The sequence below is a fragment of the Neovison vison genome, chromosome 8 (assembly GCF_020171115.1).
Source record: "Neovison vison isolate M4711 chromosome 8, ASM_NN_V1, whole genome shotgun sequence".
In the NCBI taxonomy this organism is placed as follows: Eukaryota; Metazoa; Chordata; class Mammalia; order Carnivora; family Mustelidae; genus Neogale; species Neogale vison.
This window is the reverse complement of record NC_058098.1, coordinates 79,501,824-79,573,912: the sequence shown is the minus strand read 5'-3', so window position 1 is coordinate 79,573,912 and position 72,089 is coordinate 79,501,824. Positions and strand designations below refer to the sequence as shown.

At 36.3% G+C, this 72,089-nt stretch overlaps 1 pseudogene; it reads right to left on the bottom strand.

Annotated features, from left to right (window-relative positions):
• Positions 1–26,025: 26,025 nt before the first annotated feature.
• On the bottom strand, positions 26,026–27,232 carry LOC122915431 (annotated as a pseudogene).
• Positions 27,233–72,089: the final 44,857 nt, after the last annotated feature.

Genomic DNA, 72,089 nt, shown 5'->3' with positions numbered 1-72,089 from the left:
TTTTTGCATATCTACTATCAGTTTGTACTTGTGGTTACCAATAGTTTGGATGTAACATTTGCATATATAAGTTTATATTGAGTTGAAAATAGCTTAAATTTGAAGCCATTCTAAAAGCACAACATTTTTAATCCTCTCTCCCTCATGTTTTACATATATGGTATCATACTTTACATCCTTCTATTTTATGAATACCTTGACTGATTTTTTTTTTAATTTATTTTTCTTAGAGGGAAAGAGCACAAGCAGGGGGAAGGGCAGAGGGAGAGAGAGAAAGGAAGCAGACTCCTTGTTGTGTTGGAGAGCCTGACAAGGGACTAAATCCCAGGACCTCAAGATCATGACCTGAGCTAATGACCTGAGCTAAAACCAAGAGTCAGATGCTTAACCAGCTGAGCCACCCAGGTGCCCCTCCCACCACTGACTGATTTTTATTGATATTCTTAATTTTACTGCTATTGTGTTTCCTACTTTTCTTGCTCATATTAATGTTCTTTCTCTCATTCAAAGAGTCCCCTTTAACATTTCTTGTAGGACTGTTAATGGTGATGAATTCCTTTAACTTTTGTTTGTGAAATTCTTCATCTCCCCTATTCTGAATGATAGAATGTCTATGCTGGACAGAATGTCTTTGGCTGAACTTCTTTTTCTTTCAGCACTTTGAATACATCGTTGCAATCCCTTCTGGGCCTACAAAGTTTCTGCTGAAAAATCACCTCCTAGCCTTATGAGATTTCTCTTGTATATAACAATTTTCTTTTCTCTTTAAATTTCTTCTCTTTAAAATTCTCTTTATCACAACCTCTTGCCATTTTTTAAAAGATTTTATTTATTTATTTGACAGAGAGAGAGAGATCACAAATAGGCAAAGAGGAAAGCAGACAGACTGGAGGAAGCAGGATCCCTGCTGAGCAGAGATCCCGATGTGGGCCTTGATCCCAAGACCCTGGGATCATGACCTGAGCCAAAGGCAGATGCTTAACCCACTGAGCCACCTAGGTGCCCACCTTTTGCCATTTAAATTACTAAGTACCTTGGTGTGGACTTCCCTGGGTTGATATTTTTGGGGGCTCTCTGTGCCTCTTAGATCTGGATTCCTGTTTCCTTCTATAGATTCAGGAAGTTTTCAGCTATTATTTGTTTAAATATATTTTCTGCCCCCCTTTCTCTCTTTTCATTCTGGAATCTTTATAATGCAAATATTTTATATTTGATGATGTTGCTGAGTGCCTAAGTCTATTTTCATTTTGCACTATTTTTTTTCTCCGTCTTCTTCAGCTTGATTGCTTTTCATTACTCTCTCCTCCACATTGTCGATCTTTTCTTTGGCTTCCTCAATTATACTATTTATCCTACCTCATGTATTTTTAATTTCAGTTATTCAGTTCTTCATCTCAGATTGGTTCTTTTTTATGTTTTCTATCTCTTGTTAAGGGTCTCACTGAGATTGTCCACTCATTTCTTAAGTCCAGTGCGTATCTTTATGACCACTGCTTTATATTCTCTAGCAGGCATATTACTTACCTCTGTTTCGTTTAGGACTCTTGCTATGATTTTGTCCTCGTTATTTATTTAGGACATATTCCTCTGCCTCCTCATTTTGTCTAACTCTGTGTCTGTTTCCATTTGTTAGGAAAGTCAGCTATATCTCCTACTCTTAGAAGTAGTGACTTTATGAAAAAAGGTCCTGTAGTGGTCTATAGTGCAGTGTCCCTGTTACTAGAACCTGGCATTTCAAGTGTGTCTCCTATGTCTGTTGCATATGCCCTACTTGTGGCTTAACTGCTTTTGTCATCAGTTCTTCATTTTGCCATCCAGTTCCTCTTCATCTATAGTGGTTCTCTTTGCATGTTGTGAGTAGAGTTTGATACCTTTCTTATTAGTGCGCCAATCTCAGGCCACCTTCAGTTTGGGTTGAGTTAGAGCAGGTGTTTTCCAGGGATGCAGTATTACTCATCTGTAGGGCACTCTTACTGTGCTGTCCCCTGAGAAGCTTTTTTGGTGGCCTGCTGCTGGGGCTGCAGTTAAATCAGTATATGTGGTTATCTTCCCCTCTCTCCAGAGAAGAAATCACTTTGGAGTGGTGCTGGCCCCTCTCAGGGCTGCTTGCACACCATCAGGCCTATGAAATAGTTTTGGATGGATCCCAGCCAAGCGTGAATTGGAGGGGGCAATTCTGCTGGAGAATGCAGAATGGGGTGTGCAGTGTTACCAAGATTGGCACAGTTCTGCTATGGGAGGCAACATGGAGCTGCCTTAGAAAACTGATGCTATAGAGCTAGAGGGGGTGAATCCACAGGAGAGCATGGAGATGGGGTGTGTGGTGCCAGGAAGATCTGTGCAAATTCACTGTAGGAGAGGACTGCAGCCACCCAAATATCCTTCTGAGGCTGGCTGGGCTGGACGAGGCAGAACTGCAGAAGAGTGTCAGGGTAGGGTATGGAATGTATGTAATTCAGTGAAAAGTGTTGGTGCTTTGCCAGCTCCCACAGATGTCTGGGCATCTAGGCTTGGGGGAAGGACAGAGAAATGGAGCCTGCCAGCTCTTTTACTCTTGGAAAGTCTCCCAACAATACCTGCCCTTCCAAAGTTTCCCAACAATACCTGCCCTTCCAGCCTATGGCATGAGAGTATTAAAAAATCTCCTTCCTGTATACACCATGTGTTTTTCAAATAATTATTTCTGTGCTATTTTTCTGCAAGGCTGTTTGCTATGCTGTCTCTTTAAGGTCAGGGATTCAGTTTCTTTTTTACCTCCTGGCTCTCCCAGAGCAGAGCCCACTGATTTTTTAAGTTCTAGGTTAAGTCCCATTAACTGTAAGAACTCACAAAATTAGCCCCCTCTGGTTTTCAAAACCAAATATTATGGAGATTCATCTTCTCCATATGGTTTACCTGTGCCTAGGTTGCATGTGAGGGACTTTTTCTTTCCCCTCACCACTCCTACTGCATATATCCCTCCTGCCAACTGCCCCACAGGTCCATGGGCTCCTTTAGCTCCAGACCACATCACCATCCTTCCTTTTTCAATTGTGGCATCTTCTCTATATTTAACTGTGGAAAGTCTGTTCTGCCAGTCTTGGGTTACTTTCTGGGTTTGTTACACTGGCGCAGGTGTTATTCAGTTGTATCTGTGGAATGAGTGAGCTTAGAATCCTCCTACTCTGCCATGTCCCCAGAAGCCTATAACCAGTTCTTACTATGGTATTCCAAAGCCTCTCCCCTGTTGCTTCATGAAAGAAATCATAGGTCAATTTGCTGAGTCAAAGAATGACTTGATTTTATTTCTGATCACCAGAAGTGTGCCTTTACTTTTCTCTTCCTTAGACTCACTGCTTACTTTAACACTGTAGATTCAGAATATTGGGTGAAAAATAATACTTTATCATTTTTAAGGTTCATGCATTTGGGGAATCTATCTCAGCTCTGGATGCAAACAAGCAGCATGTCAGATCCTATGTTAGACCTGACATGAGGAAAAAGCTCATGCCCGGTTGAGTACCAATTCAACATCATCCACTATTCAGTTTCTCTTTTTTATTTCTGAACTCTAAAGAAGTTTATCCTTGTATTGGGCTCAGCTCTGTCTTCTTAATTTTCCCTAAAATTCTGATCAAGGTTGCTTTGTGTTTTTATAAAAGAACATCAAACATGAACTTATTATGCCACCCCAAATAGCCTCCATTAACAACACCCTATATTTGTTCTTCATAACTGAATTTAATGGCACATGATATTTAAAATTAATCCAATGCAGGAGTAATCAAAGCCTTTTGCCCCATTCTCGCTCTGCAGTGCTTTTAAGAACACCTGCACCATGTATGTCATATAAAGCTTAGTAACTGTACATTGCATTTTTAAAAAATCATTTTTAAATCATATTTTGTATTTCACATAGACACACATAAATTCTGGAAGTTCTGCTTCTATGTGGGACATGTGTAAATAAGAATCAGTTTTGAGAAATAATGCTGTACTTTCTTTTAAAGCCACCATTAAAAAGTTGTCAATGTTTTCCTATGATAATTGTGCCTTTTAGTCCACTGGTCCATGAGACTTCCTTTCAAGCTCAGTCTAATTCATCTTTTGAGATAAAATTCAAATACCAATGCTCAAGTCACCCAGTTTTAAATGTTTAAATTAATTTTCTCCTGCTTTCTGTAGCAAGTCATGTTAATTTCTAGACATTTTGTTTTAAACAAATTCTAGTGATTTTTTTTTTAAGATTTTATTTATTTATTTGACAGAGAGACATACAGAGAGAGAGGGATCACAAGCAGGGAGAGTGGGAGAGGGAGAAGCAGACTTCCCACTGAGCAAGGATCCAGATGGGAGGCTGGATCCCAGGACCCTGGACTCATGACCTGAGCTGAAGGCAGATGCTTAAGGACTGAGCCACACAAGCACCCCTCTAATGATCTTTCTCATGCTAATTAAGTAGGGGGAAAATCCTACAATGTAGCCACTTGAACTTTTCTGAAGGAAAAGCTGGATGATTGAGTAGGACTACAACAGTTAACCTATAAATGTGACCCAAAGGTGAAAACCAGTGGTGCACATTAAGAAGCCTAAAATGTGTCCTGACATGCTGGGAAACAGATTATGGGGAAGTCATGAGTGTATAGCTCACAGTTTATGACTGGAACCTGGGTCAGTGATGATGCCATTATTTCAAGATTCAGTATTTTGAAGGGCAAAGAAAGACTCTTCTTCCTCAGAAGAATGATTGTAAGCAAAGGATGTGGAATGGTATCAGTCCCATATCAGTGCTGCTGAGAGGAATTCTACCCTCCCCTTTGGTGGCTGGACTATGCAGTATCCAGATGAAGACTGAACTGTTTCCATGACATGGAAGCCATGGGTGTACTTAATAAAAATAATTTTGGCAGACAACTTGGGTCACAGCCAGGTTGGGGTATAGGTAGATAATATTTTTAGGAATCCCTGAAGTAAAGCATACCATTAATCCTTTCTTTTAAGAAGACAACCTACACGGTTTAAGGCAGACTGATGGCAAGCAGTATTATTTATATTTTAAAGGAAAAAGCAAAGTTGACACAAGAAATCAAGTGACTGGTCTCAGAGATTATATGCTTAAAGTGGAAAAGACCACTGGTTAAATATTCACTAACAAAAGTATGACTTTGGACAATAAAGAACAAGAACATCATATGAGTTATGAGCAACATAAGAATTTTAAGTTATATTTTCAGTGAGAATTCAGTGAGAAATGTTTTAATTATTTAAGATTTCTATCCCATTGTATATAAACTGTCTCTGCTAGTGGAATCAATGGTAACTCCTTTCCTTTATCCTGTAGGTGTCTGATGAGATAAAACATGATAATGGAATGGGGCAGTATACATTTGGAAAAAAACTAATGTGCATTTATATTTTTAAAAAATGCTCTATGAGAAAGGTAAGTTTTGTAGTCCACGTAATAATCATTTTTTAAATGAAATTATATAGAATTTTATTCTTGCTCCAAATCAAAATCCAATTGGTATAAGCAATGTATTATCTCTCACCAAATATCTCTATTATACAGTACTTTATCTATTTAACACACTGTTATAGAAAATAAGATGGTAAATATATTATCCTGATAATAAATACACCAGCACTCACAAACTCACAAGCACATACACACCTGACATCAACTTACTCTCTACACAACTCACTTAATGTTGAAAACAAATTGCCCGATGTAAAGTAGACATTCAACACTTCTAAATGATTGAATGAATTAAAACATGTTTTTGAATGAGTACAGGAAAAGGAAGTGTGAAAATGAAGTCATTATATGAAAGTTTCATTCAGCTTAGGAACAAAGAGCTTCCATAGCTTCCAGCATCACAGATGTCTGCCTGCCAAATTTGCTTCTTAATCCCAAATCTGGAAAAAATGATGTTAATATTTTTTATTTATCTTCGCCTAGAGAAACTCAAAACCTTTCATGTGTTGAATACATGTTCTGTACAATGTGCTAGAAAGAAGTACTTTTGAGCACAGAAAGTGTTGCTGAGTACAAGATGGCCTGGAGTACTGGAGGTGATAAAAGGAGCACTGTCCACATGGGGAACAGGGGTCAAAGTTCATGACCCTTAAGTCTTTCATTCTAATAACTGGCACAAAGGCTTTTTGAAGAGTTTATTGCCTCATGTTCTTGGCTGGACTTCATTCTGTGGGGGTAGAGGGTTTTTATTTTTGTTTTTGTTTTTTTAATTACAAGAACTGTTTAGTTGAAAATAAAGTTTATATTCCTCCCTCTTACAGGAATACTCAGAGGGCTAGTGCAAGTAATTTCCAGTAATGTTATCTGATGGACTCTGTACCGTTATCTGATGGATTTCTTTATATAATGCTTACTTCCTTCCCTTCGCTATTATACTTTCCCTTTTCTCTATCTCGTATCACTTTGTAATTTTTTTCTTACAAAGATTATTTATATAGAACTTGAGTCAGTCTGGATCTCTAGTGATATTTCCAGGACAAGTGATCAATAAGTCTGCAATATTTAAGCAGTGTACAAGTAATAATTAAACACTATTGTCATAGTCTTCTAATTTTAGTATACTTTTAGAAATTAAAAAATATCTATCAACAAAAATATATCAGATTTTAACATATTATTGTGTCAGAATATTCTAACATATTATTGTGTCAGAATATTCTATGTATTCATAAGTAATACAATCAAAACCCATAATAAAATGTTCATTATATTCTTTTAAGGATAAAGAAAAATTAATACATTCTAAAATATAGTAAGTACATAGAATAAAAGCTTCATAAAAAACATGGTTCACTAGTTTAAGTCCCATTTTTTTAATTAAAAAATACAAACCAGAGCATGTAACACTTGTGTTTTCACTACTACAATGATATATACTTGCTCTTAGAATAAAATACAAACTTAACATACCTACAGAACACTATAGGTTCTGGCTTATTTTTCCAAATTCATCTTTCATAACTCTCTTAAGTCTCCCTTGTTCTTTTATTATATACCCATACTGACCTTCTGTATTGCTAAACATATAATCTTTTCTGTCCAGAAATTTGCATTAAGATGTTTGCACATGCTGCTTTCTCTGCCTAGAATGTTTGGGCCCTAGGTAGCTGGAAACTTTTTCTTCCAGTTCCCAAATAAATGCAATGCTTTGGATAGGTATTCAACAGGATGCTGGACCCATACCCAGCTATCCATTCTTTCATACTGCATTGTTTTATTTACCCACAGGTTTTACTTTTGTCTGAAATCATCATTCTTTTTCCATTTAACTGATTTAACCATTTATTGATGGCTCTTGTCACTAGAAATGAAAGTTTCATAAGAGCAGGGGTATATTTTTGTCTTATTCACTCTATTCTCAGAGTCTAGAATAAAAAATGACTTAAAGTTGGTACATGTTCAATAATTGACACATCTTTCCACAGGAAAGTCATGTTACGAATGTGATAAAAAGAAAAAAAAATGCAGTCTCTTGGCTTTTTATCAGACCACACTCAGATTTTTTTCCCTTGAAGAAGTTAACTAAGCTATCCGAAGGTTAAATGTTTTTTTTTTTTTTTTTTTTTTTTTCCCCAATTTATTTATTTTCAGAAAAACAGTATTCATTATTTTTTCACCACACCCAGTGCTCCATGCAAGCTGTTAAATGTTTTAAGTATTCATTACCACTATTTCACAGCCCAGAAAGTTAGTAAAACATGAAGATAAGTTAGGAAAATAAAGTCTTTTGCCTTCAAACGGTTAAAGAAGGTAGATGTTCTGCTCTCTCTAAATCCATCTACTACTACATCTTAGCACAATAGTCACTTGTAGAAGATGTGGAAACTAGAAAAGAATGAATGTGAAAGACTGAAAAAGAAACATTCAGGTAATAGAAAGAGTGAAGCAGAACCCTAGAATGACAGTTATTTTCAGGACTTTTCAACGTCTGACCCTGAGTCGTTTAAAGAATAAAATCTAAAATTAAAAACGGCACAGAAGAAATGGAATGGATTCAGTAAAATGGCTAGCCAAGAAAATCTGGTCTTTAGCAACACTTCTTTTAAATTATTTCTAACTATCAGTGCTAGACACTATGTATAGGTCCTCAACACCAACCCCTGTGTTCTATGTTTTCCCCTACATAACAGGAAATAGACCCCATTTTCCAGGCTCCTTTGCCTAAAAGTTTGTAGCTAAGAAATTTGCAAGGGGAGAAGAAGCCATTATTCTCTTCCAAAAGGTAGATGTGGGAATAGATAGAATGATAGAGTTTCAATGGCAGCCCTGTGAGCTCTTGCAAATGTTATAATTTGCTGATACAGGAAGCTGAAATCTCCAGCATTGTTTGTTTGTATTTCTCGTGTTTCTGAAAGCCAGCAATAGTTCTCCCTGATCTAATTTTATTAGTGGAAATGCAGGAAAGAAAATAAGGCAAGGGCTGGAAAGGCTGAGAAAGCCACTAGACCGTGATGCAAGTATGACCCAGAGTTACGGAGAGAGAAGGAAAAGTAAGTGGATATGTCCTGGACTGTCTGTTAGTCCAGGGAAGACTAAATAGCTATGAAGGAGTCCTCAAATCAATGTAAGCTATTTGGAGGAGCCTCAAGTTACCTAGGAATGAGCCTTCCTTAACATTCCTATGACGGATTTCAGAGAAAGCAGTTCAGACAAAAACATTTGCAAAATATTTGAAATTCAAATGAGACAAAGTTAGTATAACAGGAGAATTATTGACTCTTACAACTAAATAATAATAAGGGCTTCTGGGACAACTGGTTTTTGAAACCCAAATGCTACTGAGTCACTCTATCTGTTCTATAGCATTTACTCTCTTACACCAATTTTTGTTTAGAGACTGGAGTCACAGCTATTACCAACTCTTAGTTTACATTTTGCAGTCTTTGACACTAGAAAGCAATGTTCCCTTTCTCTTAGGACCAGCTAAAAATAAGCTTTATTAAAAAATACTCTTGACTTCTGTTTGTGGCTTTGTGCTAACTGTCTGAACAAATCAGGAAGAGCGGTTTAATTATTGCTTCAGTTTGGGTGAGGGGATAAATAACAGGGAATGATGAGGAGGTGGGATCCCTGAACATGATAAGGCCTCCTGAGGTATTTCATTGAGATGGAAACAGATCTCCAAAAGAAGGTGGGAGAGGAGGGGCAAGGGTGCTACTTCTAGAAGAAAGAGTTGTGCCAATGTTTTTCACTATAATCAAATGCAAAGGTTTTTTCCCACATTTTTTATCTAGTTGTTTCTGTGCTATATAGAGACAGCTATGAATAAATGACTTATGAATGCCTAAATAGCACATCCATTACATATTAGGTCCAGCAGTAACGGGGAACTGGAGAATATGTAACATAACTGGGTATGCTAGAAATTAATAAAGAGAGATGGGTCTAGTAATAATGGGAGAATATAGAACATACAGACAGGGTACATTAGAAATTTCATTCAAGTAATAATAATAACAGAAGTCCCTAAAACATTGACTTAAATAAGGTAGTTTTTCATATAAAAAATTGCCAGGCATAGACAAAATAGGACCAGCATGGCAGCCCCATCTTTCTCAGGAAACTAAGTTCCTATAATCTTTCCTGTTCCACCATTCTAGCTTTTCTGAAATCCCATGCAATGATTTCTGCTTAAGTCATTTGCTAGAATCTGGTCACATCATTACACCTAGCTGCAAAGAAACGTGGGAATTTTTTTTTTTTTTAAACTGGACACAGTGCTGTACTAAAATAGATAATCAAACTGTTACTAAGAAATAGTTGATGAGGGGCGCCTGGGTGGCTCAGTGGGTTAAGCCGCTGCCTTCGGCTCAGGTCATGATCTCAGGGTCCTGGGATCGAGCCCCGCATCAGGCTCTCTGCTCAGCAGGGAGTCTGCTTCCCCCCCCCCGTCTGCATCTCTGACTACTTGTGATCTCTGTCAAATAAATAAATAAAATCTTTAAAAAAAAAAAGAAATAGTTGATGGAAACTGGGCAATCTCCAACTCAATGAGTAAGTTGTTTCAAAGCACTTAAAATTTACAACAGATCTGGAATGTATTAAAATATCATTGTTATAAAGCTAGTCTGCCTTTTAAAGGAAAATCAAGTATATCTATATCTATCTCTCTCTATAGCCATATTTGATATAGATACAAATATAGAGTAGGCCCTTGGAGTTAGAAGCAGATTTTTTCTAACATTGATACTCATTTGCTAAGTAATAAGTGTGTGTGAAAAGTTGGAATAATCTTTTGTTTTTCTATTTTACAAAGAAAATTAGCAACTACTTTTCTATCTCATTTAGCTGTTAGAACTATGGATAGCATCTTGAATAACACTTAAGATAAGTTCCTAAGTAATTATAATGATATAATTTCAAAATTAAAAGGAAAAAGCTAAACACTGAATTAGACTTTTAATGTGTTATCATTTCCATATAGTAAAATAAATTAATGATAATATCTTCTAAATAGGGGTAATTGAAAACTACCAAATGCTTTATAATTATTCAAGATCACATGTATTTGTAATGCTTCGTTCAAATTCACTCTCACATCTCTTCAATGTGTTTAGAGATTTTCCTGGAGATAGTGATAATATTATATCTACCGTTCAATTTATTTAATGAAAATAAATAACAGTTTATAAACCCAGTGTAAGATAAATAAGTTGAGTTACCAGGCAGAAGCTTATTCCTTTATCATGTCCCAATGGGCAAATTAATTAGATTGTATTCTTAATTTTTAAAGTATTCCTAGAATAAGTTACTAATGTTTTTATACACTTTGCTACAGGATATCTTGAAATGCATTATGCTCCTCAGCCAAGTTGACAGATGCATTAGGGGAAAGGAAAAATTAATTCAATATAAATTTCAGTTTAGTTAATTCCCCTTGCTAATATATTGCAAGTTGTACTATTTTCACCCCATGGAAACCCATCAGGCAACTTAATCAAGCTATATTAATTGAATATAACAATATCTCTGTGTTATTAGAGTTAATTCTATGATTTTATATTCTCTTACCTCATTAGGGCTTTTGTTCTTTCTCCATTCTAACATAGAAGCAAATTTCCTTCCAGTCTGCTTTTTCTCCTAGAAATTATACTTACAGTTATAATCACTTCATTTTCACTGACTATACATTCACACACTGCATGAATATAACATATTCATTTAAAAATGTCCCTATTGTTGGACATTTACATTATTTCTGACATTTCACTATTAAAAATAATGTGAGTTGAATGTTGGTTACACATGGATTATTTCCTTGTGATAGATTTGCCAACATGCCATTAATAAATCAAAGAACAGGGGGCATCTTTAAGGCTTTTAACCCCTGTTGCCAAAATATTCAATCAGTACTAAATGAAAATATCTAACTCACTGGCCCAAAGAATGTTGACTCAAAAATATTTATCACCTTCAATGTACAGTATACTATACTATAAATTGAGCATATATTTTACTGCAGACTCATGACTACCAAGGAGGAGAGAGGAGAGATTCAATAGGAGTTGAGAGACATGAGCTTTTGTTAGTATTTTTGTTCTTGCTTTTTAGGTTGTGAGAGACTGACACTTTAAATATATTACTTGGAATAAAATTTAATGGAGGGGTAGAAGATAAATAGTTATGTGCTCATAAATGTCTAATATCCATCTCTCTGAAAGTTTTTTAAAGCACATGTTTATATAGCATTTGGTGATTTACATGGGGTATATATTCTGACCATGGCCAATGGTCATGACCATGACCTACCAAACTGATATCAACTAATTTCCAAAATTCCTTAAAATTCACTCATGAGTTCTTGCAAGGCACTACAAACTAGTTTCAGCAAACTAAGTAGATAACACCATAAAGACAGGACTGCTGAGAAGACATAAAGAAGAAAGGATGGAGATATAGAGGATTTAGCCTTGGATAAGAAAAGGGAAGCCTCTTTAATTTTATTAGTGGGAAGTACATGATGGGCACAAATATAATTTGGTTTATGGATTTAGTACCTAAAAGTCAAGAACTAGTCATCTGGTAATACCTTTTTCCTTTGTGAAGTAAAAAAGAAATCTGATTAAGAAAAGGTGGAAGAAGAGAGATGTTAAGAAAAATGTGAGGGGCACCTGGGTGGCTCAGTGGGTTAAGCCTCTGCCTTCAGCTTGGGTCATGGTGCCGGGGTCCTGGGACAGAGCCCTGCATCGGGCTCTCTGCTCAGTGGGGAGCCTGCTTCCCCCCCACCCCCGCCCTTCTCTCTCCCTGCCTCTCTGCCTACTTGTGATCTCTGTCTAATAAATAAATAAAATCTTAAAAAGAAAAATGTGAAAGGTAGATATGAGGATGCAAACTGATGGGACACATAGAAAGTTAGCACAGTAGTATTGGGAGCCCAGCTGAGGTTAATGAGTAGGAATTAATAGCAATTCTAAACAAATAGGTGTTATCCTGTCAGAGCTAGAAGCCTGCATTTGGAATGGAGAAAGCAATGAACTAGTTTCATCCATAGTTGGGCATTTGCCAAATAAATAGAATATGGAAAGGAAATACAGAAAGTATTTAAGACATTGGGGAAACGTGGTTAAAATGATGCAATATGGAAATGAAATGAATCTGGATAATGAGGGAAGTAAATATAACAGGAGACTAGTAGAGAGGAATAAAATAGAGGGATAATTAAGTAGGAAGTCCTGGGGAGATTTTTCTAACAGACATGTTGGTGTAAATAATAAAAATAATACACACCTGCAAAATGACAGAGTAGGAAGCTCTAAACACAGGGAAAAAGGAAAAAAGAAAGCCATCTGAACCAACTTTGCCAAAAAACTTTACAGCAATCAAACAGATGATAATCCCAAGAAAACATCTAATTTAAAAATAGGAAATCTTTGGGATATTTTGTCTGTGCTTTCCCTAAACCCTTCTCAGCTTTGCTGCAGTCCTGAAGATGTTAACCTATGTTCCCAGTCTCAGACTCTGGTCCTTGGATCTGGAGGGAGCAGAGCAAATCTTATTTGGAGATTAGTGTTGTTGTTGTTGTTGTTTTTTTTTTTTTTTTTTTTTTTTTTTTTTTTTTAAGCTGTCTGGGTACCTGAAGGACTGATGCAAATCACTTGTCTCTTGTTTTGTTTATCTCAGAACCTGCTTAGGGACATTGTGGGTATCACTGAAAATATTGCAAGATGTCAAAAACTCTACATTTGTTTGGGCAAAAGATTATACTTGAGAGAGACAAGAGGCCTCTAAGGCCTGGGGGGAAGAGCCTAAAACAGAGTTTCTTTGGCAATTAGCAAGGACATTCAGAGTACTTGAATGTACTGGTAAATAAAGAGAGCAACAATGCATACTCAGGATAGGGCACATGCTTAGAAAAGAACTGAAAAGACTCTTAAGATTTCGCCACTGGCAGATGTATACTTTCAGTGCAAGGCTGAGGCAGAATTATAAACAGCCTGGCTAAGTGTTAAGAGTGTGTTAGCCCACAGCCAATGCACAAAACATAAAAGAAGTGGCTTAGTTGTTGCTGTTCTTGTTAAGACTTCTGGTATTCAAGGAAATCTCAGTCAAAACACTGGCAAACCCAAGTAAAACATGCAGCAATCAAGAAAAGCAAGCCCTGAGGAAGGGGAGAATCTGACTTTCCAAAATTATCACACTATATTATTTGAATGTCTGATTTTCAACAAAAATTACACAGCACACAAAAAAGCAAAGTATGGTAAATTAAAGGAAAGGAATAAACCAACTGACAGAAGCCATCCCTATAGCAGCAGACTTTGGACTTAGTTTACAAAGACTCTAAATCAGTGGTTTTAAATATGTAATATGCCAAAGAGCTGAAGGAAACCACAGATAAAGAACTAAAATAAACCAGGAAACAAATACACAAACAAAATGAGACTGTTAATAAATAGAATTATAAAAAGAAACCAAGAAAAATTCTCCAGTTGAATAGTACAATAATTGAAATGAGATATTCACTGGAGGGGTTCAATAGCATATTTGAGCAGGCAATTATATAACTGTATGCCAGCAAATTAGATAAACTAGATGGATTAAACAGAATCCTCAAAATATTCAGGACATCTGCTGACTCAAGGAGAAATAGAAACACTCAACAGACTTAGAACAAATAAAGAGTTTGGGTGAGTAATCAAAAAACTCCCAACAAAGAAATACCCAGGACTGCCTAGCTTAACTGGTGAATTTTACCCAATGTTTAAAAAGTAATTAACAACAACAACAACAAAAGTAATTAATTAATACCAGTGCTTCTCAAATGCCCACAAAAAAGGAGAGGGAACACCATCCTATTAGGGCAGCATTACATTGATACCAATGCCAGCGAAAGACTTTACAGCACCAGAAAACCCCAAACCAATATCCTTTATGAATATAGATGCAAAATTCCTCAACAGAATACTAGCAAGGCAGATACAACACAAAAGTAATTAATACCAGTGCTTCTCAAATGCCCACAAAAAAGGAGAGGGAACACCATCCTATTAGGGCAGCATTACATTGATACCAATGCCAGCGAAAGACTTTACAGCACCAGAAAACCCCAAACCAATATCCTTTATGAATATAGATGCAAAATTCCTCAACAGAATACTAGCAAGGCAGATACAACAGTGTATTTAAAGACAAACACCAAAATAGCACTGTATACAAGAACCGAATACAGTTCTTGTCTCCAAATAGTGAAAATGTGAACATTTGCTATGAGCCCGAACCACTCTGTTCACACTGACTGATCCCCAACTTTTTCAATACGGATGAGTGAAGACTAACCACAACCTTTCTGGATATAATATACATGTGAAAAAACAAATAGCAAAAAACAAAAACAAAACAAAAAACAACCTGCAATGCTTCCGTTGTGTAGACTCATATAAAGTTGACATACTCTGTATTAGCATTTTCCCTTCATTTATACAATGGTATTTGTATTTAGTGACCCAGTCCTAAATCTGACTCCCTCATACTCTTCAGGTAAACTTAACTTTTTTTTTTTTTTTTTTTTGTCAAAAAGTATAGGAATTAGTTGTAAGGAAGCATATCTGATACATGCAAACATTATCTTAATTCTGGAATCTCATTTGATTTTCTCAGATAGCAATATAACATAATCTGCATTTTATAGATGGACAAGAGGCTGAAGAACTGTAGGCATCCTAGAGATGGGTAAATGAATCCTGCTCCTAATTTAGTGATTAAACTATACTGTGATATGTCGGGTTGATGGGTGCCTGCACCTATCTCTGTGCTATATACACATGTGTTACTTTTTACTACTTATACTTTAAGGCTCTGGGTCATACCTTGTCCAAATGAAGACTGCAATTCTCACCATCTATACAGACTCATTCAGTATTTTTTTTTCATTCAGTATTTTTACCCAGTATCTAAAAGAATATGACCACACCACACGGGTGATCAGGACTTACCTGTGCCTACATGCTTTAAATGTGGCCAACAGAATACACTCCACATAAGTAAATAAGCTCTACTGGAAATAGATGCCTTATTATAGTGATGATGAGTATCCTTTAACTACTAGTTAAAACTAGTGTCCTTTAATTCAGTACTCCTGAATGATACTTCAAATTGTTTATACTGAGAAGGAAGAACCTAGCCTCCTCTTTGAGAAAAAAACAAAACAAGACAAAACAAAATGCTCCCTTCTCGTGTGGCAGTTCAAATAAGAAGTTTTTCTATGTGAGCTCTCAGGGCTCATTTCATAGCTGGGATATGTCCGTGAAGCAGCAGAGCACAATTAGCTACAAGCTGGTCTGAAGTCAGCACAACCTGGATTCACATTCCAGTTCTACAACTTAGCAGTCTCTCCAGTGTAAACAAATTACCTAAAATCATCTGTAAAATTTTTATTTTTTAAAAAAGACTCTATTTATTTATTGGAGAGAGCACATGTGCATGTGAGAGAGAGAGAGAACAGAGGGAAAGAGAGAGGGAGAAGCAGACTGTCTACCAAACAGGGAGCCCAACACAGGGCCAGTCCCAGGACCCTGAGATCAGGACCTGAACCAAAGGCAGACACTTAACAGACTGAGCCACCCAGGTGCCCCAAAATCATCTGTAAAATTATTATTATCTTTCTCATAACATTATACTGAAGATTACTTAAGATAATAACAGCAAATTACCTAGACATGTGTCCTAAGTATAATTGCTAAATAAACTGAAATTAGTTATTCAATTTTCTGTCTCTCTCTCTCTAAATTATGACAGTGTGAGTTCAAAGATTCCATCTCAGAGTTTGGCACATAATTGCCTTGCTCACCTGGTGCTTTTATGGAAATTAATTGAATGACAGGGTCCAGAGTTATATACCTTTCTACACAGATAGGTTCTAGGTCATCAGGGATGACTTAATAGTTTAAGCTTGGTCTTTACTTTGGAAAACAATATCTGGTCTTATGTTTAGACCTTTTTAAAAGCCATTCACCTCTAATTTGTGGCACTATATTGTTCTGTAATTTCATATCAATGGGATGATATTAAACTCAATGTGGCATTGAAATAGTGAGAGAACACATATATACTATGTTTGAAGAAAGATCATACACCATGGAGGCATGATCTTTTAAAAAGAAGTCACAAATAGAAATTTTCTTAATCTGCTTCATTTTTATATTATGTATACATATATATTGCATAAAGCACCAGTACTCTATATATCTTACCCTTGTGTTTACAGAGAAAAGAGTTAATGCAATTATTAATTTGGGGAATGACACACATTTTCTATGTATGCCTTCCATATATGAAAAGAAGGATTTATACTATTTGTTAGATTTAGGGCAATATACACACATACTGATTTGTGTAACAGATAACTTACCCAGCATGTAGGTAGATTATTGCTTGATAAGAATAAAGAAGGCTACTATCCAGATAATTTAGGTCAATATAATACCTTGGCCTCAGGTATCCAAATAAAAGTATTTTTAATCACATGAATAATTTTATAAGCTCTCCACTATTCTCAGAATAAGTATTTTTTATAAATCATTGGGGAGAATCATGCTTTAATGAGCATTTTGTTGAAGATTTATTGGGAATATCATTGTAAAACCTAAATAAAGCATTTGGGACACCCGGGTGATTCAGTTGGTTAAGCCTCTGCCTTTGGCTCCGGTCATGATCCCAGGGTCCTGGGTTCGAGCCCAGCATCAGTCTCTTCACTCAGCAGAAAGCCTGCTGCTCCTTCTCCCTCTGCCTGTTGCTCCCCCTGCTTGTGCGCTCTCTCTCTCTCTCTGTTGTATAAAACAAGTAATTTCTTTTTTAAAAAGCCACTTAAGGGGGGGACAAGATGGCAGGGTACTAGGAAGAGGCGTCTTTTCAGCTGGTACCCCAAAGTGAGCTGATTACCTACCAAAGAACTCTGATCACCCATGAAATCAGCCTGAGATCAGAATTATACACGTCTGGATCTCTACAGGGGCAGAAGACGCCAGTGAGCAGGTAAAGCGGAATGGGAACAGCGGACTGATATCGGAAGATAAACAAAAGGGGGAGGGAGCCACCAGAGGCTACCGGTGCAAAAGTAATACCCCAATACGAGCGAGAGTGCCCTGCGTCTGGGGACCAGCATTAACTCGGAGACTGGTTGAAAGCACTCCAAAAGAGCAAAGGATCGCGGGGGCAAACTGTGGGAATCGGGGCGGCTAGGGACAGGGGCTTGAGTCCCCGGTCCCAGACGGCCTCCCCGGCGCGGAGGCAGAGAGAGTGCGGCGGAGAAACCGGCTCCTGGTCCCTAAGCCGCCAGCGTGCCCCAGAGCGCGGGGTTCCGGCTCCTGTGAGGGGATGGGAGCCGGTCTGCAGAACGCGCGCTAGCCCTACCACAAAGCTTGAGATGCGCGTGCACGTAGCTCCAGCTCTCCTGGGTTTCTAAGGCCCTGGGGCGCTTCTTGACCCGGGCCATTGTTTCAAAGTCTAAGCCTCGCGCCCGCGAAACTCTTCCCCGGACAGAGGCGCGCAAAAGCCCAGCCTGCGGCTTACGGACCAGCGCCCCGTTCTCAGTGCCCCAGACGCGCGCCCGACCCACAGCCGCCTCTGAAAAGAGGTGCGCGCAAGCCGGGCACTCCCAGCCCCGGCCAGCGGCAAAATCTCAGTGTGCGATCGCTGCTTGGAACCTCTCTGGCGGTCAGGAGCTCCCAGACAGCCGCCACTGCCTTGGCTTTGGGGACGAGCAAAAGATCCTGCGCCCCCAGGGTCTTTAACTTGGAACCTGCACTGCCAGCATCCAAGGGGGAATTTATTCAGCTTCTGCACCCAGACTGAGGCTTCTGAGACGGAGATCAGGAAGTGTTCCAGGGTGCACCTTGACTGCACCAGAGTTGATACATCCAGCTACATCTGTTCAGTCTTCTCCCACCAAAATGACTAGGAAGAGGAATGCCCAACAGAAGAAAAATACAGAGGATGGACCTTCCGCAACAGAGCTAACGGCTATCAACATAGACAATATGTCGGAAAGAGAATTCAGGCTAACAATTATCCAGGCAATAGCTAGGTTGGAGAAAGCCATGGATGACCAAACAGAATTAATTAGAGCCGAACTGAAAGCGACCAGACAGGATGTTCACAATGTTAGGGCGGAGCTTAAAGCTACCAGGGAGGAGGTCCACAATGCTCTCAATGAGTTCCAATCCAATCTAAACTCTCTCAAAGCTAGGGTAACTGAGACAGAAGATAGAATTAGTGATCTGGAAGACAATCAGATAGGGAGAAAGGATCAGGAGGAAGCCTGGAACAAACAGCTTAGATCCCACGAAAGCAGAATTAGGGAAATAAGTGATGCCATGAAGCGTTCCAACGTCAGAATTATTGGAATTCCTGAAGGGGAGGAGAAAGAAAGAAGTCTAGAAGATGTCGTGGAACAAGTCCTTCATGAAAACTTTCCGAATCTCGCGAATGAAACCAGCGTTCATGTACTAGAGGCTGAACGGTCTCCACCCAAGATTATACACTCCAAAAAAACATCACGACACCTGATAGTCAAATTGAGAAATTATAATTGTAGGTATAATCTCTTGAAAGCTGCCAGGGCAAAGAGGCTCCTTACTTACAGAGGGAAGCCCATCAGAATAACGTCAGACCTGTCCACAGAGACCTGGCAAGCCAGAAGAGGCTGGCAAGATATATTCAGGGCACTAAATGAGAAGAACATGCAGCCAAGAATACTTTATCCAGCAAGACTGACATTCAAAATGGATGGAGAGATAAAGAGTTTCCAAGACCGGCAAGACTTAAAAGACTATGCAACCACCAAGCCGATACTGCAGGAAATATTAAGGGGGGTTCTATAAAAGAGGAAAAATCCCAAGAATAGCATTGAACAGAAATATAGAGACAGTCTACAGAAAGAAAGACTTCAAAGGTAACTCGATGTCAATAAAAACGTATCTATCAATAATCACTCTCAATGTGAATGGCCTCAATGCACCCATAAAAAGGCACAGGGTTGCAGATTGGATAAAACGACAGGACCCATCCATATGCTGTCTACAAGAGACCCATTTTGAACCTAAAGATACACGCAGACTGAAAGTGAAGGGGTGGAGAAGCATCTTTCATGCCAATGGGACTCAAAAGAAGGCTGGGGTAGCGATTCTCATATCAGATAAATTAGACTTCAAACTAAAGACTGTAGTCAGAGATACAGAAGGACACTACATAATCCTTAAAGGGACTATCCACCAAGATGATCTAACAATTGTAAATATCTATGCTCCCAATATGGGAGCAGCCAATTACTTAAGAAAACTGTTAATCAAGATAAAGAGTCATATTGATATGAATACACTAATCGTAGGTGATCTTAACACGCCTCTTTCAGAATTAGACAGATCATCGAAGCAGAAAATCAATAAAGAAACAAGAGCATTGAACGACACATTGGACCAGATGGACCTCATAGATATATACAGAACATTCCACCCTAAAACAGCAGAATACTCATTCTTCTCAAGTGCACACGGAACCTTCTCCAGAATAGACCACATACTGGGTCACAAATCAGGACTCAGCCGATACCAAAAGACTGAGATTATTCCCTGCATATTCTCAGATCACAATGCTTTGAAACTGGAGCTCAATCACAAGGAAAAGTTCCGAAGGAACTCAAACACCTGGAAGCTAAAGACCACCTTGCTTAAGAATGCTTGGATCAACCAGGAGATCAAAGAAGAACTGAAACAATTCATGGAAACCAATGAGAATGAAGACACTTCGGTCCAAAACCTATGGGATACAGCAAAGGCGGTCCTAAGGGGAAAATATATAGCCATCCAAGCCTTGCTCAAAAAAATTGAAAAATCCAGAACACACCAGCTGTCTCTACACCTTAAAGAACTGGAGGATCAACAACAAATCAAACCAACTCCACACATAAGAAGGGAAATCATCAAGATTAGAGCTGAGATCAATGAGGGAGAAACCAGAGATACAGTAGAACGTATCAATGAAACTAGAAGCTGGTTTTTTGAAAGAATCAATAAGATCGATAAGCCACTGGCTACACTAATCCAAAAGAAAAGAGAGAAATCCCAAATTCATAAAATTATGAATGAAAGGGGAGAGATCACAACTAACACCAAGGAAGTAGAAACAATCATCAGAAGTTACTACGAACAGTTATATGCCAATAAGCTTAGCAACCTTGATGAAATGGATGCATTCCTGGAAAAATATAAACTACCAAAATTGAACCAGGAAGAAATCGATAACCTGAATAGACCGATATCTAATAACGAGATTGAAGCAGTGATCAAAAATCTCCCAAAAAACAAGAGCCCAGGACCTGACGGATTCCCTGGGGAATTCTACCAAACCTTCCAAGAAGAAATAACACCTATTCTCCTGAAGCTGTTTCAAAAAATTGAAGCAGAAGGAAAACTTCCAGACTCTTTCTATGAAGCCAGCATTACCCTGATCCCCAAACCAGGCAAGGACCATACCAAAAAGGAGAATTTCAGACCAATATCACTGATGAATATGGATGCTAAGATTCTCAACAAGATCCTAGCCAACAGGATCCAACAACACATTAAAAAGATTATCCACCATGATCAGGTGGGATTCATCCCTGGGCTACAAGGATGGTTCAACATTCGTAAATCAATCAATGTGATACAACAAATTAATAGGAGAAGAGAGAAGAACCACATGGTCCTCTCAATTGATGCAGAAAAAGCATTTGACAAAATCCAACATCCGTTCCTGATTAAAACGCTTCAAAGTATAGGGATAGAGGGAACATTCCTGAACCTCATCAAATCTATCTATGAAAGACCCACAGCAAATATCATCCTCAATGGGAAAAAGCTTGCAGCCTTCCCGTTGAGATCAGGAACAAGACAAGGATGCCCACTTTCACCACTCTTGTTCAACATAGTATTAGAAGTCCTAGCAACAGCAATCAGACAACAGAGAGAAATAAAAGGTATCCAAATTGGTAATGAAGAAGTCAAACTCTCTCTCTTCGCAGATGACATGATTCTTTATATGGAAAACCCAAAAGACTCCACCCCCAAACTACTAGAACTCATACAGCAATTCAGCAGCGTGGCAGGATACAAAGTCAATGTGCAGAAATCAGTGGCTTTCTTATACACTAACAAGGAAAATACAGAAAGGGAAATTAGAGAATCGATTCCATTTACTATAGCACCAAGAACCATAAGATACCTGGGAATAAACCTAACTAAAGAGGTAAAGGATCTATACTTGAGGAACTATAGAACACTCATGAAAGAAATTGAAGAAGACACAAAAAGATGGAAGACCATTCCATGCTCTTGGATCGGAAGAATAAACATCGTTAAAATGTCTATACTGCCTAGAGCAATCTATACTTTTAATGCCATTCCGATCAAAATTCCACCGGCATTCTTCAAAGAGCTGGAGCAAATAATCCAAAAATTTGTATGGAATCAGAAGAGACCCCGAATCGCTAAGGAAACGTTGAAAAACAAAAATAAAGCTGGCGGCATCACCTTACCTGATTTCAAGCTTTATTACAAAGCTGTGATCACCAAGACAGCATGGTACTGGCATAAAAACAGACACATAGACCAGTGGAACAGAGTAGAGAGCCCTGATATGGACCCTCAACTCTATGGTCAATTAATCTTCGACAAAACAGGAAAAAATATACAGTGGAAAAAAGACAGTCTCTTCAATAAATGGTGCTGGGAAAACTGGACAGCTATATGTAGAAGAATGAAACTCGACCATTCTCTTACACCGTACACAAAGATCAACTCAAAATGGATAAAAGACCTCAACGTGAGACAGGAATCTATCAGAATCTTAGAGGAGAACATAGGCAGTAATCTCTTCGATATCAGCCACAGCAACTTCTTTCAAGATACGTCTCCAAAGGCAAAGGAAACAAAAGCGAAAATAGACTTCTGGGACTTCATCAAAATCAAAAGCTTCTGCACAGCAAAGGAAACAGTCAAAAAAACAAAGAGGCAACCCACGGAATGGGAGAAGATATTTGCAAATGACAGTACAGACAAAAGGTTGATATCCAGGATCTATAATGAACTCCTCAAACTCAACCCACACGAAACAGACAAACACATCAAAAAATGGGCAGAAGATATGAACAGACACTTCTCCAATCAAGAAATACAAATGGCTATCAGACACATGAAAAAATGCTCATCATCATTAGCCCTCAGGGAGATTCAAATTAAAACCACATTGAGATATCACCTTACACCAGTTAGAATGGCCAAAATTAACAAAACAGGAAACAACATGTGTTGGAGAGGATGTGGAGAAAGGGGAACCCTCTTACACTGTTGGTGGGAATGCAAGTTGGTGCAGCCTCTTTGGAGAACAGTGTGGAGATTCCTCAAGAAATTAAAAATAGAGCTTCCCTACGACCCTGCAATTGCACTCCTGGGTATTTACCCCAAAGATACAGATGTCGTGAAAAGAAGGGCCATCTGTACCCCAATGTTTATAGCAGCAATGGCCACAGTCGCCAAACTATGGAAAGAACCAAGATGCCCTTCAACGGATGAATGGATAAGGAAGATGTGGTCCATATACACTATGGAGTATTATGCCTCCATCAGAAAGGACGAATATCCAACTTTTGTAGCAACATGGACGGGACTGGAAGAGATTATGCTGAGTGAAATCAGTCAAGCAGAGAGAGTCAATTATCATATGGTTTCACTCATTTGTGGAGCATAACCAATAGCATGGAGGACAAGGGGCGTTAGAGAGTAGTAGGGAATTTGGGTAAATTGGAAGGGGAGGTGAACCATGAGAGACTATGGACTCTGAAAAACAGTCTGAGGGGTTTGAAGTGGCGGGGGGGTGGGAGGTTGGGGTACCAGGTGGTGGGTATTATAGAGGGCACAGCTTGCATGGAGCACTGGGTGTGGTGAAAAAATAATGAATACTGTTTTTCTGAAAATAAATAAATTGGGGAAAAAAAAATAAAAAAAAAATAAAAAGCCACTTAAGTAACGTATTTAAAATAATTAAATGTGGGGCACCTGGGTGGCTCAGTGGGTTAAGGCCTTTGCCTTCAGCTCAGGTCATGATCTCAGGGTGCTGGGATAGAGTCCCGAATCGGGCTCTCTGCTCAGCGGGGAGCCTGCTTCCCTCTCTCTGCCTGCCTCTCTGCCTGCTTGTGATCTCTGTCAAATAAATAAACAACATCTTCAAAATAAAAAAAATAAAATAAAGTAATTAAAGGTTATAATTTCTAATGTGTTGAAAAGGAAATGTACCCTCAATAACTGAATCATATACTTCACATCTAAAAAAGTGAAACTTCAAAAACAAAAAAATACTTTCTTAACTGGATGACTAATGCATAAAAATGTATATTTTTCTTCAAGGGGTTAGTAATTGATGAAATCAATTTTTCAGTATTTGACATGCAGTTAAAGTTTGCTGAGAGAGAAATGCCTTTGTTCAATGAATAATGGTATTTTTCAGCTATCCGAGTAGAACTGACTGTCTCAAATGTACATGAATTTAAAAGACCATCAGATTTATAATCACGAGATTTATGAAGACAAAAAAAAAAAACACCCACAACTCTTACATACCTCAGATTTACTTAGCATCTGATTTTTTATAAATTACCAAATTAACAGAATGACAGTGCTGCTAATTTTTAGATTATCTCTAAATTTATCTTTTATTTCTACTACCAAAGAGCATGGCATCATCAACTTATATTCTATTCACTTTACAACTCTTTCGTGGAGACAAAATGATTAGTAGGTAACTATTAGCAAGTTAATTTTATTTGCCTGCCTAAAAATTAATAAGTATTTTATAATGTTCTTGGGGTCGTTGGTGCAAATAACTAGCTTACCATATATCAAGAACTCATGGATCTTTTTAAGAACCTGGGAATATGCTTCTTTAGGAAATAATAATGTCTATATCTGGTTTCTGTCTCATCAAAATGTACTTACTGGAAGAATAATTTTCCTTGCATTAACAAAATAGGTGGAATGTTCAAAAGCAGTTGAAGAAGGATGTTTCTTGTTTGAAAACAATTTTTGGCAGGTAGAATGTTTTATTAACTTCAAAATTTTACAAAGGTAACTTACAGAACTTTTACATGAGCATGTTTGTGTTTTCTTTTGGAAAAGATTTTATTTATTTATTTGACAGAGATCACAAGTAGGCAGAGAGGCAGGCGTGGCAGGGGTGGAGGGGGAGCAGGCTCCCTGCTGAGCAGAGAGCCTGATACGGAGCTCGATCCCAGGACCCTGAGATCACGACCTGAGCCGAAGGCAGAGGCTTAACTCACTGAGCCACCCAGGCACCCCATACATGAGCATGTTTTATTTGTAACAAAATCAATTACCAATATTTCAAACTTTTCAATAAAACCTATGAGATTAAAATATAACATTGATTGAAATATGTATATTTAAACTGATTATGTTATATTTAATACTGTTTAGACTTACGGATTCTGAAATTTTACTTTTATTTTATTTTTTTTTTAAAGATTTTATTTTATTTATTTGAGAGAGAGAGACAGTGAGAGAGAGAATGAGCGAGGAGAAGGTCAGAGAGCGAAGCAGACTCCCCATGGAGCTGGGAGCCTGATGTGGGACTCGATCCAGGGACTCCAGGATCACGCCCTGAGCCGGAGGCAGTTGTCCAACCAACTGCGCCACCCAGGCATCCCTGAAATTTTACTTTTAAATAATAATATCTGACAAGAAACTTCTTGGGTAAATATGTACCTTTCTATTTTCCTGAATTGTTGGGCCAAGATATGCATGAAATTTAAATTTAAATTTATCAGATATTTTTTCTAATTTATAATTTTTTACTTAGGTGAAGTCCTTTAAAGAGTACATTCTTTCATTTTTAAAGATAGGTTTTAAAATATTAATGTCAGGGCACTTAGGTGGCTAAGGTCATGATCCCAGGGTCCTGGGATCAGGCCCCAAGTTGGGCTCCCTGCTCGGCACGGAGTCTTTTTCTCCCTCTCCCTCTGTCCCTAGCCCACTGCTCATTCCCTCTCTCTCTCTCTCTCAAATAAATAAAATCTTTAAAATTAAAATAAATAAATAAATAAAATATAAATGTCAATGGTAAAACCACTATGTTAGCCTTCTATTTTTTTTTTTTAAACTAGAAAGTACTTTAATCATTTTTCTTAGAGGGAAAAAAAAATATCCAGACACTAACAGTCCACAACATTTCCACAACGAAGTACTGGTTGAGAAAGGTTTCCAAAGAACTGGGTTCTTTGAAGTCTTAGGGAGAAAAGTTGGTATGCTGGTTCACTATAGATGGATGGCATAGGTCATAAATGGGAGACTTCTGGCTACTGAGCCAATCAGAACCCAGGGGAATGACACTTCCTTCTGTAGAGTTTATTTTCCTTCCTGTCTCCCCATCCCTCAGAAATGTCACCATATAAAGCCTAGTAGCTTAGGTTAGCTTAGGCTGCAGTCTTCCCTTTGGAAAAGAAAGGGGGTGAAGAGGAAGCAAGATCACTCCTGAGTCTCCATGCTTTCCTCCTCTTCTCCTTGAGTTGGTTCTTCTGTATTCTCCTCCTCTTCCTCCCCTTCCTTCTTCTCTGATCATTTCTCATAAGCCTTTTCTGAAGGTGTCACTATTACTCCCTTCCAGGTAGAGATTTCAGAAGCAAGATGGTTGGTTTCACTCTCCTGGCCAAGAATCTTCTGAAAACTACCATGTGGGACAATTTGGACCAGAGCCTGAGCTGTGTAAAACATCATGTCCTGTTGTTCCAGAGTCAAGACTGTGTGTACTCTGAAGTTGTCACTCCTACAGGGGTCAGTGATACCCACCGACCCTGGCAGGAACAGTCTTGAAGCCAGAATCTGTTAAGCAATACCTGTATGCCATGTTTAGGGCCAAAGGCTCTCTGGTGGGATTGTTCATCAGAGCATAGTGCCCGAGTTGTGTGAGAGGCTCAAAGCCAGGAAAACGAATTCTCAGCTCTTTTAGCAGTCTGATAAAAACTTTGTGGACTGAGAAGTGTTTTCCTCAAACCAACCAGCGTGTCTGATGGCTGCTAAGTCACTCTGCAACACCTTGATATCCAAATGGAGTTCTGGGTCCAGTTTTCAGAGACTAGGTGGCACTGTTGTAATGAAAATATTCGCCATAGCATCAGAAGAACTGATCTCAAAGCCAGTTTCATTGGTCAGCATGGTCAAAACTTTGGAAGGATCCTGTGCTCTTAGGCTTTCCCTAGGGCAGCACCAGCTTCCAATGCTGGCAGAATCTTTAGGATTACCACTAAGTCAGCCACAATGTGTTTTGTAGTCATTGTTCCCTTTTTATATGATTACCCCTGCCTGACTTCTTCAATTTGTACTCTAAATGTCCTTGAAGCCACAATCAAATTGTCAATCACATTGTTTACTCTTATTACCAGAGAAAGGATGGAGGCCTGTTGAGCAGAATTAGCAGCGAGGTCCTGATTCCTCTTCAGCAATATCTCACTGAAAGAAGTTTCAGCAGGCATTGGCTTGGTCCAGGAAAGGCCACTTCACACAAATAGAAATAAAACAGAACATGTGGTACAAAGAGCCTGAACCCTTCTCCTGGGCCTTATCAGGAACCAAAGCTCCTACTGCGACCATGGCCTCTGTTACCCTTAAAACCCAAACAATGGAGGCCACAACAACCGCCCGTCTCCTCATAGGAGCCGACACTCAAAACCACCATGTTCTCTTAAAATCAACTAAGGAATGCATAACTAATAGTGTGTCCTTATCTCAAAGATGGTTTGGCTAGAAAAGACTTCCTAGGTAGTAGGGTCTTAATTGTTGCTGGAAGAGTTAAAGAAGGGAATTACACAAAAAAACAACCCTGATATTTTCATTTTGTGGACGGCTAGGTCTTTTTTTTTTTTTTTAAGATTTTATTTATTTATTTGACAGAGATCACAACTAGGCAGAGAGGCAGGCAGAGAGAGGGGGGAAGCAGGCTCCCCGCTGAGCAAAGAACCTGATATGGGGCTTGATCCCAGGACCCCGGGATCCATGACCTGAGCCGAAGGCAGAGGCTTTAACCCACTGAGCCACCCAGGCACCCCTGTGGACGGCTAGGTCTTAAGTGACCTAAAGGAGGAAGCCTCAGACTGTATAAACAATTATGGACCAATTTCTGTAGAGAAATAAAATGCAAATAACAATATCTTTAGAAAGCAAGAAAAGGCTTTACCTGGTTTCAATTTTATTTTACTAAACTTATTTCTGCCTCTCAAGTGGAACATATCTGGGAGAAAATAAGTCATTGTCCTACTTACTATATAACTCCTTATCTAATCAAAGTCATAATATTTTTGGCAAAGGATGCTGACAAGGCTTTTGAACATTCCATGTTCTGTTCCCTTAATAGAGAGTCAATAAATAACTGTTAAACCAAGTTGTTCAGTCAAATGAAGTTTGCTTATTTTTCTTGTAAAGATTATTTACAAATTTGCTTATTATTTACAAGTTTGTTTTTTTTCTTGTAAAGATCATTTACAAAAATCTTCTGGGACAAACACAGATCATTAGTCTCTTCAAAGTTGATTCAGGAAAGTTTTCTATATTTGTCATTAAAAACTTAAAGGACATCAAGAATAAATGAACTCACTGAAAATAGAAGTCTTATCTCTGGCTGCTTACTGTCTTGCCTTCAAGTATCTAGGAACTGCAGGATATTCTTCCCATTTACTACATAGTTTATTTATTTATTTATTTTTAAGATTTTATTTATTTATTTGACAGAGAGAGATCACAAGTAGGCAGAGAGGCAGGCAGAGAGAGAGGAAGGGAAGCAGGCTCCCTGCTGAGCAGAGAGCCCAACGCGGGACTCGATCCCAGGACCCTGAGATCATGACCTGAGCCGAAGGCAGTGGCTTAACCCACTGAGCCACCCAGGTGCCCCACTACATAGTTTATTATATTTATTTATATTACATATTAAAAGTATAATATGTGTTGTCATATAATACTTAATTTTATAGCTCCCTAGATGAAGTTGCTCCTTTTACACTGGATCACCATTAAAACCAAGGATCTATGAGGCACTAAGTCAACTGTTATCCAGAAGTCAAAGAGGAGTACTTGAACAGCGGTGCCATAGTAGAGAGAAAATGAAAAATGTTGGAATTACATTACTGGGAATTATAGTCAAGGGATACAGTAACACCATGTAATAATTTGTGTTGTTTATAAAGTGCTTCTGATGTATGCAAAATTAAACTGTGTAAGTGCTTCCCAATTTTATGTCATGGCACACAAAAAGTGATAATATTCTCATGGCACACTGATGTAAACTGAAGGGAATTTGAAGGCATTTAATGGTCCCCAGTGGGAGAAAAAATAGTATTTTCTTATAGACACACATACACACACATATACACATACACACACACACATACAATCTAATATGTATGAAGGAAGATTAAATTGGGCTGTTGTTTCAATCTGTACCTGCCAGGAGCTCTATCCACTAACTCACTGCCGCCTTCCCTGGGAGCTTTCCCCTACCCTAAACACAGTGCTTTCTGGACTCCTGACTGTTCTTCCCACATCTCACCAGGCCCATTGGACACACTGGGCAGTTAAGCCTATATAGCTGCAGCTATGGCAGGTATTCAGATGGGAGAGCCTCTCTTTGGCCTTGCTAATTATAAAGGAGGGTGGCAAATCCATTCATATTGCTTGTCTCTGTAGACAATGGGTTTTGTTTGTAGACTTCTTTGATCATGCACTCTTTGGAAGAGATTTCAGTGAAGTATTTTCAGGTAGCGATAGAAGGCCAGACACTGGGCTCTACCTTGTCTCTAAGGGGAGCGAAGGGATCACAAGGTCTTGGAGCACAGCTTAAACCATAAGAAAGTTCTGAATCATTTAATGCCAGAAATTACATTACGTCCTAAATCAACCATTTTTCTGGAGTTCATGGATTATAACAATGAAGAAGGCTTTGGAGATAATTAAAATATATGATACCTCATAAGATGTCCTCAAACCCCTACGCCTCAGTTAAAATGCAGCTCTTACAGTGGGACAACAAAGTTAACAAATTACATGAAGCATGGTTACCTAGAGTCAAACACACCCTCATCCATCCAGATATTAAAAAAAAAAATTACAATTTACATATGTAAATATGACAGAGCAAAACAAACAAAATGAAATAGACTAACAAGCAATGTCAAATTTACTAATGACAAAGTATATATCCTATATTCTGATTTAGTGTGATATCCCTTTTGGTCAGTGGTCTTAGAGCTTGTTTTAGCTTTCACTACACATTGCAATCATTTGGGTAGACATTTTAAAAGACTAATTCCAGGGACTCAACTGAGAAATTATAACTTAATTGGTCTTAGGTAGGACTTGGAAATAGATATTATTATTATTATTTAAAGATTTTATTTTTATTTATTTGAAAGAGAGTGAGAGTGAGAGAAATCACAGAGGGAGAGGAAGAAGCAGCCTCCTCGCTGAGCACAGACTGCCATGGGGCTCAGTCCCAGGACCCTGATATCGTGACGTGAGCTGACAGTAGATGCTAATGAGTTGAGTAGCCCAGGCACCCCCAAAATTGTTATTAATGTAAAGCTTGCCAGGTGATGCTAACAAGAAACCATTATTTGGGAACCACTGCTTTAAACTTTCTGTTTTCTCCTTTCCCCTCTACCAGGAAATAACTGGATATTCTTACATTTCTTCTTCCTTCAATGTCCACCCACTCTGCCTCTAGGATCCCTTCCTTTCTGTATTCTAATGATAAACTTCTGAACTGTACATTAGGGTGGAATTTCTTTTTATCAATACCTTAGGTACTAGCAGATACATAATCCCTGGAAACCAAGTAGCTTATCAGGATACTGTCCTGTACTATAGCCTATCAAAGGAAGCTCCTTGTCTACTCCACCCATCTTGTCCCAGATAATATTTCAAGTCTGAATTCTTGACACAGCTGACAAAATAAAGTTGCATCACTGAGCTTTTATTCTTGCTCCTTCCTTAACTTGACCTCGAGCTGAACTGGTTGCTCAGCTCCTGAGGCACTGGTAACACTAAGACACCATTGATTTTGTACTAATTTAGGTGTTCTTTTCTTTTCCTTCAAATGTATACACATAAATCTTTGATGATATATCCATGGAGCTTTTTCATACACAACTGCTAAGTGGTTCTATAATAAATAGACCAGATCTAGAATAGAAACACGGTTGCCACACTTTGAAGATACCAGTTACAGAAACCATGAATTTAATGTCCGGCTTCACAGACATTTCACAGTTCAAGTCCCATATAGAAGGACAGAAGAAAGGAAGGAAAGAAGAAAGGAATAAAGGAATGAAGAAAAGGCAGAAGGGGAGGGAGGAAGGGCAGAGGAAAGCAGGAAGGAAAGAAGGGGAAAATAAAGAAAAGAGAAAAAAGATTTTATAGATTTTAAATTATCAAAAAGGATGTGGTACAACAACTTGCTAAACCAAGTCCTGTGAAACATTAAGAGTATGGTTCTTAGCAATTCGAGTCAAATAAATATTGTATATAACAATAAAAATAGCAATTGCATTTTTCTAGATTATGGTAAATCTACACTGGTAGTTTTATGTAGCCATGGAAACCAAGTTTAACTTCATAAAAGTATTTTCACATAATTTTTTACAGTTTATAAAAACAATTTTACTAGTTATAAAGGGGAAAATGAATCTGTCATTTAGAGTAGAAGAAATAAAAGCAAATGTAGTGCTTTGTACATATATATGAGTGTAACATATTATAGCAAATGCATTCCCATGATGAAATGATGAAAAAAATGGGGATACTAATGATCTACTTATAAGGTTTATGTGATCTTACCTTTTTCAATTAGGACAATAGGTTCTGAGAAAAGCAACTAATTTAAGAAAACTAAATTACTGTGCCTAAAAGAACTATGTGTTCTGAATAAAATTTTATGACACTATTTTTGTGTGTGTGTTTTATGATTTGGGAGAAATACCAAGATACAAAATACCATCTGTACGTAGACATTAAAAAGACTGACCCGTTATTTATTCTACTTGATAGAGTGTAAAATCATCTTTGCTTTAAAAAGCAAATTAGTGAACAGCAATTTTTCATGAGGTAAACATCATGATTACCAAACTTAGAGTTGGAGAGGGCTTCTTTACCTACCATACTTTAGCATATATGTTTATTTTATTGCCAATACTTTGTGAATCTTTGATTAATTGAAAATGTTACCTTTGTAGCAATATTAATTCTCGTGATTTATCTTATAAATTAAAGTGGAAAGTAGGAGAAAAATGTGATTATAATTAATTATTTCTAGGGGCACCAGAGTGGCTCAGTCAGTTAATTGGTAGGCTCTTGATTTTGGCTCAGGTCATGATCCAGAGTCAGAGTCTGTGCTCAGTGGGGAGTCTGCTTGAGATTCTCTCTCCTGCTCTTTCTCCCTCTGCCCTTCCCCTTGCTCATGGGATCTCTCTCTTTCAAATAAATAGATATATCTTTAAAAAATGAATTATTTCTGGTGCAGGTTTCCCCCGCTGTCTTAAAGTAGAGTGTTCTTAGGAAAGTTTTCCTAAGCTGAAATGACATAAAGCAAAGAAACAATTACCAGTTATTGATATGGAAAATTTTCTGAGCATTTCCAGCCCCCAAAATCACCTCTCTTAAGCTTTTCTGGTACCTTGAGGCACCTGGGTGGCTCAGTGGATTAAAGCTTTTCTGATACCTTAGGACACATCTTGATAATGCATACACAGAATAAATCAAGATAAGGCACTGATGCTCACAGACGTAATTCAAAGATAGAGTAGCTTGATGCTGAGATGCTGAGCGTGGTTCCTGGGGAAGAAGATCTGAGGTGCCACGTTGCTCTAGGCATGGCTGCCTCTGTAATGGCCTGTTGTAAAACAAATGCTGAATGCTATTTTTGTCTTTTTTTCACGAAAGCAAAATTTCTTTCCAAATTTTTTCAGTTAGTGAAAATAGGTACTAACACGGGTCTTTTGTAGAAGCAAAGGGATGAACATGAACTTTGGAAAAGCAGGAGATTTACCTGTATGTGTCACTATTGTCTGGCAAGAATTACTCTTCCTAACTTTTAATTTATATAGTCCCAGATGTTTGCTTTGAATAAAATGTTTGATTCTTCTGATACAGTAATGTATTTGCAATATAATTGATAATTAGGGAGAATTACTTTTCATTGGATGGAAAATAAATTCTTCAATAATAACAATCCCACTATGGCACAAGTCTTTCTGTAGCCATTCAGAAATTTATTGCCATTTTTTAAGGAAGAGAGAAAAATTCCACTTTGAGAACTAATTCTTTGAAATTCACTACAGGGAAAACAAAATCATGTTCAATTTATTTTGTGTCATTGTTTCTGTATATGTAGGTACTTCTTTTAAGTTGTCATTGATAGCTTTTGTCATTCACTGTTATATATTATTAAGACATTCTTTTATTTTTCTGATACTGGAAACCTGCCTGAGAAATGTTACAGTATTAAATTAAGTTTGATCTGAAGAGGTAGCTAATTAAAGATCACTGGAAATACCCCAGTTTCCCTGATTCTGTCCATATCTGTGTGAGGAAGGAAGACAGGGAATCTGTCTCTATCAGGCCAAGGTACTTAACTAAATGCTTTGAGAACACTGAGCAGTGGTATTAGAAGGATTCTAGAGAACTGTTACATTGTCCAACCTGAACGTTCTTGAACTTTTATTTCCTTCTTGGCACAATTAGAGTTTTGATTAGATTATCTTCAAGGCCTTTTGCAACCTGATACTATTTTTTTATGTTAATAAATAAATAAATAAAGCTTCAATCCTAAAAACCTTCAAATGATATTGTCCTAGATCTACATTCTTTCTGCAAGCCTGAGGCACTGGTAGACCTCTTTTACCACAACGTTGAATTTCAAAGAGAATCACAGGGGTACCTGGTTGGCTCAGTCAGTAGTTAAGTGTCAGAGTCTTCATTTTATCTCAGGTCATGATCTCATAATCATGCCATCAAGCCCCATGTCAGGCTCATGCACTGGACATGGAGACTGCTTAAAATTCTCTCTGTCCCTCTTCCTCTATACCTTCCCACCTGCTCTCACAATCTCTGAAAATAAATAAATAAATTAATTTTAAAAAGAGAGAGAATTATAAAGGCATTCTACAGCCAACATTTGAGGTCATCTTTATTTTATTTTATTTATTTGAGAGAGAGAGAGAGAACACAAAGGAGAGCATGAGCAAAAGCCCACAGGGAGAGGGAAAGGGAGAAGTAGACTCCCTACTGAGCAGGGAGCCTGATGCAGGGCTTGATCCTGGGATTCCCAGATCATGACCTGAGCTAAAGGCAGGCACTTAAACGACTGAGCCACCCAGGACTCCATTTGAGGTCATTTAAATATGCTAATTATAGAAATTCAGGAAGGCAAATGTCTGACTAGAGAAAGTCCTAGACAGAAAGCAGAAATTAATTATCACCTGGTTCAAAACACCAGAATACTTTGCTGAATCTTTCTTGAAAAGAACAAAGTAGAAAACAGAATAGAGTTACATGATTTACCAATTAGAAAGAATGAAGACATTTATATTAGAACTGATAATTTGCAGACACAAGAAAACAGCCACAGTGATAATTCCATAGATGATGAGACAGGGAGAATTTGGGGTAAGAAGATGCCTTGAATGATAATGAAGAGGCTAAGAGAGTAAATGGCAGATTCTAATAGTATTTCACTAACTCCTTTCTCTAGACCTGGTAATATTTTTCCCAACAATATAATGGGCAGAGGAACGCTCAGCATCTCAGCATCAAGCTACTCTATCTTTGAACTATGTCTGTGAGCATCAGTGCCTTATCTTGATTTATTCTGTGTATGCTTTATCAAGATGTGTCCTAACTATTTCTAGAATAGTAGAAAAAGGGGATGGATTCGAGTATAACCTGATTGGAGGCTGTTAGCATGGGGAAAGTATAAATGGGCTAAGAAGAAGTGGGGCATCCTACATGATAGGTTAGAGGTACATACTTGGCTTTCTCTGGTTCATCATAGTTGAAAGCTGGTATAAAAGTTAGAGAAGCTGTCAGTTGTTAATCAGGTCTGGATCCTGAGGTCAGTCATTACAGGATTATTGTCTGACTTTCTGGATGTTGCTAGAGGTGATGGTCTGAATCTCTGCAGGTCTGATTTACAGATTACTAAATTGGCTTCCTAAGGTGGTTACTGTACAAAGGTGAGTTTCCTGGACTGCTTGCAGCAGATTATGGACCAGAGTTATATTTTTTTTTCAAGATTTATATTTATTTTAGAGAAAGAACTGGTAGAGGAACAAAGAAGGAGAGAAATCCTCAAGTCGACTCCCCACTGAGCACAGAGCCCAATGCAAAGCTCGATCCTAGGACCGCGAGATCACAACCTGAGCCAAAAAATGAAGAGTCATACACTTAATCAACTGAGTCACATAGGCACCCCCGGAGTTGTATTTCTGTGTATGTTTAGCCATTTTCCATTTGTATATTAAGTCTCTCAACATTTTCACATGTATTACCTTGTTACCTGTCTATAATTACAAATTCACTAGACAATTAATGCTAAACTAGATAGAGATGAAGCAATTGCCTACTCACTACTTCTAAAGATCAAAATACTAAAATAAAAATAAATCCTTTATTTTCCAATTTTATTTTCCTGAAAATCTGAACAGACTTCATTATAGCTTTTATTAATTCTGATAATTTAAAATATTTTCTTTGATTTTTTTTATGTGTATGGAGTTTTTCTTTCTGAGTAGCATAGTATTGCTACTCCTCCACAACTCATAAAATACTCCAGATACAATGTTATTTGGCAGAGTATTATAATGTAAACTTGTTTGTTAACAGTTACATAATAACATATAGGTTTGAGTTATTTTCAAAAATTGTGTGTATGCCTGAATTCACAGCATATTGCTTTCTTTATTATTATTGTCCGTGTGGGTACTAGAGATGTTTAATGGAGTAGGATAGTTATCATTACAGTATAATTCTGCTTGCTTATATTTTTATTATTTTTTGAATTGTATGAATTGCATTGAATATTTTCTTTTAACAATTGCAATGCACACACTTAAACAAGATTTCCCTGGAGATATTTTTACCTGATGTATTTAATTAGGTGTCCCAGTTAATGGTGAGTATGGGATATACAGAGGCAGTGATAAATTTTTAAATACATTTTACTTATATAAACAATAAAATAGTATTTTATTTTGAGGGTATATTGACCAAATGGTGAAGATATACCACTGATAATTTTGTAGCCACCTACACATTTTAAGAAACCATGGACAACCTTTTAAGATATTAAATTCTAAGATGGCACACTTTGAAAAAAAAAAAAAAAAAACAAAAAACATGTGGGGGCACCTGGGTGGCTTGATTGGTTAACCGTCTGCCTTAGGCTCAAGTCATGATCCTGGAGTCCCAGGATCAAGCCCCTCATCTGACTCTCTGCTCAACGGGGAGTGTGCTTCTCCTCTTCCTCTGCTCCTCCCCATGCTCCTTATATCTCTCTCTCACTCACTCTCTCTCTCTCAAATAAATAAATAAAAACTTTTGAAAAAATACATGCACAACATATTATTTTGTGATGCTTATCAGAGATTAGCACATCTAGTTGTAAAATCTACCCTTTGTGGTTTGATGGAAAGATAACTGACAGTGTGCATTTACAAAGAAGGACAGTGGCAATTTTTCTAAACAAAATTTTAATTAATCTCTTTGTAGGTTTTGAAATCTTTAAATATCTCCATTTAAAAAAAAATCTTTATTTATTTGTCCATCCATTGCTTCTTTAATCTCTATTTCACATCTATGCACTAAAGAAACTAGAAGTAAAAAGATTGTTCTATAATGTGTAAAGTTATGCTGTTACTCATTTTTTTCCAATTCTGTTATGTTTTATAAGTCATAAAATATTTCAAGTAAGAAAAAATAAAGGAACTAGAGAGAGGAGAACAAACCCCAAAGTTAGTAGAAAGAAATAAATAACAAAGATCAGAGGAGAAATAAATGAAATAGAGACTAAAAAGAAATAAAATAGGTGAAACTACATTTTTTAAAGATAATCAAAATAGAAAAGCTTTTTTATATTCACCAAGGAAAAAAAGAGGACTTAAATAACTAAAATTAGAAATGAAAGTAGAAACATTACAAGATAGTAGAGCAATTAAAAATTATAAGAAACTACTATGATCGACATCCCAAAATTGGACAACTGAGACTAAATGGACTAATTCCTGGGAACATACAAACTACCAAAACTCAATTATTAAAAAAAAAAAGAAAGCAAATAGACAATCTGAAGAAATCAGTTATTGGTGAGGAGACTGAATCAGAAATTAAAACTTCCTAACAAATAAAAGTGACCAGATGGCTTCACAAGCAAATTCTACTAAACATGTAAAGACAAAGTAATACTAGTCCTTCTCTAACTCTTCCAAAAACTAGGAAGCACACTTCCATATTCATTTTACAAGGCCAGCATTACCTTGATAACAAAAACAGACAGGAATAGTGCAAGAAAAGATTACAGGCCAATATCTCTAATGAACATAGACATAAAAGTCCTCAACAAAACATTAGTAAAATGGATTCAACAGTACTTTAGAAGAATCAGAAATGCCTGGGTGACTCCGTTGGTTAAGCAGCAACTTAATTTTGGCTCAGGTTATGATTCTCCAGTCCTGGGAGAAAGCCCCATGTTGGGCTCTGTGCTCAATTGGGAGTCTGCTAGAGGATCTCTCCCTTTCCTTTTGCCAATCCTCCCCTCCCCCACTTAAACCTGTGCTCTCTCTCTCTCTAAAATAAATAAATAAATCTTTAAAAAAAAAAAAGAAAGAATCATACACCATGATCATGTGGAATCTACTCCAAGGATGAAAGGACTGTTCAACATCTGCAAGTCAATTAATGTAATATATCACATTAACAAAATGAAGGATAAAAAACATGATAATCTCAATAGATGCAGAAGAAGCATTTAACAAAATTCAACATCCACTTATGATAAAAACACTCAACAAAGTGGGTGTAGAGGGAATATACTTTAACATAATAAAGGCTCTACAGGATAAGCCTGCAGCTAACACACTAAATGGTGAAAACCTGAAGGATTTCCTCTAAGATCAGGAACAAGAAAAGTACATGCATAATTTATCACTTTTATTCCACAGTACTAGAAGTTCTTACCAGAGCAATCAGGCAAGAAGAAGACAAAAGGCATGATGCGATACATATAAAATCTTAAAATCTCCACCAAACCTGTTAAACTAATAAACAAATTTGGTAAATTTTCAAAATATAAAATGTAAAATCAATATATAAAATTCAGTTGTATATCTATACCTGTGCCTTAAAGGAACTGTCAGAAAGAAGAATTAAGAGATTAATCTCATTTAGATTAGTAACAAAAAATAAAATTAAAGACTTAGGAATAAAATTAACCAGGTGGGTAAAAGATCTATACATGGAACACTAACTATTAAACATCAATGAAAGAAATTTAAGACACAAACAGATGGAAAGTATTCTGTACTTTTCTGTACTTTGGAAAAATTCTGTATTTTGGAAAAATAAATATTGTTAAAACATCCATACTCTGCAAAGCAATCTGTAGATTCAGTGCAATCCCTATCAAAATCCCCATGCGATTTTTCACAAAAATAGATAAAAACAATCCTAAAAACAAACCTACGAAAGACATAGAAGAACCAAAGCAATTTTGAGAGAGAAGCACAAAACTGGAAGCATTACACTTCTTGATTGCAAACTATATTGCAAAACTATAAAAATCAAAGCAGCATAGTATTATCATAGACTGACACATACAATGAAAAAAACAATAGAGAGCCCAGAAAGAAACTTTTGCATATATGTTCAATCAACTGATGAAAAGGAACCAAGAATATACAACACAGAAATAGTCTCTTCAATAATTAAGTTGGGAAAACAGGACAGGCATGGGCAAATAATGAAACTAGACCCTATCTTATACAGTACACAAAAACCAACTTAAAGTGAATTAAAGACTTAAATGTAAGAACTAAAACAATAAAATTCCTAGAAGAAAACAGGTGTAATCTCCTTGACATTGGTCTTGTCAATGGTTTTTTGGATTTGAAACCAAAAGCAAAGACAAAAGCAAAATCAACAAGTGGAACTATTCAAACTAAAAAAGCTTCTGCGTAACAAAGGAAACCTACAGAATGAGACAAATATTTGCAAATCATATGTCTGATAAGAGATTAATATCTAAAATACATAAAGAATCCTACAACTCAATAGCAAAATAACAATCTGATTTTAAAAATGGACAGAGAAACTGAATTGATATTTTTCTAAATAAGACATACAAATGGCTAACAGGTACATGAAAAGGTGCTCAACATTACTAATCACCATGAAAATGCAAATCAAAACCACAATGATGTATTACTTTGTATCTGTCAGAATGGCTATCATCAAAAAAAAAAAACACACACAAAAACAGATAACAAGTTTTGGCAAGGATATGGAGAAAAATGACCCCTTGTGCACTATTGGTGGGAATGTAAAATGGTGCAGCCACTGCTAAAGATAGTGTGGAAGTTTCACTCAGAAAAATACAAATAGAACTACCATATGATCTCACTTCTGGTTGTACATACAAAAGAAATGAAAATGGGATATTGAAGACATAGCTGCACTCTCACATCACAACCATTTACAATAATGAAGATATATAAGCAACTGAAGTGTCCATCAACCAATAAATAAGGAAGATGTAATATATTTACACAATGGAATATTATTCGGCCGTGAGAAAGAAGGAAATCTGCCATTTGTGGTAACACGGATGAAGGTTGGGAGCATGACGACAACTGAGATAAAAGTCAGATAGAGAAAGATAAATACTGTATGTTATCACTTATTTGTGGAATCTAAGAAAGCTGAAGGCATGGAAACAGAATAGACAGTGGTTACCCTGTTCTGGAAGGTGGGGAGTTGGGAAGATATTTATCAAAGGGTGCAAATCTGCAATTATAAGATTAGTAAGTTCTGGAGAAAATGTAGAACATAGTGATTACAGTCAACAATACTGTATTATATGCTTCAAATTACTGAGTATAGATCTTAAACGTTCTCACCAAAACAAACAAACAAAAGACAAATATATAGGTAATGGAATGTCAGTTAACTGAATGAGAGGAATCTTTTCACAATGTATATCAAATCACCATGATGTATACTTTACTCATCTGACAATTTCATAGATCAATTATACCTCAATAAAGCTGAAATCTTAAAAAAGACATAATTAAATGTATTATATAAACTATGATTAGATCCTGATTATAAAAATGTTATAAAGGATTTTGGAATAACTGGGGCAATCAAAACATGTGGAGATCATTAAAATAAGAAATTACTTAAATTCTTGGGCTCTAATAATGGTATTGCAATTCTGTAAGAAAAGTCATTTTTTTAAGATTTATTTATTTATTTATTTAAGAGAGAGCACAAGCAGGGGGAGAGGCAGAGGGACAAGCAGACTCCCTGCTAAGTAAGAAGCCTAACTTGGGACTGGATGGACACCAGTCATTATCCAAGGATGCTGAGATCATGACCTGAGCCAAATTCAGATGCTTAACTGACTGAGACATCCAAGCACTCCAGAAAATGTGGTTTTGTTTGTTTGTTTGTTTGTTTGTTTGTTTTGAAGAGAAGCATGTTACATTGTATTGTGAAGGACCATGATGACTGCAACTACCTTTAAATGATTTGTAAATAATAAAAATCTAATATCCATTTACAATCACCTATGAACAAATATGATAAAATATTAATTCTTACACTTAAGTAGATGATATGTGGGTGTTCACTGTATTATGTTATGTAATGGAAAATTTTTGAAACATAACAAAAACTAGAAAGACAAAGACAAAAGAAGGGAACAAAATAAGCTCCATGTCTGAAACGATGGCACTAGGTTGTGGCATCTTTGCGCAACTGACCCTGTTCTGGGAGCGTGGATGGGAGATGAAGGTGGTAGAGTACACTAGAAAGTCTGAATACTATTCGGAGACCATCCATCCTTCTCACATGAGCCTCGACTTTGTCTATGAAATGTCCTGTCCAATGACCAGGATGACAATGTAAGGATAGAAGGTCACTCCTCTTCTTCTGCTGAATACAATTTAAAAAAAAATAGTGAAATTACAATAGTCAACTATAATTTATAGAGCATGGAAATCGGCGATAAAGTATACAAAGCAGCCTAAGGTGCATTTCTAAAAGACATGATCATCCTGCTCAATCTATAAAATGTTTGGTTTTTTCCATTATATCTATGTAATTGTTTCCTAGTTCCCTGTACAGATCTAAGAGAAAATCTGGAATCTTTTATAGTCAAATTTGGAGATCATTTTAGAAAAGGTGGAAGGAGGGTGCCTGGGTGGCTCAGTGGGTTAAGCCGCTGCCTTCGGCTCAGGTCATGATCTCAGAGTCCTGGGATCGAGTCCCGCATCGGGCTCTCTGCTCAGCAGGGAGCCTGCTTCCTCCTCCCTCTCTCTCTGCCTGCCTCTCTGCCTACTTGTGATCTCTCTCTGTCAAATAAATAAATAAAATCTAAAAAAAAAAAAAAAAAAAAAGTGGAAGGAGAATTATTATCTATGGAAATGCATCCTTTATAACCAAATGATTCTTATTGGCCTAGGACTTAATAGTCTACTTATATTTTGTATCTTAGTCTCTCCTTACTTGAATCATGAATGTCTCTAAACTTTCAAGACAATTAATCATATGATTTTAAAAGATAAAGAAGTAAAATATAGTTCCTGACACTGACACATAGTATTAGAAAATCTCTTGATATCTTATTTTCATTTAATAACAGTGTCAAAATACATAAGAACATTTTCACTGGGTAATTCTATGTGGTCAAATTAAGAGCTAAAATCAAATCAAGTGTTCTGTGAACAAATGTCACTGCAAGCAACTCATATCTTTAAAATTAATCTTATTACTGGGACGCCTGAGTGGCTCAGTTGGCTAAGCAGCTGCCTTCAGCTCAGTTCATGATCCCAGCTTCCTGGGATCGAGTCCCACATCAGGCTCCTTGCTTGGCAGGGAGCCTGCTTCTCCCTCTGCCTCTGCCTGCCACTCTATCTGCCTGTGCTCACTCTCGCTCCTGTCTCAATGACAAATAAATAAATAAAATCTTTAAAAAAAAATTAATCTTATTACTTGGGAAAATTTTTCCATGTAGAATTAAAAAGAAAAAAAAAAGTCATAGAAAACTACTTTTACAATTCTCTTCTTCATGAAGATTAGCCAAAATGTTATTTTCTACCTATTTCATTCTAATGCTTTCCCCTCAGCTTCAATCCTTCACTCCACTGCCCATCTCTCACAACTCCTCTGAATATATAACCACAGAGTCCTCACTTGCTGACCATCTTGTAAGAGACTTTTCATACATAATTGGTGGCCTCAAAATATTGAATTCCTCTTTAGAAAACTCAATATATCAAAAATTTCTCTGAGAATTCTTAATTTTTATTTTATTATTTTATTTATTTATAAATAATTATTCTTTTATAATTATATATAACTTTTATAAAATCATTTTATTATTTTCATATTTTTTTTCTGAGAATTCTTAATCTATTTTAAAGAAGCTCCTTTTTTGGGGCACCTGGGTGGCTCAGTGGGTTAAAGACTCTGCCTTCAGCTCAGTTCATGATCTCAACGTCCTGGGATCAAGCCTCGCATTGGGCTCTCTGCTCAATGAGCAGCCTGCTTCCTCCCCTCTCTCTGCCTGTCTCTCTGCCTGCTTGTGATCTCTGTCTGTCAAATAAATAAATAAATAATCTTAAAAAAAAAAAAAGCAGCTCCTTTTTCAATCAGATGACTGAAACTTTAGAAAAAAAATAGTGGAAGAATAAACTATACACCTTTTTTTAAAATTCATTAAAATACATTCTTGATTATGCATAATTGGAGTTTTTGCCATAGAGTCTATTCTTCTACAACAGAATAAGCAGTTTTATGTTCCCTTTATACATTCTAAGAAGCAGTATTTCTCTAAAATTTCTCAGCCAATCATGGCATACTTCAGGGAGAAAAAAAAAATTTTTTTTTTCAAATTTTCCTAGTTAGAGGTGTAAAACTTCCCCTTAACTAGAAACTGAACTAAGGATTATGAAATAAAAAAGAACAAAAAGGATATGCAAAATTTCTGCTTTGGAGTTCTTATAAAGTTTCAAATATCTGTTTTTCTCTCCTTTCCAGAAACCAAAGTACTTGTAAGTTCACATCATTTTTCTGGTTTAGTAAGTTCCCTGTCATAAAATGCAGGTCTCACAAAATGTTATCTGTGATGATAAACTGACTCAGAGACAGTTCAAGGCAAAGAAGTCCAAATAATTCCTATTTCATACCCACATATACAGATATTTGATACTCTTCTGCTATTTCTGGGACTTCATTAATTACTGCAGACCAACCCATCAATAAATCAGGATTTTGCCATATTTCATGATCCTATTATGTGTCTAGTAGAATTTAATTTGAAATTTATTTCCTTTTGGACCAATCCACACAGGCACTGTTTTTGCTTTTAATTATTTTAAATTATATTTTCATAAGTAATTAGAAATTGAGGAATTAAATTAAATTAAATTTCAAAATTAATTTTACATCTCAAAATTCAGCCAGGATTCCAGTCCACAAACTTCTGAGATTAACTAGTCATTGCTAATATTATCAATGTCTGTTTCTTTTGCATCATCTAACTTAGTAAGCTCTCTTCAAAATCATCTTATTTTTTCAGATGATCTTATAGATTTTCTTGGTAGATGATGGCATAATGTGCTTGCCCAGAGATGACCTATTCTTTTACCTAGTGATGTGTTTACTTTGTTCCTGATATTATTGTGAATGTCTCTAACATGTTCTATTTAACGTTATGGCTGGTTGTTTTTATTCTAGATAAATATGATTAATCATTTTAATAAACTTACTTTTACTGAGAACAGATGCTAAATTTTAAGCATCTAAATGGATGAGAAAGCTTTATTTTGTGTTTTTTCTTTTAAGATTTTATTTATTTGATAGAGATTACAAGTAGGCAGAGAGGCAGGCAGAGAGAGAGGGAGAAGCAGGCTCCCTGCTGAGCAAAGAGCCTGACTCGGGGCTTGATCCCAGGACCCTGAGATCATGACCCGAGCTGAAGGCAGAGGCTTTAACCCACTGAGCCACCCAGGGGCACCCTTTATTTTGTGTTTAAAAAAAAAAATTAGGGCTGCTTGATTTAGATACAATTAATACACTGTACCATTTTTATTTTTTTATATAAAGCAGAATTTGGGTGACATTTTATTTAAGGTTTTACATCTCTCTTTGTGAGACTGATCTCTACTGTTGTTTTGTTTTTATTCTTTCTATTAATTCTTTTGGTTTTCACTATGAATGCTATAAAACAATTTTTAAAAGAATTGGGGTGTTTTCCATAAGTTTATATTGGTAACAGAGTATATGAAATGTAATTCACCTGATCCTTAAAAAAAGAAATATACGAAGTGTGTTTCACGGCAGAGGGTAGTATCAGTTTTTTCTCTGACATTTAAAATTACTATGTCCCACATCTAGTTGTATATTACTGAATACATGAAAGGATAGCACTAATGGGAATGTTCTACAAATGTAAATTTTTATAAGATATAAAAATATTTGAGATAAATAATGGGAAAGAATTCCCACTCTTAGATCCAGTTGTCTTTTGTTAGGGGTAAAGGATAATGTCTTTTATAGTACTATGTAATAGCTATAACTCTGCTAGGTTTTGTACTTTATCCTGAATTACATTTGTTTCAATAAATATATTTGAGCTTGTATTTACAAATGTTATATTTTTCTTATATTTTTTATTTGTATTAAAATATATGCATATATACATATAAATGACATATCATTTTAGCACATATATTAATAACCACTGTATCTGTACTATGTTCTTTTTCATTATTATTTAGTGTTTTCATTAAATTATTTACATCTTCTTTTTTACTCTATTCCCCAAATAACCTCATAATCATTCATCTTATAGGTTAAATTATGTTCCCTCCAAAAAACATGTTGAAATCTTAAACCTCAGTAACTCAGAATGTGACCTAATATGGAAACAGAGTCTTTACAACAGAGGTGCATCAAGTTGAAATGAAGTCCTTAGAGTGGGTCCTAATCCAACTTAACTACCATCCTTATGAAGCAAGGGAAATATGGATACAGTGGCAGGCACAGGCAGAGAGAAGACAGCATGAAAAGAAAGAGGAGAATGCCCTGTAAAGATAAAGACAGAGATTGGAGCAATGTACCCACAAACAAGGAATACCAAGGATTACCAGAAGGTCACCAGAAGCTAGAAGGAAGGCATAAACAGATTTTTTTCAAAGCCCAGAAAAGAACCAACCATGCTGGCACTTTGGTTTTAGACCTCTACCTTCCAAATCTGTGAGAAAATCAATTTCTATTATTATAGCTACCCAGTTTGTTTTGCTTTATTGTTGTAGCCCTAGGAAACTGATATAATTCATGTAATCTAATATTCCTATTGTATAATTTATATTTTTCCTATTTCATAATTTAAAATATAATTTTATATAAAAATATATTTGCTAATTATTTGCCTTCTATTCTTCACAAATTTGTTTTCTTGATGATCCTATTACTTAATGAGTTGAAACTATTTTTCTTAACATAGGAATATGTAAATCTAAGAAAATATCTGGAATATAGTTTGGCTATATCCTATAATTCTAATGTATCACATTTCATTTTCATTTTCTTAGTATTAAATTGTTAGTATACAAATTCTGTTTTGATTTCTTTACTGATATTGGAGACTTTTATGATTTTTCTAGTATTGTAGTCAGAATGTCTTTTCTAAACTGTACTATTTTCACTATTCTTACAAAAGTTTTATGTCTCTGACATTTTCCTTTTGGAATGTATCATGGTTTGTATTTTGGTCTAAGTATTATTATGTATTTAACAATACATGTAAAAATATTATATAAATAATATAACTACTTTAAAAGCCAATACTATAGAAGTACATAAGATAGGAACTACATATTTCCTCCTTGTTTCCAAGTACCACTCTCTAAATACAACCGCTTTGTAAAATGACCAATATTATAACTATTCCTCAAAGAAAAAGTTACATGATTTTTTACAAACTAACATGATTATATACATAAACACATATATCAAAAGATATTTGAATACTTTTATTATATACATAACTGATACACTTTATATTTTTTCATAAATTTTGCCTAATCTGCTAAAGTGTACAAAATATTAAACTTGCTGGTACTATGTTCCTCTCCATTCATTGTTCTATGTCTAACAGACTTCTTTGAGCAATTTGGTGTGTAGTTTATGTACTCTTCTTTTTCTACTTATAAGAACTGATGTAATCATAATTTAAATGCTTACTGGTTACTTTACTTAAAAAATGCAGTTAAATTTATACTTATTGAATTCAAAAATATACTTTTTGAATTTCAGACTGATATAGTAAGTAATTTAGCTCAGTTATATGTGATAAATTAACACAGATTATAAGATAGTTTGTTATTATTGAATTTTTTTAAAACTAGTATTTTCTCCATAAGAAACATTTTAGAATATTTACTAAAATGTGTCTCAGTATTTAATATAAAATTGGTTTAATTATACATGTTTGATTTGATCCAATATTGGCCATTACATTTTTTAATTTTTATTTTTAGGGGTTTTTTTAGATTTTATTTATTTATTTTACAAAGAGAGACATAGTGAGAGAGGGAACACAGGCAGGGGGAGTGGAAGAGGAAGAAGCAGGCTTCCCGCTGAGCAGGGAGCATGATTGGGAGGGCTCAGTTCCAGGACCCTGAGATCATGACCTGAACCAAAGGCAGCCACCCAGGTGCCTCAACTTTTTTTTTTTTTTTTTTTTTTTTTTTTGAGAGAGAGAGAGTGTGTGTGTGTGTGTGTGTGTGTGTGTGTGTGTGTGGAGTGGGGAGGAACAGAAGGAGAGGGAGAGAAAGAATCTTGGACTGGGTATGGCAGGAGGGACAGGAGTACTCAATCTCATAACCCTGAGATCATGACCTAAGCCAAAATCAAGAATCACTTACTCAACTGAGCCACCCAGCCACTCCTTAGAATTTTAATTCAACAGACCTTTATTTCAACACAACTTTTTCTTGAAATTATGTCATGTATCTTCAAAAGTTATGTTATAGGTTTTTCAGAACTTTGCTATATCTGAGAAGTTTTTCCTAGCCTGTCTCCAATAATGTGCTAATCATATGGTTGAAAATATAAGACTTGAGTCAAACATCAACCACCACAACTCTGTTTGTGCTACTCTATTGTCACTTGGTACGAAGTTAAGTGGAATGGCAGAATGAGAAAAACCCTTAACTGAGTATATAAGATTTTACTTTGCTTTTGAAATTTGAAAGTGTAACCAAGATTTGACTAAACATTAGTTCTCTTTGTATTGATTAAGCCTGGAAGCAGTGAAAATTTTGAACCTGAAGAATTTGCTTTTCACTTCAGAAAGTTTTTTAATTCTTTTTTGTTTTTAAACCATAAATTATCACTACATTCAACTTGTCCTGGCTTCTTCTTTGGAAATAACCTCTAATAAAATGAATCTCTACAGTGTTCCTTATATCATTCATCTCTCTCCATGATTTCCAAGAGTTCTCCCTTGATTTTTACCATTAATTTCCATGTTCATTCTCTTTATCATGGATTTCATTCTCAGTAGTCAGTCAGTTCAGGCTGCTATAATAAATATGTCATGACTGAGTGCCTTAAATGACAAATATTTACTTCTCAGAGTTCTGAAGGCTGGGAATTCCAGGGTCAGGGTGCAGATAAGTCCCATGTCTGGTAAGAGTCTTCTTCCTGGCTTGCAGATGTCTGTTTTCTCACTGTATCCTCACATGGCAAAGAACAGAGAATGAGGAAGAAAGTTCTTTGTGCTTTCTTAAAAAAAAAAAAAAATGAAGTATACTTCTTATAATGGCATTAATCCCTTTCATTAGGACTTCATCCTCATTCCCTAATTAACTCTTAAAGGCCCCACGCCCAAATACCCTCAATTTGGGGATTAGGATTTCAACATACAAATTTTGGGGGAACAAAAGTGTTTAGTCACAGCAAGTAGTATCCATGTTGCTGTTTTTTCCTTTTACTATAGTTTTAAATTCCTCTGTTTTGTTTTTTTGGGGAGGGATTTTTTTTGGTAGTCTTTTCTTCTTTTACTGAGTTTCCATTACATATCAGCCTGAATTCTCATATTTTTGTCTCCTTAATTCAATTTTTTCCCCCAAGGGCACCTGGGTTGCTCAGTCAGTTGGATGACTGACTCTTGATTTCAGCTCAGGCCATGATTGCAGGGTTGTGAGTTGAGCCCCATGTAGGGTTCGGTACTCAGTGGGGAATCTGCTTGAGATTCTCTCTCCCTCTCTCCCTCTGCTCTTACCCTTGCTCAGATGCTTGCTCTCTCTCTCTCAAATAAATAAATCTTTAAAATAAAATAAAATGAGTCATACTTTGTATACAATAAAGTACATAAGTCTTAGCATACAGCAAGATAAACTTCTACATTTTTATCCACTTAAGTAAACATCCCTTATTTCACAAAGACAGGACTTTGTTTATATCATGACATGATCCTTCTAAAATTTTCTTTCAGGCTCACTGACAAATCCCATGCTTTGCTTGCATAATAAACCCCTATTGTTTGTTATCAACATTTCTTTTTAAATTTAGTCATTTATAAATGCCAGCTCAATTCCTCTGATTTCAGTCATCATTTACTTTAATAAAGATTGTCCTCTTCAGATCTATACCAGTGTAAGAGTTGACCTGCATATACATTCATCATTTACTTTAATAAAGATGTATCCTCTTCAGATCTATACCAGTGTAAGAGTTGATCTGCATATACATTTGCTCAATTTCTCATTTTTTGTACTAGCAATCATTTACATACTGATAATCTGACATTTATTTAAGATTTTCCAACGTCTCCATATCTCACACTGTGGAGGAATTGGAACTATAACCCACTAATAAAGTGTTCTCAAATTAGTCTCAGACCAAGGAGAGAGCAACAAATTCTAGGCTTATCTATGCGTTTCTTTCTTTTTATTTTTTTTTAAGATTTTATTTATTTATTTGACAGACAGAGATCACAAGTAGGCAGAGAGGCAGGGAGGGGGGCGAGTAGGCTCCCGGTTGAGCAGAGAGCCCGATGTGGGGCTCGATTCCAGGACTCCGGGATCATGACCTGAGCTGAATGCAGAGGCTTTAACCCACTGAGCCACCCAGGCGCCCTTATCTATGTATTTCTTGAGTACAAAAGCTGGTGGAAAACTCAGATCTTTGAATATTTCCTTAGTCACTTTCAACCATTTCACTCAACTATTACACGTTATTCACTCCTTCTTCTTAGGCACATAGCATCTATCTCTATTATTCTATATGGAATATATTCTATATTCTTGCCTGCCTTATCTACAGACTTCTTGGGTACTCAACACACTTAGCACAGCTTTAAAAAATTCATCACAGTGGCTCCCCACAATCCCAAATGTCATTGTCTCCTGATAATTTCAACAGTACCCATTCTACATTGGATGCAGTTGATTTCAGGGACTGTCATCCATTGTCTCTTTTAGGAACCATGATCAGTCTTTTGAACTAGTCATCATCTGAGATAGCCTCACATCTAAAAATCCCAGGTACAAGAGTTGTACATTCTACTATAATCTCCTGTCCCTTCGCTGTTTCATTCTCTTGGTTTCTCTATACATACTCTCTTAACTGACTGTAATATGGAGTTCATGACCAATCCCTCTTCTCTTATTCTATCACTTCTCTCCTGGGTTTACTTCTATATCTATACCCTAGACTTTTGTGATTCTTCTCAAAAGCTATTCCAAATATTTTGTTCTTTTCAACCTTCTAACTCCTGTTATGTAATTTATTCTTAGAAGAGTTTTATTTCACAAGGAAATGAGGGCCATAAAAATAAAACTTTTTTTCCCTTTCTACTTAGAAATTTAGTTGAATTAACAACTCACTCAACCCTTCTTTCCATGATTGCAGAGAGGTAGGTGTTTTCACAGCAAAGACGAAGACTTCTAACTATTCTTAGTATCTTAGCCACTGCCATTACCTCTGGAATCTGAGTCTATCCATTATCTTTTATTTTGCCAGAGTCATATAATATTCCATTTCTGGAGTTTCCTTTCTTTCTGTATACAATCATCATAAGTTGAATCACAATTAGGAAAAAATAGTCTTTTAGCTACCACCTTCTCTTTGTCTCCTCACAGACAAAATTTTGAAATCAGCCAACATATGCCATATTGAATTCCTCACTTGAATTCCTTACTTAAACCTCCTAAAGTCAGATTCTAAGACTAATTCTCAATTACTGTTGTCACCCATTCTTTAAGTTTTTGCAAATCAGAACACTGTTTTTTATTACTTAAATTACAGTGCCTCTGCTTCATTTGAAAATACTGACTGTTCAGGAGTGTCTGCATGGCTCAGTTCATTGAGTCACTTTTGGCTCAGGTTATCTCAGGATCCTGGGATCAAGCCCCACATTGTGCTCCATACTCAGCAGGGAGGCTGCTTGAGGATTTTCTCCTACTTCCTCTGGCTCTCCTCCTTCTCTCTCTCTCTCTCTCTTTCTCTCAAAAAATAAATAAATAGATCTTCAAAGGAAGGAAAGTATTGACTATTTAAGTAGGTATACTGGGATCGAGGCTAGAAACTAGGATAAAGTGTAGATTCAACGTGATCTGAAGAGGGAAAGCCAGAAAATACAATGCCCAGATGAATCCACAGGAAGCCAAGACTGCATGCTAGAGAAACCACTTTCAAATACCACAGGCCAGAGAAACCAATTTCAAGGGTAGTTTAAAGGATAAAATAAAGGATTCCAAGTCAATTTATAGAACCAAAAGTTCAGCATCATATCAACATCAGATTAGAAATAATCAAGTATCTGTCCCGAAAATTATCTTAGAAAAGCTATCACATGATTATAGGATCTTACCCATTCATGACCACTCACCAATAATTTTCCCTCTTACTATAGTGTTTTTTTTTTCTTTTGGTCTTTCTCTGTCTCTGTCACTCATCCCTCTTTTGTCTCATTCTCCTCTCAATGATAGAAAGATAGATAGATAATAGTAAGAAAAAAAAAAAAGAAGAGAAGAAAAAAGGAGAGAGGAAGGGAAGAGAGCAGGAGAAGGGAAGGGAGGGAAGGGTGTTGGTCAGGGTTCTCCAGAGAAAGGAACAAATAGTATAGATCTCTAGCTCTAGCTCTACCTCTACATCTACATTTATATACTTTAGCATTAGGCCACAGAATTGTATACCATCTTTCTCCTGCTTAACTATTTGTTATTCTCTTCTAAGAATCCTGTACTCAAACCATAACAAAATCAGAACATACCATGTTCTCTCACACTTCTATACCCCAAGGACAACTTCTCCTCTTATCCTCCCCAACAGTCTCTAATTAAGAATGTGAATTCTACGAAGTCTTATTTCAATCAGTGCTTCCTCTGTGAAGTCTTTCTGGAATTTCCCAGGAAGATTTAGGTTCCCTTACCCTAGTTCTCCATTTGATTTTGCATATGTTTCCAACTATCATATGATTTTCTCTTTTTTTATTATTTGTTTACTTTCCTATCAGCCCCACAAATGACAAGGTTAACCCTAGGCTTTAATTAGGTCTTATAGTTAGGTTATAGTTGCAGCCTGGTATCCAGTATAGGGCTTGGTTGAGTGTGTGCCATATTTTTTGATTAAAGACTGATAGAAAATGAAAGACTCATATTTTCTGTTTAGAACAAACTTGCATTACAAACAACATAGAGTCAAATGTTTGCCTATAAAATTATTCAAAACACTGAAGTTTTGTTCATGTGTGAAATTAAAATTCCTACTACCTGGTATATTAAGATAGTTAACAATTGTAATTCCATAACATTTTTACCTTTAAGATTTCCAAGCCATAATATGTACAGTAATGAATAATAAGACCTTTTAAGTTTATTTACCACCCTAATGTTTCTGTTTATTATGCATATTAAATATAAGTTTTGGTCCTTTTAAGCTTAATTATCATACAAATAACAATGATACTCAAATAACAATGATACTTAAATTGAATGATTTTTCTTTACTAAACAGTGCTGCAAACTGTTACATTAAAATATAAGAATATATAGTATCTAATTTTCACAGCAGCAATGACAAATAATACTGCTGATTTTTATCAATGTTTTATATTTCTACCTAAGCAAATTATAAAAATAACTTTATTGATTTTTCCAACCTGAGAAAAGCAACAAACATTACTCCACTTCTTTCTATATTCTAAAATTAGAATATCATTACTACATTATTATTGAATGGTCAAAACCAAAATGCTTGTGTATAAGGCATACACAAGAAGGCATAGCTCACTTGGTATGGGACCAAAAAATTATCCATGCTTTATTAAACATGTTATAATATAGGTTTAATTCTTATAACATTAAAACTGTGGAATTAGAACAGAAATATCCATGTTAGAAAGACTAACAATGACTGAGTATTTAATACATGCAAGCACTTTTCCTGGGTACTTTCTAGCTTTATTCGAAACCTTTCAAAACTGGGGTCTCTGAGTAGCTCAATCAATTAAGTCTCTACCTTTTGCTCAGGTCATGATCCTAGGGTTCTGGGATGGAGTCCCTCATTAGGCTCCTTCCTAAGCAAAGAGTGCTTCTGCCTTGCCCACTGCCTCCTCCCTCTAGCTCGTGTTCTCTCTCTCTCACCCTCTCAAATAAAAAATGAAGACACACACACACACGTGAAAAAAAAAACAAAACCTTTCAAAACAAATTTCAAAACAAATTTTGAGAGAAGAATACCCTCTTTTTAGAGGTGAATAAACAGGGGTACATCATGACCCTAACCAACTTCTTCAAAGGTCCATGGAATAAAAATTCAGGTCCTTACTAAAAACAAAACCTAAGTCCTTTCCTTCTTATCATTAGGCAAGAGATAGAAAGGAGCTACAAATTCTGGCAGCCAAAACTACTGTGTGATGAGAGCCTATTTTCAGTGATGACTGGGACATACCATAGGTGTTCAATGCCACCATCACAGAAAACAAACAATGGTTTCACATATAAGGTCCAAATCATTTATATTCAAAGTCTGATCTCATTGAAGTCAATGTCTGAAACTTGCCAGTCACCACTCTTATTGAACTCTAAAATGAAAAGGTAAGAAAATAGATGTTTTCTGTTCCAATGAAAGCTATGTAAAAGCCAATTATCAGGTTTCCAGGGTCACTGGCATTCCCTCTAATTGAGCAAGATTCAGAAACCATTCTTTTTAAAATTGCCCTAAAACACAACCTTTTCAAGCCATCTCACAATCTTCCTATTCTCAATATACACATTCTCTTAACTATAACACATTTAAGTTGTGAAATAAAGATGGATCTTAAGAGACACATTTATTTTTATAGTCCATGATGTATCTTTTTAAAAGATCTCTGATGCTTGATGTTTACATACCAAGGCAAGATTGTAGTCTACAGGCAAGAAAAGCATGGGGTTACCTGCTATATCACTATATGCTGCAAATAAGAAAGGACAATATTGCCCAGACCAAACCCCCACATCCCTGAGCTAAGATTTTGGAACTATAATGCACTAAATATCCACTGTCCTTTCAAAGGCTGTCAAAATATTTTCAATTAAGCCTAATGTCCTTATTCTCAGTTAATCTACAGAACATCAAGCTATCCTGCTAACCTGTATTTTTGCATGCTCCTTCCCTCACTTTCTTGCTTTGTCCCTATTTTTCCTTTCTTTTCTTTCTCAAAACTTTCACTCTGACTTCTGGAACTTTTATCTTGTAAACTGTATATGTCTTCATACTTGGGTCTCAAAAACTCTCTTTTACTCTTGCCTCAAATGAATAAGGTTCACTGTTTTATTCCTGACAGCCCTCTCAATGAAATTATTTTTCCCTCCCATCATAAAATGTCTCAAGTTCAGGAGGTATTGTTGTATTCTCCTTGCTCCCTTTTGCTTATTCCAGATGTTTTTTCCACCTGCCCTCTGGAAAAAAATGTACTTCTCCTTGATGTTAAAATTATTTAGCTATCTCAACTGCTCTTCTTGCTATTACCAGTTTACTTTTGGGTTAATTCTCATTTATTAAAGATTTGACATCTGGCTTGCAGATTACCTTCTTACTATTTTGTTATTTTCCTTGTTGACATCAGCATCTAAAATAGATGACTTATCGAATAATCTAGCCACTAAATTTCTTGACCTTATCATCTTTAACAAAATATTTTTTCTTCTCTACCTCAGACAGCCAATTCCATTGCCAATTCCAATACCACATATTAGAATTTTTAATGGCCTTTTAGATCTTCTATTCAGTCATCTTCCTCTGAACACAACCAATCCATCTTTCTGGTCCTAATTCAGTTATTAGGAGTATGATTTAACCTTCTTAAAATTCTAATCAATTAGATTTTGGATACTAACCCTTTATCAGATATGTGATTTGCAAATATCTTCTCCCATTCTATAGGCTGTCTTTTTAATTTGGTTGATTCTTTCCTCTGCTGTGCAGAAGCTTTTTATCCATAATCTACAAAGAATTTATCAAACTCAACAGACAAAAAACAAATAACACAATTAAGAAATGGACAGAAGACATGAAAGACATTTTCCAAAAAAAGTATCTAGATGGCTAACAGATACACAAAAAGATGCTCAACATCACTCTTCATCAGAAAAATACAAATCAAAACCATAATGAGATACCATCTCACACCTGTCAGGATGGCTAAAATGAACAACATAAGAAACAAGGGTGTCGGCAAGGATGTGGAGGAAAGGGAGCACTCTTGCACTGTTGGTGGGAATGTAAACTGGTACAGCCACTCTGGAAAACAGTATGGAGGTTCCTCAAAATGTTAAAAATAGAACAACTATCCTATGATCCAGCAATTGCATTATTACACATTATCCAAAGAATACAAAAATACAGATTTAAAGGGATATACACAACCCAATGTTTATAGTAGCATTATTAACAATAACCAAACTATGGAGAAAGAGCCCAAGGTCCATTGCGTGATGAGTGGATAAAATGTGGGGTGTGTGTGTGTGTGTGTGTGTGTGTGTGTGTGTGATGGAATATTACTCAGGCATCAAAAGGAATGAAATCTTGTCATTTGCAATGACATGGATGGAACTAGAGTGTATTATGTTAAGTTAAATAAGTCAACAACAGAAAGACAAATACCATATAATCTCTCTCATATGCAGAATTAAAGAAGAAAACAGATAAACATATGGGAAGGAGGAAAAGAAGGAGATAAGAGAGGGAAACAAGCCATAAGAGACTCTTAACAATTGAGAATAAACTAGAGGTTGATGGAGGGTAGTGGGTGGGGGATGGGCTAGATGGATGATACAGAGGGCATTTGTTATGACGAGCACTGGGTGATATATTCAAGTGATGAATCATTGAATTCTACTCTGAAAATCAATACTGCACTCTATGTTAACTACCTAAAACTTAGATTAAAAAATAATAAAAATTGGGGCGCCTGTTGTGGGTTGAGCCTCTGCCTTTGGCTCAGGTCATGTTCTCCAGGTCCTTGGTTCGAGCCCTGCATCGGGCTCTCAGCTTGGCGGGGAGTTTGTTTCCTCCTCTCTCTCTCTGCCTACCTCTTTGCCTACTTGTGATCTCTGTCTGTCAAATAAGTAAAATCTTAAAAAAAAAACCTTTAATAAAAAATAATAATAATAATAAAAATTTTAAAAAATATTGAGTCAATTAACATCTCCACTTTTTCCCAATAAATTAGCCTCTAATTTTTCACATTTTTCCTAAAATATATGGTCCATTAATTAAGAAATTATTTTGTCAATGATATATAATCCTTGGCCCTTCTGGATTTTTTGCCTATTCTACATGGAAAAATTCCAACTTTAGATGAGCAAAACTGTTTTGAGTATTCTATACCTATATACCTATCTATACAACAAATTAAAAGTTCTGAAAACTTCCACTCAAGAGGCCAGAATAGTTTCCAATAATTATAAATCCTAAATGTATACAAAAGTATTATTAAAATTATACAAAATATATGACTATCAACTATTGGGTACCATTCTCACTTTCAGCAGATGATCTAAGCTTTTATTTCACCCTCTGACTGTATTTCTGCTTTTATGCTACCAAATTACAAAATTACTCACATCTGTACTCATTTTAATTTCTTCCACTCTCATGAATAGAAAAGCTCCCCATCTGTAATCTAAGGGTAATCTTTTTAGCTTTATTTAAGGTTCTATTTTTGCCTTTTTTTTTTTTTAGAAATTCTATAATAATTCTCTCAGATGAACCACCTGAGAGATGTCTCTTATAACTTTTATAAGGATGTCTCTTATAACTTTTAAATGTATTTAAGTTCAACTTCCTACCTTCTCAAAAACATAACAGACTAAAGTAAATAAACCAATAACAATTTGATGCCACATTCTCTGCACTATGATGTAACTTCTTGATTTTCATAAGAAAATATCTTGCAAGAATAAATCTCCATCCTGTTTCTTTACCTCCCTGGTTCCTAAGCTTAGACTCACTCAAAAGCATACTTCAAAGTAGCTTCAGCCCCTGTCATTCCTCCACTTATAGCTCTTGCTGATGTCCCCAATTATTTCTACAGAAATAAATTCAGTGGATATTTTTATCCTAATTTTTCTTGAACTCTCAGCAGCATTTGACTCCATTGACACTTCTGCCCTGAAATACTGGTCTCCTAAGGTTTCCAGGAATGCAAGGTGACTATGCTTCCTCCAAATTTGGTTTATGGCTCATCATTCATGTCTCCCACAGACTCAGCTGCCTTTGTACCTGCTTTCTTCTGCTTGGAATTTTTTTTTCTTTTATTTTTAATTTTTTTAATTTTTATAAACATATATATTTTTATCCCCAGGGGTACAGGTCTGTGAATCGCCAGGTTTACACACTTCACAGCACTCACCATAGCACATACCCTCCCCAATGTCCATAACCCTACCCCCTTCTCCCAACCCCCCTCCCCCCAGCAACCCTCAGTTTGTTTTGTGAGATAAAGAGTCACTTATGGTTTGTCTCCCTCCCTATCCCATCTTGTTTCATTTATTCTTCTCCTACCCCCTTAACCCCCCATGTTGCATCACCACTTCCTCATATCAGGGAGATCATATGATAGTTGTCTTTCTCCGCTTGACTTATTTCACTAAGCATGATACCCTCTAGTTCCATCCACGTTGTCGCAAATGGCAAGATTTCATTTCTTTTGATGGCTGCATAGTATTCCATTGTGTATATATACCACTTCTTCTTTATCCATTCATTTGTTGATGGACATCTAGGTTCTTTCCATAGTTTGGCTATTGTGGACACTGCTGCTATAAACATTCGGGTGCACATGCCCCTTCGGATCACTACGTTTGTATCTTTAGGGTAAATACCCAGTAGTGCAATTCCTGGGTCATAGGGTCGTTCTATTTTCAACATTTTGAGGAACTTCCATGCTGTTTTCCAGAGTGGTTGCACCAGCTTGCATTCCCACCAACAGTGTAGGAGGGTTCCCCTTTCTCCGCATCCTCGCCAGCATCTGTGATTTCCTGCCTTGTTAATTTTAGCCATTCTGACTGGTGTGAGGTGATATCTCATTGTGGTTTTGATTTGTATTTCCCTGATGCCGAGTGATATGGAGCACTTTTTCATGTGTCTGTTGGCCATCTGGATGTCTTCTTTGCAGAAATGTCTGTTCATGTCCTCTGCCCACTTCTTGATTGGATTATTTGTTCTTTGGGTGTTGAGTTTGCTAAGTTCTTTATAGATTTTGGACACTAGTCCTTTATCTGATATGTCGTTTGCAAATATCTTCTCCCATTCTGTCAGTTGTCTTTTGGTTTTATTAACTGTTTCCTTTGCTGTGCAAAAGCTTTGATCTTGCTTGGAATTTCTTAGCCAATACATTCCTTCACCATCAATTCTTTTTCTAGTTAGCAGTCATTCTTCTTTAAAGTCTTAAATTTTTTCAGGAATATTTTTGCTGACATTTAATCAGGTAACTTTAATATTCCCCTCAGCCTAACTAACCTTCACACAGGTCTCCTCCTGGTTATCAGCCTCTGACCTACCTTTTCTTAAAGTATGTACTTTAGAAAACTTAAATTGTGAATTCTTTCTTTAGTCCTTTGAAATGTAAATAATCTCACAGACACTTGTCAATATTCAAACCCAGGAATGTCTGTCTCAATGACCTTGGAGCCATTCTTTTGAAATGTAATCATCAAGAAATAGTGCCCCTATGTTCCAGTCTCTATGAAAGTGTAGGGGCATCACTTATGGTAAGTGCCAAATAGCTCCCTAAAAGCCTCCAGTATATTTCAACTAGTTCACTTCAGTTCTTTTAAAAAAACTCTTCCTGCTTTGGTTTCAAAAGAGCAGAGTTCTCCCCTATTGCAATAGCCTTGAATAAAGTCCTCCTTGCCTGTCTAATTCTATCCATTACAATTTTTTTCTTTGACACTCCCTATGTGGATCAAATTCCCTCACTGTAATCTTAAGATTATAAAGTCCTTCTTCAAAGGGTTTAACTTAGTTGGGTTTTTTTTGGTTTGTTTGCTTTTTTTTTTTTTTTTTGATTAGTGTGTTTATATCCTTCTCAGATTGCTATCTGCTCAAACGTCAAGACCCAAAGTCAATCTTTTTTTCTCCTCACCCTATTTTCTGATATAATAAAAAAGCAATAAATATTAGTTGAATTAATGAAGGATATTCCTATTTCTCAGTATCTGTCAACTTTATCTTGTTTTCCTTTATATCTGATGAGGGAGAAGAAGGCTGGCTGAGGATAAAGCAAAAGGCTGACACCTCACAATCTCCCCCTCAACCCGACTCCTGGATGGGACAAATGTGACATTCTTTAAGAATGTCCCAATTATCTTAATGTTAATGGCTTGCTAAAAGGGAAAGACAACCTTGACACAGGCAAGACCTCGGTATCAGGTACCTTGTAGATCCTCTTTAGCATATGAAAGTTCTATTGAAACTTCCTTTCCCTTACCTTCCTCCAACCGCATTGTACATAACCTCCCATTCCTCACAACCTGGGGCAGCTCTTCCTGCCCACGGGTCCTGTTCCCCTGCTTTAATAAACCACCATCTTGCACCAGAGATGTCTCAAGAATTCTTTCTTGGTCATCATCTCCAGATCTTGCCTCACCGAACCTCACCTAGATTCTAGAACTTCATCATATCCATCTTAAATTTAATGGTATGCCTTACAAATATCCTTAACATTTTGGGTCTTCTTCTCTCCTTCCATTATACTTAGCTAGCCAAACACTGAGCCTCGTTGATCCCAACCATTTTTCTATCTGTATAAAAATCTCGAGCACATAAACAGTAATGATATAAATCATGGAACTAATAACTTTATTGTAAAAAGTAATCACAAAATTTAATACTGTGTAGTTGTTAATGGTTTGTAATTACTTGTAAATACTGGGACTTTCAGGACTTATTTTTGGAGTTTTTTTAAATGTCATATGTATTCTTAGGCTCTCAAATGAAGATCAAATAATTATTCACCTAGTTTTCATATTTCTTTGATTTTTAGTTGTTTGTTGATTTTTTTTTGCTTTTAACAATTTAATTCCTACAATACATATTTTATTACAACTTTGATACATGATTTATTTTATCCAAACAATTCAAACTACTGCCCAATCATGAATTAGTAATATTGGTTACTAATCACTATATTGAGATTTAAAATTCACTTGCATACAGATAAACACAGTTTTTCACTGTAACTCATTTTACTTCTTCCTTTATTGTAATGTCTACATTTTCAATTTTATGTCATAGATATTTTTTCTTGTTTCCTCTACAGAATTGGCCATATAATATCAAAATTGTTATGACCTTGAAAAATTCACTTATTGGAAGAGGAGTCAAGATGGCTGAGGAAGTAGCAGGCTGAGACTACTTCAGCTAGCAGGAGATCAGCTAGAGAGTTTATCTAAAGATTGCAAACACCTGCAAATCCATCAGCAGATCGAAGAGAAGAACAGCAATTCTAGAAACAGAAAAACAACCACTTTCTGAAAGGTAGGACTGGCAGAGAAGTAAATCCAAAGCGACGGGAAGATAGACCCTGGGGGGAGGGGCTGGCTCCCGGCAAGCGGCAGAGCAACGGAGCACAAAATCAGGACTTTTAAAAGTCTGTTCCGCTGAGGGACATTGCTCCAGAGGCTAAACCAGGGCGAAGCCCACGCAAGGTCAGCGTGGCCTCAGGTCTTGCAGGGTCACAGAAGGATCGGGGGCATCTGAGTGTTGCAGAGCTTACAGATATTGGAACGGGAAAGGCGGCTACAGAGACAGAGCCGACAGTAAGCTCACAGCTCGGTGTTGCCTTGAACTGGTCGCAGGCTTGGTGAGCTCGGAGCGCGGCCGGAGGTTAGGCAGATGGGAGTTAATAGGAGCTGTTTGCTGAGGGCACACTGGGGAGCGGGGCCCCGGGCTCTCGGCTCCTCCGGGCCGGAGACCAGGAGGCCACCATTTGTATTCCCGTCCTCCGGAACTCTACGGAAAGCGCTCAGGGAACAAAAGCTCCTGAAAGCAAAGCCCAGCAGATCACTCAGCCCGGCCCCTGGTAAGGGCGGTGCAATTCCGCCTGGGTCAAAAACACTTGAGAATCACTACAACAGGCCCCTCCCCAGAAGATCAACAAGAAATCCAGCAAGACCAAGTTCACCTACCAAGGAGTGCAGTTTCAATACCAAGGAGAGCAGCAGAATTCCAGAGGAGGAGAAAACAAACCACGGAACTCATGGCTTTCTCCCTGTGATTTTTTAGTCTTGCAGCTAATTTAATTTTTTTCTTTTTCATTTTTTTTTTCTCTTCTTCTGCTAAAATTTTTTTTAACTTTTACCCTTTTTTTAACGTTTTTTAACTAGTTTATCTAATATATATATATGTATATATTCTTTTTTATACCTTTCTTTATTCTTTTTCTTTTTTTTAATTCTTTTTTTTTCTTTATTTTTGAACCTTTTTTTATCCCCAAATCAGAAGAGATCCCAATCTCTTCAATCTCTTTTTTAAATTCTTTTTTTAATTCTTGATTGAATTTTTAATTCAATCTCTTTTTTTTAATTCTTTTTTTTCTTTTTTTTCTTTCTTTCTTTTTGAACCTCTTTTTATCCCCAAATCAGAAGACATCCCAATCAGAAGAGATTGGGAGGTCCCAATCAGAGGAGATCCCAATCAGAAGAGAGGGAGGAGAAATCCCCCCTCACGATTTGGGATCTCTTCTGATTTGGTTAAAGCATATTTTCCTGGGATTGTTGCCACCCTTTTAGTATTTTACTTGCTCCTTCATATACTCTTAGCTGGACAAAATGACAAGGCGGAAAAATTCACAACAAAAAAAAGAACAAGAGGCAGTACCGAAGGCTAGGGACCTAATCAATACAGACATTGGTAATATGTCAGATCTAGAGTTCAAAATGACAATTCTCAAGGTTATAGCCGGGCTTGAAAAAGGCATGGAAGATATTAGAGAAACCCTCTCCAGAGATATAAAAGCCCTTTCTGGAGAAATAAAAGAACTAAAATCTAACCAAGTTGAAATCAAAAAAGCTATTAATGAGGTTCAATCAAAAATGGAGGCTCTCATTGCTAGGATAAATGAGGCAGAAGAAAGAATTAGCGATATAGAAGGCCAAATGACAGAGAATAAAGAAGCTGAGCAAAAGAGGGACAAACAGCTACTGGACCATGAGGGGAAAATTCGAGAGATAAGTGACACCATAAGACGAAACAACATTAGAATAATTGGAATTCCAGAAGAAGAAGAAAGAGAGAGGGGAGCAGAAGGTATACTGGAGAAAATTATTGGGGAGAATTTCCCCAATATGGCAAAGGGAACGAGCATCAAAATTCAGGAGGTTCAGAGAACGCCCCTCAAAATCAATAAGAATAGGTCCACACCCCGTCACCTAATAGTAAAATTTACAAGCCTTAGTGACAAAGAGAAAATCCTGAAAGCAGCCCGGGAAAAGAAGTCTGTAACATACAATGGTAAAAGTATTCAATTGGCAGCTGACTTATCCACAGAGACCTGGCAGGCCAGAAAGAGCTGGCATGATATTTTCAGAGCACTAAACAAGAAAAACATGCAGCCAAGAATACTATATCCAGCTAGGCTATCATTGAAAATAGAAGGAGAGATTAAAAGCTTCCAGGACAAACAAAAACTGAAAGAATCTGCAAACACCAAACCAGCTCTACAGGAAATACTGAAAGGGGTCCTCTAAGCAAAGAGAGAGCCTACAAGTGGTAGATCAGAAAGGAACAGAGACAATATACAGTAACAGTCACCTTACAGGCAATACAATGGCACTGAAATCATATCTCTCAATAGTTACCCTGAATGTTAATGGGCTAAATGCCCCAATCAAAAGACACAGGGCATCAGAATGGATAAAAAAACAAAACCCATCTATATGTTGCCTCCAAGAAACTCATTTTAAGCCCAAAGACACCTCCAGATTTAAAGTGAGGGGGTGGAAAAGAATTTACCATGCTAATGGACATCAGAAAAAAGCAGGAGTGGCAATCCTTAGATCAGATCAATTAGATTTTAAGCCAAAGACTATAATAAGAGATGAGGAAGGACACTATATCATACTCAAAGGGTCTTTCCAACAAGAAGATCTAACAATTTTAAATATCTATGCCCCCAACGTGGGAGCAGCCAACTATATACACCAATTAATAACAAAATCAAAGAAACACATCAACAATAATACAATAATAGTAGGTGACTTTAATACTCCCCTCACTGAAATGGACAGATCATCCAAGCAAAAGATCAACAGGGAAATAAAGGCCTTAAATGATACACTGGATGAGATGGACATCACAGATATATTCAGAACATTTCATCCCAGAGCAACAGAATACACATTCTTCTCTAGTGCACATGGAACATTCTCCAGAATAGATCACATCCTCGGTCCTAAATCAGGACTCAACCGGTATCAAAAGATTGGGATCATTCCCTGCATATTTTCAGACCACAATGCTCTGAAGCTAGAACTCAACCACAAGAGGAAGTTTGGAAAGAACCCAAAGACATGGAGACTAAACAGCATCCTTCTAAAGAATGAATGAGTCAACCGGGAAATTAAAGAAGAATTGAAAAAAATCATGGAAACAAATGATAATGAAAATACAACGGTTCAAAATCTGTGGGACACAACAAAGGCAGTCCTGAGAGGAAAATATATAGCGGTACAAGCTTTTCTCAAGAAACAAGAAAGGTCTTAGGTACACAACCTAACCCTACACCTAAAGGAGCTGGAGAAAGAACAAGAAAGAAACCCTAAGCCCAGCAGGAGAAGAGAAATCATAAAGATCAGAGCAGAAATCAATGAAATAGAAACCAAAAAAAAAAACAATAGAACAAATCAACGAAACTAGGAGCTGGTTCTTTGAAAGAATTAATAAGATTGAAAAACCCCTGGCCAGACTTATCAAAAAGAAAAGAGAAAGGACCCAAATAAATAAAATCATGAATGAAACACCAAAGAAATACAAACTATTATAAGAACATACTATGAGCAAATCACGCCAACAAATTTGACAATCTGGAAGAAATGGATGCATTCATAGAAACGTATAAACTACCAAAATTGAACCAGGAAGAAATAGAAAGCCTGAACAGACGCATAACCAGTAAGGAGATTGAAACAGTCATTAAAAATCTCCAAATAAACAAAAGCCCAGAGCCAGACAGCTTCCAGGGGGAATTCTACCAAACATTTAAAGAAGAACTAATTCCTATTCTCCTGAAACTGTTCCAAAAAATAGAAATGGAAGGAAAACTTCCAAACTCATTTTATGAGGCCAGCATCACCTTGATCCCAAAACCAGACAAGGATCCCATCAAAAAAGAGAGCTATAGACCAATATCCTTGATGAACACAGATGCGAAAATTCTCACCAAAATACTAGCCAATAGGATTCAACAGTACATTAAAAGGATTATTCATCACGACCAAGTGGGATTTATCCCAGGGCTGCAAGGTTGGTTCAACATCCGCAAATCAGTCAATGTGATACAACACATCAATAAAAGAAAGAACAAGAACCATATGATACTCTCAATAGATGCTGAAAAAGCATTTGAAAAAGTACAGTATCCTTCCTGATCAAAACTCTTCAAAGTGTAGGGATAGAGGGCACATACCTCAATATCATCAAAGCCATCTATGAAAAACCAACCGCAAATATCATTCTCAATGGAGAAAAACTGAAAGCTTTTCCACTAAGGTCAGGAACACGGCAGGGATGTCCATTATCACTACTTCTATTCAACATAGTACTAGAAGTCCTAGCCTCAGCAATCAGACAACAAAAAGAAATTAAAGGCATTCAAATCGGCAAAGAAGAAGTCAAATTATCACTCTTCGCAGATGATATGATACTCTATGTGGAAAACCCAAAAGACTCCACTCCAAAACTGCTAGAACTTGTACAGGAATTCAGTAAAGTGGCAGGATATAAGATCAATGCACAGAAATCAGTTGCATTTCTCTACACCAACAACAAGACAGAAGAAAGAGAAATTAAGGAGTCAATCCCATTTACAATTGCACCCCAAACCATAAGATACCTAGGAATAAACCTAACCAAAGAAGCTAAGAATCTATACTCAGAAAACTATAAAGTACTCATGAAAGAAATTGAGGAAGACACAAAGAAATGGAAAAATGTTCCATGCTCCTGGATTGGAAGAATAAATATTGTGAAAATGTTTATGGTACCTAAAGCAATCTACACATTTAATGCAATTCCTATCAAAGTACCATCCATCTTTTTCAAAGAAACGGAACAAATAATTTTAAAATTTATATGGAACCAGAAAAGACCCTGAATAGCCAAAGGGATATTGAAAAAGAAAGCCAAAGTTGGTGGCATCACAATTCCAGACTTCAAGCTCTATTACAAAGCTGTCATCATCAAGACAGCATGGTACTGGCACAAAAACAGACACATAGACCAACGGAACAGAATAGAGAGCCTAGAAATAGACCCTCAACTCTATGGTCAACTAATCTTTGATAAAGCAGGAAAGAATGTCCAATGGAAAAAAGACAGCCTCTTTAATAAATGGTGTTGGGAAAATTGGACAGCCACGTGCAGAAAAATGAAATTGGACCATTTCCTTACACCACACACAAAAATAGACTCAAAATGGATTAAGGACCTCAATGTGAGAAAGGAATCCATCAAAATCCTTGAGGAGAACACAGGCAGCAACCTCTTCGACCTCAGCCGCAGCAACATCTTACTAGGAACATAGCCAAAGGCAAGGAAAGCAAAGGCAAAAATGTACTATTGGGATTTCATCAAGATCAAAAGCTATTGCACAGCAAAGGAAACCGTTAACAAAATCAAAAGACAACTGACAGAATGGGAGAAGATATTTGCAAACGACATATCAGATAAAGGACTAGTGTCCAAAATCTATAAAGAACTTAGCAAACTCAACACCCAAAGAACAAATAATCCAATCAAGAAATGGGCAGAGGACATGAACAGACATTTCTGCAAAGAAGACATCTAGATGGCCAACAGACACATGAAAAAGTGCTCCATATCACTTGGCATCAGGGAAATACAAATCAAAACCACAATGAGATATCACCTCACACCAGTCAGAATGGCTAAAATCAATAAGTCAGGAAATGACAGTTGCTGGCGAGGATGCGGAGAAAGGGGAACCCTTCTACACTGTTGGTGGGAATGCAAGCTGGTGCAACCCCTCTGGAAAACAGCATGGAAGTTCCTCAAAATGTTGAAAATAGAATGACCCTATGACCCAGGAATTGCACTACTGGGTATTTACCCTAAAGATACAAACGTAGTGATCCAAAGGGGCACGTGCACCCGAATGTTTATAGCAGCAATGTCCACAATAGCCAAACTATGGAAAGAACCTAGATGTCCATCAACAGATGAATGGATCAAGAAGATGTGGTATATATACAGAATGGAATACTATGCAGCCATCAAAAGAAACAAAATCTTGCCATTTGCGACAACATGGATGGAACTAGAACGTATCATGCTTAGCGAAATAAGTCAAGCGGAGAAAGACAACTATCATATAATCTCCCTGATGTGAGGAAGTGGTGATGCAACATGGGGGCTTAAGTGGGTAGGAGAAGAATCCATGAAACAAGATGGGATAGGGAGGGAGACAAACCATAAGTGACTCTTAATCTCACGAAACAAACTGTGGGTTGCTGGGGGGAGGGCGGTTGGGAGAAGGGAGGTAGGGTTATGGACATTGGGGAGGGTATGTGCTTTTGGGTAAATTGGAAGGGGAGGTAAACCATGAGAGACTATGGACTCTGAAAAACAATCTGAGGGGTTTGAAGTGGTGGGGGGGTGGGAGGTTGGGTACCAGGTGGTGGGTATTATAGAGGGCACGGCTTGCATGGAGCACTGGGTGTGGTGAAAAAATAATGAATACTGTTTTTCTGAAAATAAATAAATTGGAAAAAAAATGTACCATATTAACATATGATATTAATTAAAGGGGAAACTAGCTATGGAACATATGGGATCTCCTGGTGCTATTTTCACAATTTTTCTGTAAATCTAAGTCTATTCTAAAATGTAAAGTAGTTATTTCTTTAAAATTAACCAAACTGGAAGTAGAGAACTGAAAAACACAATAACTTAAATAAAAAATTCACTAATAGGTTAAATAGTGGAGTAGAAATGAGGGAGGATAAACTCAGTAAACTTGAGGACAGATAAGAATATAATTTGCCCTATTTGGAAAACAGACAAATAACAGATTGGGAAAAAAATGAACAGAATTCCATGGACAAGTTTAATCTTCTATTAAACATAGTGGATAGGAAAGTGGTAAACTGAGACATAGATCAGAAACTATTCAAAATGACTATGAAGAAATTAAAGGTTAAAACTTAGAAAAGAAAGAATAGGTGACAGAGAATAAAATAGGACTATCAAACATCTCTTTAATTGAAGATGAGAGAAGAAATGAAGCAAATAGAATGCTTGAAGAGATAATACCTAAGGAATTCCCAAAACAAATAAAATACACCAATTCAAAGATTCAACATTCAAATAAGCTTTATTTAAAAATAATCTCTCTACAAACATCATGGGGAAGCTATTTTTTAAAAGAAGAAAGAAAAGAGAATCTAAAAAGAGTGAAAGATGACAGCAGGCTTCTTAACTGTAATATTGGAATCCTACAGATAATGGAATGGCATTGTAAATGGCTTGAAAGAAAGTAACTGTCAAATCAAATTCTGTAATCCTCAAAATAGTTTTAAGGAATAGAGATAAATAATGTCACAAAAAGTAGAAGAATTTCAGATCAGCAGACATGAGCTAAGAAAATTCTAGAATATGTACTTTAGGCTGAAGGTAATATACCACAGAAAAGCTTAAAGAAGCAAGAAGGAAAGATGAGAAAATCAATGGTAAATATATGTACATTTAGATGTATGAATTGCAAAAACCAAAGCACGTGACAGCGGGAGGTTAAGTATAATTAAATCTTCTAAGTCCCTTGTATTTTCCATAAAAAGAGTTAAGGTACCAATAATCATATGGCATTAGATCTGATAAAGAACCATTTATGTTGTAAAGCTCCTGTAGTGTAAACACTAGAGGTAAAGAAACAGTTCATGACTTCCAAGCTAGTAAAGGGAGGGGGGAAAATCAATAAAAAAGAAATCACAACCAATTCAAACAAAGGCAAAAATGATGAAAAATAAATATGCAAGTAGGGCGAAAAGAAGCACAATAAATGGTAAATAAAAAAAATGAAATGGGAGTAAATGTCATATTTAAAATTTTAGAGCATTATGTATCACATAAAGATACAGAATGTTTGACTATAAAGAGATGGAAAAAAGATATACTAAGAAACAGTAACTGAAAATTGCCTTGATGGAAAGATAGAGTATGACTACATTAACATCAGACAAAATAGATACAAGGGGAAAAGTCATTGCTAAAGATAAAAGAAGGTAATTTAAAATGATGAACACTTTAATTCACCAGAATTAGACAGAGAAGTACAATTGTATGTATTTAAAGATTTGGTCTCAAAATATAAAAAGCAAAATTGACAGCAAAGCAAGGAAAATTAAGAACTGAAAAATAATACAAATATTATATGCTAAAATGGTGGGGTACAACTATAATAATAATTCAAGTAATTATTTTTATTTTTATAAATATTTGTATACATATGTATATGTATATGTATACAAATATTTGAATATGTATACAAATATTTGAATACAAAAACAAAGTACAAATTTTTTGTTTTGTTACAACTATAATAATTATTCAAATAATTCCTATTAAAGATAAAATACTGAAGAATCAATCATCTGAGCATCTAAATAATAAAAAACCCAATTATAAAAAGTGGGGTAAGGACTTGAATAGACATTTCTCCGAAGATAAACAAATGATCACAGAATGGCAAATGCAGCATAATTCCACTTATATGGGGTATTTAAAATAGTCAAATTTAAATAGTCAAAGACTCAAAAAGTAGAATGCTGTTTGTCAAAGGCTCAGGGTAAGGGTAAATGAAGAATTACTAATTACTAATTAATGGACATGAAGTTTCAGTTCAGCAAAATGAGTAAGTTTTAGAGATGTGCTATAGCACATTGTATCTATATTCATCATTACTGCATTATACACTTAAAAATTTATCAAGAGAACAGATTTCATATTGTCTTCTTACCATAATAAAATAAATTTAGAAAAGTAATAGAAAACCTGAGTAGTTCTATATTCGCTAGAATTACTGAAAATGTAGTTAAAACATTTATCCTAAAGAAAACTCCCATCCTAAACAGTGAATTTTAACAAATATGCATAAAGGCAGTGATTCTAATCTTAAACATTTGATACAACTGTTATAATTTGACCGCAAACCCACTGAAGGACAATATGGGAAATGAAAATTAGAGAACACTCCTATCTCCATTATAAAATTAAATCCACTTTTTTGTTTTTTTTCTAAAATAGGTAACACAATATGACCAAACTGACTTTATGACAGGTATGCAATTTTTTACTTACATTAGAATATTGATTACTGTAAATCACCACATAAAACCATTAAAAGTATAATTAACATATGACCATGTCAATATATGTAGAAAGGCATTGGTCAAAATTCAATATTCATTCATAATAAAACTCCTAGCAAATTAGAAATAATATGGAACTTAGCCTGATTTAAGTAGTTATAGTATATCATAGTTGGCGGCAAAGTGGTGAAAGCAATTCTGTATAGGGCAGGAACAAGACAAGGTGACACAGTATGAATATTTTTTTCAATATCATAATAGAAACACTACCATTTTACTATGAATAATAATTAAAAGGTGTAGGAGCGCCTGGGTGGCTCAGTGTGTTAAGCCGCTGCCTTTGGTTCAGGTCATGATCTCAGGGTCCTGGGATTGAGTACCACATCGGGCTCTCTGCTCAGCACGGAGCCTGCTTCCTCCTCTCTCTCTCTCTGCCTGCCTCTCTGTCTACTTGTGATTTCTCTCTGTCAAATAAATAAATAAATAAATCTTTAAAAAAAATAATTAAAAGATGTAAAGATTATAAAGAAAAAAAACAAAATTTTGTGGCTCTTTTGGGAGAAGATGGATATGACTCTATATCACAGGTTAGCAAACATGTTATATAAAGAACAAGACAGTAAATATTTTGCTGTCTGTGTGATCAGCGCTATAGCTATTTAAATTTATATCATGGGGATGCCTGGGTGACTCAGTGGATTAAGCCTCTGCCTTCGGCTCAGGTTTGGATCTCAGGGTCCTGGGATCGAGCCCCGCATCGGGCTCTCTGCTCAGCAGGGAGCCTCTTCCCCCCCACAAACCCCGCTATGCCTGCCTCTCTGCCTAATGTGATCTCTGTCTGTCAAATAAATAAATAAAATCTTTAAAAATATATTTTATATCATGGAGGGAGCCATACATAATACATAAACAAATGAGTATGTATCAATAAAAATTTATTTACAAAACAAAGAGAGGCCAGATTTGGTCCACAGAATGCATTTTGTAACCTCCGCTCTTCATAGTTGCTCCCTAAAATTTTACAGATATATTGCTAGTATTAGTAAGAGAGATTAGCAAGTTTTGAATACAAAAACAAAATACAAACATAATTATATTTCTCTACACTAGGAACAGATAAAATATATAACTTTAGCAGCTAAAATATAAATAAAACATATAATATATAAAAAATACATAAATAATAAAATACAAATCTATTTTCAGAAATAAATCTGGAAAAAAAACCCACAAGGACTTTATAGACCAAATGTTTACATTTTATTGAAAACTACTGAAGAACACCTAAATCAATACCTACATGTATCCTATCTGTGGATGAGATTTAAAATCACAAAGGTGCCACTTCCTCAAAAATTGACCTACAAATTCATGATAATCTCAATTTTTAAAAAATCACTTTTGGGGGAGGAATTTAAACTTTTTTTTTTTTTAAGATTTTATTTATTTATTTGACAGAGAGAAATCACAAGTAGGCAGAGAGGCAAGCAGAGAGAGAGAGGAGGAAGCAGGCTCCCTGCTGAGCAGAGAGCCCAATGTGGGACTCGATCCCAGGACCCTGAGATCACGACCTGAGCCGAAGGCAGCGGCTTAACCCACTGAGCCACCCAGGCGGGGGAGGATTTAAAGCTGGTTGTATAACTTATGCAGGAAATCCAAGTCCTTAAAAGAACCAGTGTATTTAAGAGGAAGATAAACAAGTGGGGTCCTTGTCATATGAGATAAGAGAATTATTATCATGCTACATTAACTTAGTAGAATACAGATGCAAGGAATGACCTGTAGAACAGAAAAAAAAAGGTCTAAAAGCAAGCCCACGGTTATGCAGAAAACAAAACTTAATAACTTACCTAACACTTTATGTGACAGATTCAATGAAGCACTATTACTATATAGCAGTATTTGGATTTAACATTAACAAAGGACAATAGTAAAACAGTGCTTCTCCTCTACTTCTTTCAAGATCAGTATTTATGGGAAAATCCATAAAACTGGGTCTGAACTAAAAACAAATGATGAATTATGGGGAAAATTAGACTTTTCATAGAAAAACATGTCAGCATCATCAGTGACATTTGCTGAATATATTGATAATATATCCAAAATTAAGATGGATCATTTGTGAAAAACACCAAATGTGCTCCAAAATCAATCAACCATACATCATATCTCATTAATTAAATGGTGTCTCTCCTGTCAAGGACTCTTGGCCACATACTTTGAGCTTTATCATCCTCTTCAAAATGCTTAAAGAGAAAAGCTATGTACTGGAATAACAGACACTTCCATATCTGACTAAGAGTCACACATCCCTGCAGGATCTCATCCCACCTCAATGACAGGAATTTTTATTTTACTTTATACACTTCTCTGTCCAGAGAAATTAATCACAAGATATTAAAACATCTAGTAGACAACCAGGGCCAAACTTAGAAAGGGACTGATTAGTAGTCATCCAAGGGTGACAAACAACATTAGATAGAATCATCCCCTCCCTAATCCATCACTAAAATCATTCACAAATCATTTGCAACTGGTAGACAAATAATTCCTGGAGGCGTAAAACACACAAAGTGATTACAGACAACAAAACTGTATTATAAACATTAAACTATAAGGCACTAGAATCTTAATCTTAATCTTAATCATTCCCAACACTAGAAGAAATAATTATGTGACAACAGATGTGCTGGCTAATGCTACAATGACAATCAAAGTACAATATAAATGTATTAAATCAATATGTTATATGCTTTGAACATATATAATGTTGCATGTGAAATATATCTCAATATAATTTTTAAATGGAAAATTATTCACAAATCAAACATAGCCAATATACTTTTGCAACTGCATTATTACATTTTAGTGACATATTTAAATGTTATTACTCAATTGTAAATATTTTAAAAATTTTAATGTTAGAACTACCATTCCTATTTTTATTACTATTACTATAATAAATTTCTATAGACTTTTCTGCTTCTTGAATTTTATCTCTTCAGTTTCATCTCTTCAAAATATTTTTGTTACTGTTTTAGTCATTGATGAATGTGTATGGATTTTTAAAAATTTAACTATAAAATTTGAAAGCCTCTGTTAGATCAGAAGAGAACCTGTACGAGTCATAATTAGATTTACAACCTAAAACTTGTCTGTCACGGTTACTTT